The sequence below is a fragment of the Culex quinquefasciatus genome, chromosome 3 (genome assembly GCF_015732765.1).
Source record: "Culex quinquefasciatus strain JHB chromosome 3, VPISU_Cqui_1.0_pri_paternal, whole genome shotgun sequence".
NCBI lineage: Eukaryota > Metazoa > Arthropoda > Insecta > Diptera > Culicidae > Culex > Culex quinquefasciatus.
Window position 1 is genome coordinate 118,457,833 of NC_051863.1, and position 72,089 is coordinate 118,529,921.

General features: G+C 38.9%; 4 protein-coding genes across 9 annotated transcripts; all 4 read right to left on the reverse strand.

Moving 5' to 3' along the window:
* Window positions 1–9,367: 9,367 nt before the first annotated feature.
* Window positions 9,368–11,854, reverse strand: LOC6044173 (adenosine deaminase 2). Its single transcript, XM_001861683.2, is given in 5 exon segments — window positions 9,368–9,843; window positions 9,846–10,005; window positions 10,591–10,742; window positions 10,745–10,939; window positions 10,942–11,854. Coding segments are annotated over 5 exon segments (1,458 nt in total). The 5' UTR covers window positions 11,627–11,854; the 3' UTR covers window positions 9,368–9,577.
* A 2,029-nt stretch (window positions 11,855–13,883) lies between these two features.
* LOC6044172 (adenosine deaminase 2) lies at window positions 13,884–18,603 on the reverse strand. Of its 3 annotated transcripts, none has more exons than XM_038265051.1 (3): window positions 18,420–18,603; window positions 14,463–15,601; window positions 13,884–14,399 (listed from the first exon to the last, which is right to left on the reverse strand). In XM_038265051.1, the coding sequence occupies exons 2-3, from the start codon at window positions 15,579–15,581 to the stop codon at window positions 13,941–13,943; spliced, it is 1,578 nt and encodes a 525-aa protein (XP_038120979.1). In that variant the 5' UTR covers window positions 15,582–15,601; window positions 18,420–18,603; the 3' UTR covers window positions 13,884–13,940. The 3 variants fall into 3 exon arrangements, with proteins under 3 accessions (XP_038120979.1, XP_038120980.1, XP_038120982.1); XM_038265052.1 differs by lacking the exon at window positions 18,420–18,603 and adding an exon at window positions 15,667–15,890; XM_038265054.1 differs by lacking the exon at window positions 18,420–18,603 and adding an exon at window positions 15,662–15,890.
* A 6,155-nt stretch (window positions 18,604–24,758) lies between these two features.
* On the reverse strand, window positions 24,759–58,414 carry LOC6044164. Of its 4 annotated transcripts, none has more exons than XM_038265065.1 (4): window positions 58,042–58,408; window positions 57,481–57,750; window positions 51,851–51,954; window positions 24,759–25,186 (listed from the first exon to the last, which is right to left on the reverse strand). In XM_038265065.1, the coding sequence occupies exons 2-4, from the start codon at window positions 57,656–57,658 to the stop codon at window positions 25,010–25,012; spliced, it is 459 nt and encodes a 152-aa protein (XP_038120993.1). In that variant the 5' UTR covers window positions 57,659–57,750; window positions 58,042–58,408; the 3' UTR covers window positions 24,759–25,009. The 4 variants fall into 4 exon arrangements, with proteins under 4 accessions (XP_038120993.1, XP_038120992.1, XP_038120991.1 ...); XM_038265064.1 differs by lacking the exon at window positions 24,759–25,186 and adding an exon at window positions 29,199–29,627 and having other exon boundaries at window positions 58,134–58,414; XM_038265063.1 differs by lacking the exon at window positions 24,759–25,186 and adding an exon at window positions 29,199–29,627 and having other exon boundaries at window positions 58,078–58,414.
* An 11,655-nt stretch (window positions 58,415–70,069) lies between these two features.
* LOC6044163 (probable cytochrome P450 6d5) lies at window positions 70,070–71,692 on the reverse strand. Its single transcript, XM_001861680.2, has one exon. The coding sequence runs from the start codon at window positions 71,668–71,670 to the stop codon at window positions 70,144–70,146; it is 1,527 nt and encodes a 508-aa protein (XP_001861715.1). The 5' UTR covers window positions 71,671–71,692; the 3' UTR covers window positions 70,070–70,143.
* Between the last annotated feature and the right edge of the window lie 397 nt (window positions 71,693–72,089).

Here is a 72,089-nt window from a genome sequence, read left to right on the forward strand (position 1 = left end):
TTATTTTTTTCAATATTTTATCGTTTTTTAGCTACAGTCTTGTATTTAAAATTCTAAATCACTTTAGAGAAGTTTATAGGTCATACACTAAAGCACTGGAATCGAACATCAAACGATTTGTTTTTTCGTGGTTCGATAATCTGAATTAAATTTTTTGCAAGGCCCTCGGATAATCAAGTCAGGAATCTATTAAAAAAAATATTATTTTTTTAAGATAACTCATTTTACGCAAGCAATTTAAAATTGCGCGAACTTTTTTTTATGCGGGTTTTTTCTACACGTGGACAAACATTCTCGTAACAAGAGGTTTGACTTTAACAATGTTGTTCTTTAAAAAATTATTTCGATTAAAACTCCTCTTATTCATGCCATTATAATCTTTTCAAGGGTCAATTTAATGTTAAAATTGCTGAACTTTTCAAAAAGATACTTTCAAAAGAACACAATTTAGTTTTATTAGCAAAAGATGACAGAAAAGGTAGCAAAATGTTAAATTTATGAAAACAAATATAGATACTGTGGAAACCTTGGATTTGAGTTTAGGGACCAAAATTGCTTCTTAGGGTAAAGTTTCACAAACATCCAAGATAAGTTATGGCAAATGCACTGTGAGTTGGCAGAATAATCTTTTTCGTGTTTAATGTTCAAATTTTCATTTCATGTATTCATTCATTTTGATTTGACAATAGACAGAATTTTTCTGTTCACACTTCCTTCGAAAGGGTAAGTAAATATTGGTCCCGGCATAACGTAGAGGTTAGTTCAGGTGTATGAGTCGTCTCCAAGTGGAAAAGGTATAAAACCTGCTTCGGTAGAGTCACAGGTCGGCAGTTGGACTCGCAATCCAAAGGTCGTCAGTGTAAATCCCGGGTTGGATGGGAACTAGGTGTGAAAACTGGTTTGGATTGTCTGTCTCACCGCTGTTTCAAGTTATCGAACTCCAAGTTCCTTTAAAGATCACCAAGTCCATGCTGTAGAGCACTGATTCCCAAACTTTTTTTTTATGCCCAGGTCCCACTTCCCATACTATAATGGTTGAGAACAGTGGGGCCCAATGCCACTCAACGAACTTGTCAGGTCTCAATAGTGGGGCCCAGTACCCATTTTGGAAAACACTGCTGCAGAGCGAACAGTTTGAAGCTGTCTTTGTACAGGAAATTGTCGAAAATTAGGTTAAAATCGAGCAAAAAAAAAAATTTTTTTTCTTTCACACCTTCCATCTATCGGGAACAACTTTCCACTCGATTCCCCGCATTGAATGCTAGTTGAACCGCAGCAGGTTGAAAAAACCTTTTTGTTGAGCATTTCCACCCACAAAACCTACCTCCCCACCTCCTCCGGGGGGTCGAGCTTTCATGGTTGAGTGACCAGCAGATTGAATGATGTTCACTTGCCTTCTTTGTTCTGCGCCAATGGGCCGATGGATGGATAACCGAAAACGATCGGTTTAATTAAAATTAATTTCTGCTCCAGGCTCTGTCCGATGATCCAGGTGAAAACCTCCGTTGTTTGGCACCAATCGAAGTGTGTAATTGGGTGACCTTTTCACTCGCTTTTGTTGAAACCAAAAAGACAAATTGGGGTTTGTTGCAGTTTCGTTTACACCTTTCCAGAAGACTTGCCTGACAGAAAGCAAGGAGAATTACAGATTGTTTTAAATTATATATCAAAACACCATTAGATGAAATTAAAAATCTGGTATTTTCCAGTTTTATCATTTTAGTTCTTAAAAAACTTTCAAAGATCAAAGAATAATATTCACCTACGACCAAAATTAATGAGACAAAAATCAACTGGATCGAAATAAGTTCTGTCATTTTACGAACTCCACCCTATACAAACATAATTTCCCGACGGAAAATTAGTTGCTTTCGCCAAGGCGTAACCCTTTTAACTAAAGTCAACACAACTAAGTAATCGCATCCAACTAGCAGCGGCGCAAAAGTTAAACGATCTACTAAAACTCGTAACTTACCAGGCTGAGAATCTGAGAAGCGCCAAACTATTGCTTTCCCCAGGCACTAGCCCATAAACGTGACCCAAATACGCGATATTTTTCCCCGATGTGGGTGAGAGTGCCCAAAGGTCACCAACCTCGTAACCCCTTCTAGAACAACCAAGCTGAAGTGGAGCATAAAACGGAGCATCATCCCCTCAGATATGATTGGATTTATTTTCGGGGCCCCTTTTTTGGGACCAAAATCAACATGGAAATATTGTTCTGGGAAAACAACGCAAGGAAAGCAGAACACTTTGTCCTGCTGAAGAATCGGGGTTTAATTTTCCGACTCAGAAAGAACAACATTCATCTCGGTAATGTATCACTCGGGTCCTCCCGGTCCTGGTGGCTTCCCACCGTCGCCGTCTGTGTGGTGTGTGGGAGGACAGACTGCACAAACGACTCCCACGTGGGACAGGACACTATTCTAAACCAGCTTTCTCTTCTTTTGTTGGTAACACATATGCTTTAACTCGTGTGTCGAAATGATTGTTTTATCTTGTTTTATATTCAAAATGATCGATAAATTCATCTCCTATACTAAACTATACCAAAGACAACTCCAGAATTTCAAGAAAATGTAAATGTTTGCAAAAGCCTCAGCATTTTTTATTTTGGCGTTTTGCAGCTGGATATTCCTGCCCAATACTGGAACAATAATCGTGAAATAGTTGACGAGATAAATTTTAAGATAGCGTGTGAAGAAATAACCAGGGTTACCAACATTCTCGAAGAGAAGCTTAAAGTTAACATTTAGTCTTTTGTATATGTTTCCAGATTCTAAAAAGTTTATATTTTTTTGTTTTAAACTAACGTCTGATCAACACTTTAGAAAATTTGCTTCGTGATATTGCCAGATTTTTTCGAGATGACATTTGTCTGACCACGCCTTCCATCGGATGGGGAAGTAAATGTTGGCCCGGTTTAACCTTAGAGATTGGGTCGTTAGTTCAGTCCAGGTCGTCTCCCTGGGTCCTGTCTCGGTGCAGTCGCTGGTAGACAGTTGGACTCACAATCCAAAGGTCGTCAGTTCGAATCGCGGGGTGGAAGCTAAGGTGTAAAAAGATGTTTGCAATTGAGCAATTCTCTACGAAATCGGTCTTTTTTCTTCAATTTTAATTTTTGTATTTTTTAATCCGGCTGAAACTTTTTTGGTGCCTTCGGTATGCCCAAAGAAGCCATTTTGCATCATTAGTTTGTCCATATAATTTTCCATACAAATTCGGCAGCTGTCCATACAAAAATGATGTATGAAAATTCAAAAATCTGTATCTTTTGAAGGAATTTTTGATCGATTTGGTGTCTTGGGCAAAGTTGTAGGTATGGATACGGACTACACTGGAAAAAATAATACACGGTAAAAAAATTTGGTGATTTTTTATTTAACTTTTATCACTAAAACTTGATTTACAAAAAAACACTATTTTTAATTTTTTATTTTTGATATGTTTTAGAAGACATAAAATGCCAACTTTTCAGAAATTTCAGGTTGTGCAAAAATCACTGACCGAGTTATGAATTTTTAATCAATACTGATTTTTCAAAAATCGAAATTTTGGTCGTAAAAATTTTTCAACTTCATTTTCGATGTAAAATCAAATTTGCAATCAAAAGTACTTTACTAAAATTTTGATAAAGTGCACCGTTTTCAAGTTATAGCCATATTTAAGTGACTTTTTTGAAAATAGTCGCAGTTTTTCATTTTTTTAAATTAGTGCACATGTTTGCCCAGTTTTGAAAAAAATATTTTTGAAAAGCTGAGAAAATTCTCTACATTTTGCTTATTCGGACTATGTTGATACGACCTTTAGTTGCTGAGATATTGCAATGCAAAGGTTTAAAAACAGGAAAATTGATGTTTTCTAAGTTTCACCCAAACAACCCACCATTTTCTATCGTCAATATCTCAGCAACTAATGGTCCGATTTTCAATGTTAATATATGAAACAATTGTGAAATTTTCCGATCTTTTCGAAAAAATATTTTGGAATTTTCAAATCAAGACAAACATTTTAAAAGGGCGTAATATTGAATGTTTGGCCTTTGTGAAATGTTAGTCTTGATTTGAAAATTCAAAAATATTTTTTTTCGAAGAGATCGGAAAATTTCACAAATGTTTCATATATTAACATTGAAAATCGGACCATTAGTTGCTGAGATATTGACGATAGAAAATGGTGGGTTGTTTGGGTGAAACTTAGAAAACATCAATTTTCCTGTTTTTAAACCTTTGCATTGCAATATCTCAGCAACTAAAGGTCGTATCAACAAAGTCCAAATAAGCAAAATATAGAGAATTTTCTCAGCTTTTCAAATATTTTTCAAAACTGGGCAAACATGTGCACTAATTTAAAAATGAAAACTGCGACTATTTTCAAAAAGTCACTTAAATATGGCTATAACTTGAAAACGGTACTTTAAAATTTCAGTAAAGTACTTTTTGATTGCAAATTTGATTTTACATCGAAAATGAAGTTGAAAATTTTACGACCAAAATTTCGATTTTGAAAAACAGTATTGATTAAAAATTCATAACTCGGTCAGTTTTTGCACAACCTGAAATTTCTGAAAAGTTGGCATTTTATGCCTTCTAAAACATATCAAATAAAAAATTAAAAATAGTGTTTTTGTAAATCAAGTTTTAGTGATAAAAGTTAAATAAAAAATCACCAAATTTTACCGTGTATTATTTCCAGTGTAGTCCGTATCCATACCTACAACTTTGCCGAAGACACCAAATCGATCAAAAATTCCTTCAAAAGATACAGATTTTGAATTTTCATACATCATTTTGTATGGACAGCTGCCGAATTTGTATGGAAAATTATATGGACAAACTAATGATGCAAAATGGCTTCTTTGGGCATACCGAAGGCACCAAAAAAGTTTCAGTCGGATTAAAAAATACAAAAAAAATCGAATGACCGAAATCCTAGAGAACTGCTCAATTGCCTCAACAATCAAGCCGGACACCTAGTTTCGAGTAGGAATCTCGCTATCGAGAACGCCAAGGCTATCCTGTAGAGCAGCGATTCTCAGCCTTCTTCTAGCCTGGTTCCCCATACAAAAAATAAAACACTGCCGAATAAAAACCCCCGTTGAGAATCGCTGCTGTAGAGCGAAAAATTTATTTATATTTATTTGTTGAATATTAGCGCACAGTGGTTCAAGAGGCTGTTTTGACGAACTTTATTGATTAGTGTTAAAAGTAAGCATTTTCGTGTCGAACCACGTGCTCAAAAACTTTGTTCAGTGTTGTCATGGCCTACTTTTGGTGAAATTGTTTTACAAAAACTCATCACAGCAGGCTATGGAATTTCTGACTTTTGACAGTTAAGTGATAGAACTTTTGCGTCTTTCAGAAAATTGTAGGGCAGAAAATTTCCACAAACTTTGACGAAGACTCCGAATCTATATCTTTGCGTTTAAAACCAGTTTTGAGACTTTTTAACAAACCCCCACAAAAAAAAACATTATTTTTGTCTGAAACTATGATAATTTTTTAAACGGTGTACAGAAAAGTTATCAGTAATATCAGAACGAACAACTTTTTCGCAGGCACCAAAGTGATTGGAGCTATATGTGATGATTTATAGCAAGATTTTTGATAGTACAGTTAGTTTTCGAGCTCTTTATACAACGCCTCGGGCAATTTTGGGCAAAATCTCAACTGGAATTGGCTTCGAGTATCATTAAGGAGACAGGAAAATATGAAAATTTTGGAAGCTCACCCCCTGGCTACGGGCTGCTTATATGCAAAAATAGCAAGCTGAGAAAAACGCATTTGAAGTTTGCCCCTTACATAAGACTACGTGTTAAATTTTTACGGAAAAAAAACTTGGATTTCCTCCTGATTTATAGAACAAAGTACTGGATGTTTAAAGAGCACATGATTTTGAACCAATGCGTATAGATAGGCGTTTTTCAAAATGTTAATCTTTGTTCGAAAATTTTGATTTTTGTTATATTTAGTCCCCTGAAACAAATAATAGAAGAAACTTAAAGAATGTTTTATTTTGAAAATTTATACTTCCGAAAAAACGTATTTTTCATCGAAAAAAACAGTAAAAACGTTTTAAAAATTCTCCCATTTTCCGTTACTCGACCGTAAAAAATTTTGGAACATGTCATTTTATGGGAAATTTAATGTACTTTTCAAATCTACATTGACCCAGAAGGGTCATTTTTTCATTTAGAACAAAATTTTTCATTTTAAAATTTCGTGTTTTTCTTACTTTGCAGATATCACGAGATATCAAAAAACGGACCTCGGATTCGTGATCAGGGACAAAAGTTAACCCTTAGGACAAAGTTTCACGCAAATCGAAGAGGGGTCGAGGCAACTGCTGTGTGAGTTGGTGGAGAATTACCCATAGAGAAAAAAGCGATAAAATGCTTTGTGCCAACTTTAAGAAATAATTATTAATAAACTAATAACTGTTCATTATTAGGGCTTATTATTTTTCACCACAAAAAAAAAAAAATTGCGGCATGTCAATTACAAAACATTGGAATTTCACGTCGATATCACGGTACTTTAAAAACTGCTCAAAATAAACGGCAAGATAAATAAATAAATATTTTTTTTTCAGAGAAATGTAATGGATTTATTTGGGGAAATTTTGGAAAATTTGTTCTGCTCAATTTTGTATTACCCTAATTTTAATAAAGTTGAGATTTTGGAAATTTAATATGCTAAATATTTCCAAATTGAAGCACAAAAACATCTTGTTCATCATATATTGAAGCAGTAAAACAAGTGTTATAAAATATTGTATGTTTTCCTAAGTATCAGCAACAGAGGAATTCGAGTATTTTTATAATTTGAAGCCTAACATTTTAAAAGGGCACATAACTTTTGTAAACAATAGTGTATCCCTTTTCCTCAAACGACAGTTTACATAAGGTGTGAAAGAGACACACTCTTGTCGAAAAAAGTTATGTGCCCTAATGAAATGGCAAGCACGATTTGTTTGTGGAACTCATCAATACAATGCAAATGCTTAGTACAAAACAATTTACTTTTTTGCGTTTACCTTCATTGTTGTGTTGAACAGAATTCTTTGACGATTTTTTTTTGAATTTTGAGGAATACATATTTTTTTGCTGGAAGTGTAAAATAAATTGTCTGAATTTCCTAGATAATTATAATTATAAATAATATCTTTAAAAGCTAGTTCTAAATCTGTCATGATCAATTTGTTCAATTTGGAAACTGCATCCGGAATGCTTTTGAAAAATCTTGTAGATTGCATAAAATAAAAAAATAAAGCTTCAATGCAGTGAAAAGCGATGTATCAATGGAATGTTTCAAATTAAAAGAGGTTTTTTTATGAAATTCAACAAAAAAGTTGCAGGTGGTTACACATGACCAGTATGACAAAAAACTTTGCAAGATGATTGTTGAAATTTTCGATTACAATGTCCGGTCCAAATTTCCCCATGATTCCCTTACACAAGACAACTCTTTTGTGATCAATTTCGTGGCCCTGAAACAGGCTGTCTGATTTGAAATGTTTTAAGACATTATATCAACGTCCTATCGAACTAAGGGGACGGAAATTGCAAGTGAAGCTAAAATAGAAATCAAAGTGAAATCAATCCACTTTCCCTCACCACTCGAAAGTTACCAAGATGCGGAAATGTTTTTGCAAGGCTGTTGCAAACAATCGGCGGCAACAAAGTAAATTAACAGCAAACATTAAAACTGCCCTATTCAGGGCTCTAATTGTCAAATTTCATGTTCAGCATCAAAACCCATAAAGTGTGACTCCCATATTGCCCAAATTCTTATGGTTCAGGAAATGTCCCCGCATCGGAACACCCCGGGGACTTCGAACACTCCAGGTGGTGGCCAATTCTAATTATCGACTCCTTCTAATGCCGGCTGCCATGTCTTGGTTGGTCCATGCCATCTGTTCCCGGGCCACCTGCTACCGGGCCACCAGGCCATCTGCTCCTGATGTTGACTCGTCGACATCCTGCAACAAGATGAATTTTTCTGGACCAATCAAGCCGAGTTTTGTTGGTTTAGATCGGGGACGAATGCCCCGCCTCTTTGCACCCATTCTCCTACTTCTTTCGCTTTTTGCCCCGTCGTCGAAAATTATGAGGTGGAGTGGGGGTAATTTTAGATAGGGGGACAGGGGGTAATATGCACCCCCTAAGGGAAAACTGTGATTTCTCAACTATAACAGCATTTCTTTGAAAGAATTTCGTTAGATGTTCATAAATAACTATTATTCAACGTCATCCAAGTGAAAAAAGTCTCCAAAAACCTCAAAATTGTTTAAAAATAACAGATTTCTAAAAATATTTTTGATTCATTTCAAACAACAATGCTGGGTAATATGCACCGCAACATTGGGGTAAAATGCACTACAACAACGGGGCAAAATGCACCACAACATGGGGCAAAATGCACCGGCTAAAAGCAGTTTTCACTAGTCACCACTAGATGACACCGCTGTTTTTACAAAGGAGCTTCACAGCGGTGCATTTTGCCCCGAAAACGCTTATTACATAAAATTTTATTAAAAATACATTTTTTAATGTTTTTGGATCCATATATCTATAAAATAATGAAGATTGTGGTAAAAACTGTATAAAAACACTTACAATATCAATAAATTCTTTTTATATTGTCCAAAAATCAAAATGAAAGTTCGATGAAAATTAGATAAAAACACAACATTTCAAAGTTTTGCAAATAACTTAAGCTGTTTTTATACCACGATGCTCAAATTTTTCCAGCATTGTTTAGCAGTATTAAGCCTACAATTTCTATGATTTTTCACCCGGAAAATTCTTTCAAATACCGAGAAAAGCAGGGGGTGCATTTTGCCCCGGGGGTGCATATTACCCCCTCTCCCCCTACATCAATCTCACGTCTCTCGATTGACTGATTGGGAAACGTTTGTTCAACCAACCAGCGTGTACCTAAGGGGGGAAATTTACCGAGAGGGGAATTCGTCACGTAACGTTTTCGCTTCGCGAAAAATTGGATTGACACCACGTATAGAAACCTTAGGACAAAGTTCTTTGTCAAAAAATGTATTTAATAATTCCATTCATCGCATAAAAAAAAGAAATGTAGTTTTTAGTTTGAACTGTTCATCATCAATCCTGGAGTTTTTAAAGGTCAATAAACCAAATTTCCAGTTTTTGCTTTTGGATGTTTTGAAACCGCCTTGAGTCAGGGTATTGAAAAACAACCAAAAGCAAAAACTAAAATTTGGTTTATTGACCTTTCACAAAAAAACTCCAGAATTGTTTTACGTAATGACTTGTTATCATACCTGTACAACCCAAATAGCAACCAATTGCCAAATTCCCAGCGCCAGCCAATAATAACCCTGAAAACACACGTTGCTGTTTCCACCAATTTATTGTTCAGCTGATAAGCACCACCACGAATGATGATGGTGCGATAACATTCAAGTTCACAGCGACGGTGACGGCGCCTAAAAACTGGAACGTTTATCCCCTCTCTCCCTGTGGTGGGTGGATGGCGTCCAATTGACAACCCCTGATAAGTCGAATACTGAGTCTTCATCGCTGCTGCTACCCATCTACCCATTACGCAATCGACTTGACGGTCTGATCGATAAAGCTGTTCCACGCGACGGTCCACTTGAGCTTGGCCTCGGCCTTCTCCGCCTTGGACATCGCGCTGAACTCGAGCGAATTCAGGGCCAGCTTCTTCAGCAGGCGCAAATCTTGCCGGGCCGCGGCCAGCCCCAGGAACGCCATGTAGAAGTCATGGCTGAGCGGCGATGCGCACCAGAAGGCCGGATCGTCCGACGAGACCACCACCGGGTAGTTGTCCGAGAAGTAGATCGCCCCACGTGGTTCCGGTAGTCGTCGACCAGTTTCAGGACCTGGTTCGAGATCGGGTTGAGCTCGATGCAGATGTTGCGCTTTTTGATTTCCTCCAGTACTCGAGGGTGCTTGACGGCGGCAAAGCCGTGGCCAATGCGCTTCGTTCCCAGCAGGATGACGTCAATCTGTGGGGCGGGGACAACAGAGAGGGAAAGTTGTTGAATGAGCTTATCGATTGGAATCGGACGGATTAACGCGAGCCTTGTTGGGGGGTGGTTGGACTGGAATTCTGGATGTGATTAATCGCCCCATCAATTACTACTTATCAGCCTTGGGTGCTGCTTATCAGGAACGATTCGTCGGCTTGGTTCGAGTGTTTATCGGTTTGCGATAATGAAGTTCATAGAATGGGGCGATGAATTGGAATTTTTCAATTCAATCAAATACTGTTTATTGTTCTATTCATGTGCAATTAGATACTTCAAATAAGGATATTCAGACTGAACTAACAAAAAAATTAAAATGATGATCAAAAACATGAAAAAACAGCAGTTCCAATTCATCCCATATGTATAATCTGGGCAGTTGACAGCCAACAATGACTTAAATGGAAGATAAAAAATAACACGCTTTACAATGTTCTATCAAAATCCGTGTCAAATTTCAAGTTAATTAAAAAAATATTAGCAATTTTAATCCCATCAATTTTAAATAAAACTTTCGCAATCATAACTCAACGCTCTGGAAGCAGTTTTGATTTTATAACTTACCAAATTTTCATCAATCAACCCGCACCAGTTGGTTTCACCGGCGTGGAAAAAGAACTGAATGGTGGGACTCATCCGCAGCAGCCGCTCGTTGAAGTCCGTCATCGGTCGGCCGGTATCCTCCTGTCCCACCAGATCAAATCCGGCCACAAACGTGGAAACTTCTGGTGCAGACTCTCGGCCGTGTCCAGGAAGGTGTCGAACAGGGCGTCATCGGCGAATTTGATCGGCGCGTAGATGAGCTTCACTCCGATGAAGGTGGGGTGCGTCTGCTTGAAGGTTTGCACAATGTCGTAGTAGATTTGAACGACCTCTTCCGGGGTGTAGACGCGATTGTCCAGGTCGTACACGGCGGGAGGACTCCGCGGAACTCGAGGTAGCAAACGTTGTCCTGGTGCACTTCTTCGAGCGAGTTTCGGAAGTAATCTTCCCAAACGGGTTTGTAAGTGACGATGGGTTCGAGGGAGATGAACATGAACTGGAACTTGCCCCAGATGTGGTTGATGCAGCTGTAGGTTTGCGAGGGCTCTTCGTCGAAGAGGGTAAACACATCGCGAAGGTTTTGGTCGAAGCCTTCGTTGCCAAGTTCTTTGCGAATGTCTGCGACGGATCGCCACTCGACGCCGTCCAACGGGTCTGGTTTAGTTCTGGAGAACTTGTAGTTTGGTGGTGTGGGTCGATCGAACTCTCCGTTCTGCCAAAGATGCTCCCGGTAGGTGGCCTTTACGATCGTTTCCATGCTACCGATGGCTGTATCGTGCGCGTGAAGAATTCCTCCCTTGGGCATTCGCTTGATCAGCTGAAACAGTGGTGAAGCCTTGATCTGTTCGAGCACGGTGAAAAAGTGCCGAGCCGGGGCAAACTCCCGTGGCGTCTTGAAGCCGGCGTCCAGTTCTGCCTTCTTCAGCTTCATCAACCATTCGTTGACCTTTTGCTCGTCTTCGGTCAGAATGATGTCTGCGCCAAGGGCACGGCTCTCTTCATCGCGCAAGAACTCTGCGCGTTGCGCCTGAAACTGTTCGTACGTCAAACGCGACATCGTTACACACGCACAGCTACCGTTTATTCCCAGTAAATGCAACCTCAAGTTTCCGAAGCTGGAGTTCCCCAACTAGAACAAACGCGCTTAGCTAAGCAGAATCAGGGCCGTGGGACGTAAGTATCACGTACGCGCAGCTCCAGATTCTAGCGACAACTGAGCACACGAGAACGAGCCAACCGCGCGAGAGAGTCCACTGGTTGTTTGTGCTGGTGTGGGGTTCGTTTGATCGTACTCTGTGATATATGTATTTTTATAACTCGCTCGCTCAGCTGATATGATAACGCATCGTGCGCGTTACATGCGCACTCGGCGTGTCGGCAGCGACAAAATGATACGAGAGAGCGTCACGACGTACGATCACTCTCACTGACGGCGTTGCGCTCTCTTGACGCAGCTAGCATTATGTACAATATTGCTGATCAATTAATTAAACATACTTAAATCGAAGGTTAGAAACCCAGACAATTACCATTACGTCAACCGTTTACAACTACAAAAAAGATATTTTACTATCTCAATTTGGCCAACAATCTATATGTGTCACGATAGTACGCTTGCAACGCCTAGCTTGTTCTGTTTTCTTGAATCAGTCCCCAACAATAAATGTTGCGGTTTGGGGGATTGCATCAATCCAGGCGTTTTTAAAACGTATATTTTGAATTCCACTCCCGGCTCCCTTCATTAAGCAGATGCGGGTTGGACAACGCGACGGCAGGCCAGAATCAGAAACGGAACCGCTGACGGAACGGCGACGTTTACCCTGATAGTGTGGTGTGTGTCGTGCCGTGCTGCTAGTGGAGATGCTCCACGTTGGCCAGCTGGGTCTGGCTTAGAAGGCTTCTGGGGCCGAAAGAGCGCTTCCCTAAAACGGATGTGAACATCAAGTGCCTTAAATGGAGATTAGTTCGTAACAAATATTGCACATATCAAACCACAATATTCAAATTTCATGTGAAATTAATGCGTGTGTTCTAAATTCCAACTTTACTATTCCGTGACAGTTCCTGCCTCATCACCATGAAGCTCTAAGTGTTCGAATTTTCATAAAATTTTATTGTCTGGATTAGTTTCAGAACCTCAACGTGGAGTAGGGTTCCAACTGGACCCTAGTCGGGAGCGAGCGTGTCTGCTGTTAAATGTTTATTACAACTTGGTTTGTCCTATTTTCCGACAGCCGCATAGACGGAATTGACTTCCATGTGGGAATGGCCAGTTTTCATGAAGTTCCTAAGCAAATCAGGTGATTTTAATTCAGGTTCTGATTTCGATACGATTCAAGTAAAGTATTACCACCTTTAAGCCGGGATGGTCTCAGATTATCTGTTCAGAAAATAAACAAATAATTTTGTAAAAGTCAGTCAACGAAACGAATCGAAAAGAAGGATTTATCTATCTAGGGGAAATTCTCGTATCTTTGGCACACGGAGAAAAAAGAGTTCCCAAAATCGTGAACAAGTGTTCATGAAAATGGGAATCCCGAACAAAGTGTTCAAATCCCATGGTACGATTTTGAAAAACGTACCATGGCATTTGAACACTTTGTTCGTGGTTCCCATTGTCATGAACGCTTGTTCACGATTTTGGGAACTCTTTTTTCTCCGTGCAGGTTAAGCTCTCGCTCCTAGCTCCATCCAATTTGCTGATTTTCACTATTTAAACAACTAATTTTGCAAAACTTATGATTGAAACTTTCTTGCTCATTTCTTATTCAGCTATTTATCACCCGATTTCAGTTGAAAACGCTTTTAATTAGCTTTAATTGAATGTCAAAGTTCTGACCTGTCAACATTAGAGGCACGCTGGAATTAGATGCTGTTCCCCTATTTAGGGTTGTCCCATTGATGACGAAAATAACTTCATAACAACCATGTGACAACAGTTTGAAAAAAGTGATTAACGCAATTATGTCTCTCCTCTTTCTGAATCGAATAAAATTCCTTTACGCTAGGAATATTGCCTCCTGTCTCAGGAGCGTGAACTCAGCGTGATGCATTTTGCATTGACGTCCTTGTTAGAACACATATTTAGGCTTATATTTGGGGTTCAGTCCCAGTTAATCTTGCGGAACAAGCCCGTGAATTTTGGCGACTTAAATTGTGACTGATACTTTGGCTTCTAAGGATTTAGGGATTCCGATACCGGCTCTTGAAAAAGATTCGACACTACAGACAATTTTGAGGGAAGGTAGCCTCCTTCGACTCCAACTCCGAACTACTCAAAAAAAATTCAGTGATATGAAATAAATTAATTCAACTTGAATTGATGTATCTATTTACAAGTTACGAAAAAAAACAGACCTCAACAAACCACCTCACAACTCACACCCATGTTCGGATCTGCGCTGCACTATTTCCTCCGCCAACGCGTGCATCGCCTTGTCCCAGTAGTGCTGCCAGCTCTTCAACGCCTGCTTCCGCTCGGCCTCCGCCATCGCACTGTATTCGATCGAATTCTGCGCCAGCTGCTTCAGCATGCGCAGATCCTGCCGGGACGAGGCGATGCCCAGAAAGGCGATGAAGAAATCGTGACTCAGCGGGGAGGCCCGCCAAAAGGACGGATCATCCGAGGACACCACCACCGGGTAGTCGTCCGAGAAGAATACCGCCGCGGGGTGATTTCGCTGGTCCTGGACCAGTTTGAGGACCTGGTTGGAGATCGGGTTCACTTCGACGCAGATTTGCCGACGTTTGATTTCCTTCAGCAGGTGAGGATGCTTGACCAAGGCGTAACCGTGGCCGATGCGCTTGGTTCCCAGCAGGATGGCGTCGACCTTGGAGGGAGGAGGAAGGAGTTGTTAGGGTCAATGGAGTTGGTGTTGTAAGAAAGTACTCACCAAGTTCTGATCTGCATTCATGCCATACCAGTTGGTTTCTCCTGCGTGAAAGAAAAACTGGATCGTTGCCGGAAGATCCAACAATTTTGGCACAAAGTCGATCAGAGGTCTTCCGGTGTCTTCCTGTCCTACGAGATCGAATCCAACGACAAAGTTTGGAAACTTAAGGTGAAGGTTCACGGCTGTTTCCAGGTACGAATCGGCAACAGTATCATTGCAAAATCGGATTGGTGCATAAATGAGCTTTGCTCCCAAGAAGGCTGAATGAGATTCCTTAAATCGTTCTGTTTCTTCGATATACATCTCCACGACCTCTTCTGGGTTGAAGATCTTCCCATCCAGATTGTACACATTTGGCAAAACTCCTCGAAACTCCAGATAGTGCACGTTGTCATCGTAAAACTGCTGCAACGAGTCGTAGTAATACTGCCTCCAGACTGGTTCGTACGTTACCAGTGGTTCCAAGGCAAAGAACATTTTCTGAAACTTTTGCCACACTTTGTCGATGCTCTTGTAGGTGTTGATCGGATCAGCATCGTACAGACCAAACAAATCCACGATCTTTGCATCGTAAACGACATCCGTCATACCAAACCTAACGTCAGAAACTCGTTGCCAACCTTCACCGGGACTCACCCTGCTAAAGAAGAACTTTGGTCCTTCTAAATCTTCAAACGATCCCTTCTGCCAGAGATTTTCTCTGTACGTAGCATTCACGATCAGATCCGTACCTCCAAGGGCCGTATCATGTGCGTGCAATACTCCACCCTTCGGAAGCTTTCGTATGAACTTGAACAGCGCAGAATTGTTGATATTGTCCAACATTTCGAAGAAATGTCTCGCCGGGATAAAGTTGAAGCTATTTTTATAGCCAAGGTCCAACTCTCGCTTCTTCAGCTTCATCAAGCACTTGTTCACGATCGTTTCCTGTTCGTTAAGGATGATCTTCGAACCCAAAAAACATTCCTGCTCTTTCTCGATGAGATGTTTTCTCTCCTGCATATAAGTTTCCAACGAAGGACGCGATTCTTCCGGCGAATCACTTGCTGTGATAACGGTTTTTGCCTCCAACGATCTCGCGACGATCAACGCTTGTGCGACTATCAAAATCAACTTCATAGTGGCGTTCCAGATTCAACCTACAAGAAAATATATTGCAAATAAACAAAACACAACTTTCACTCAACCGAACAAACAACCCCACCCCAGGAAGACGCCAAGCTTTCAGCTCAAGCGACGCTCATATACTGAATGAATATGTTCCATATTTTTCTTTAATTGACGTTCTTATCTTGATGCGGGCCACGTGCTGCTGACCTTTGAAGAAACACTTTCTCACGAGAGTGTACTAGTTGTTTTATAAATAAACGAAGCACAACTCGCTACGATCCAGCGACAGTCTCGTGGTGGGGCAATGTTTACAATATTGGTTAAGGAACTTTACGCAACGGCGTAATGAACATTGATTAAAACTTCACGCGTGAACTTCAAAAATTCATAAAACACGCAAACACTGCGTGTCGCTACATTTGATTTTTGTATTTTTGTATTTTTTTTTTTGTATTTTTGTATTTTTGTATTTTTGTTTTTTTGTATTTTTGAATTTTTGTATTTTTGTATTTTTGTATTTTTGTATTTTTGTATTTTTGTATTTTTGTATTTTTGTATTTTTGTATTTTTGTATTTTTGTATTTTTGTATTTTTGTATTTTTGTATTTTTGTATTTTTGTATTTTTGTATTTTTTTTTGTATTTTTGTATTTTTGTATTTTTGTATTTTTGTATTTTTGTATTTTTGTATTTTTGTATTTTTGTATTTTTGTATTTTTGTATTTTTGTATTTTTGTATTTTTGTATTTTTGTATTTTTGTATTTTTGTATTTTTGTATTTTTGTATTTTTGTATTTTTGTATTTTTGTATTTTGTATTTTTGTATTTTTGTATTTTTGTATTTTTGTATTTTGTATTTTGTATTTTTGTATTTTGTATTTTTGTATTTTTGTATTTTGTATTTTGTATTTTTGTATTTTGTATTTTTGTATTTTGTATTTTTGTATTTTGTATTTTGTATTTTTGTATTTTTGTATTTTTGTATTTTTGTATTTTTGTATTTTTGTATTTTGTATTTTGTATTTTGTATTTTGTATTTTTATTTTTGTATTTTGTATTTTGTATTTTTGTATTTTTGTATTTTTGTATTTTGTATTTTGTATTTTTGTATTTTTGTATTTTGTATTTTTGTATTTTGTATTTTTGTATTTTGTATTTTGTATTTTGTATTTTTGTATTTTTGTATTTTGTATTTTGTATTTTGTATTTTTGTATTTTTGTATTTTTGTATTTTGTATTTTTGTATTTTTGTATTTTGTATTTTGTATTTTGTATTTTTGTATTTTTGTATTTTTGTATTTTGTATTTTTGTATTTTGTATTTTGTATTTTTGTATTTTTGTATTTTTGTATTTTTGTATTTTGTATTTTTGTATTTTTGTATTTTGTATTTTTGTATTTTGTATTTTGTATTTTGTATTTTGTATTTTTGTATTTTTGTATTTTTGTATTTTGTATTTTTGTATTTTTGTATTTTTGTATTTTTGTATTTTGTATTTTGTATTTTTGTATTTTTGTATTTTGTATTTTGTATTTTTGTATTTTTGTATTTTTGTATTTTTGTATTTTTGTATTTTGTATTTTTGTATTTTTGTATTTTGTATTTTTGTATTTTGTATTTTTGTATTTTTGTATTTTTGTATTTTTGTATTTTGTATTTTTGTATTTTGTATTTTTGTATTTTTGTATTTTGTATTTTGTATTTTTGTATTTTTGTATTTTGTATTTTTGTATTTTGTATTTGTATTTTTGTATTTTGTATTTTGTATTTTTGTATTTTGTATTTTGTATTTTGTATTTTGTATTTTTGTATTTTGTATTTTGTATTTTTGTATTTTTGTATTTTTGTATTTTTGTATTTTGTATTTTGTATTTTGTATTTTTGTATTTTGTATTTTTGTATTTTTGTATTTTTGTATTTTTGTATTTTGTATTTTTGTATTTTTGTATTTTGTATTTTTGTATTTTGTATTTTTGTATTTTTGTATTTTGTATTTTTGTACTTTTGTATTTTTGTATTTTTGTATTTTTGTATTTTTGTATTTTTGTATTTTTGTATTTTTGTATTTTTGTATTTTTGTATTTTTGTATTTTTGTATTTTTGTATTTTTGTATTTTTGTATTTTTGTATTTTTGTATTTTTGTACTTTTGTACTTTAGTATTTTTGGGTTGGTGACCTTTTAATTTATTTGTTTTGCTAGGTAAACCACATCGTACCGTTGAGCAAAAACTTATCCCAACAATTGCGTTCAAGTGTTTTGACGTTTTCTCGGTATTTCGTACCATACAAATGCCAAACGGCGCATAGATTATACCTAACCTATTCAACAGTTTAACAACACCACAATGGCACCAATGCACTGAGGATGTGTACAGAATCCCACTCAAAGTTCGCAAAGTAGAGCTCACATAAGTTTGCCAGCACGCATACGCGTCGTCCCGCCGGAAGCTCCGGGTAATGAAGTCGATGCCGCAGATATGTATAGAAATTGCACTCCACCATAGGAAACTAATCAACGACGAGTTCCGCTCTGCCGTTCGCGCCATAACCGCAGCTTATTCAACTTTTGATCCCGCTCAGCGCAACTTTCAGCCACATTTCAACCCGGGAATGTGCTCTGCTCCGGAGGGATTCGATTTGTTGATATATCCCTGGCCAATCAACTAACGAGACGCGTCCTGGCTGGGGTGTTCGGATTGAATTCTATTTCAAACAGTCGGCAGGCAGTTGGCAAACTTAGTACACTCAGTTGTATAGAAATAGTCGACATAAATTAATGATCCGCTTGATTGTTACCGAAATCTCCAACTCAAAAGATTCAACTGACTCCATCGCTAAACCACCTACCGCGCAGAGAACCATATGGCTCCGAATGCTGCCAGCTTCGACGTCGGTCAGCAGACCAACTGATGGGGCCCCACAATCATCAACGGAAACTCAACGCTGTTGACCTGCCCCGCTGCTCGGCTTAACGAGTCTCAATGCGAGGAGATTCCTTGCCGAGAGAACTGAACTGAATGAGCGTGCTGTGATGACTCAATGACCAGAGTCGGAGATGAGAGCTATTGCGTTGTTCTGTTTATGTTTATCAGCTGTGCGGTTCCTGATGGATCAGGCCTCAACGGCATGTATTGGTGTAGGAATGGTTAATGGTCATCATGTGAAGGAGGCGCGGTTTGTATACATGGCACGGTTTTCTGAAATAAAAAGTTTTCAAACAAAAAAGTCTAAAATACAAATGGACAGTTACTGCTCTATAACTATGAAATTACAAAAACAAATTAAAAAATGTTTTTTTTTACATTTTGTTCCAAACTTCGTTTCATCGTTCATTGATACAGCGGTGCATAACGTGCCCCCGGAAGTTCAAGCTGATAATGGTGCGAGGGATTGAATCACAAAGATCTAACTACAACCAACAAATGCAGCCGCAATGGCCAGTAGGGGGCAGTGACCTACTTGTGAGATGCACACTTGTTGTATGATCCCAAGACCTTGAGTAGACGGATCGTTTTAACTTGGCAGTGATGTTCTGTGTAGAAAAAAAGTTTAGTTTATTGGTATCGTTATAGTTGCCGTACATATAGTGAGCAATTTTTCACGAAATCCAAAAATGGATTGGATTTGTATTTTTGTTTTGTTTTGAATGAAACTTTCCTGGAGGCTTCTCTATGACTAAAGAAGCCATTTTACATAATTGTTTTGCCCATATCAGTCTCCATACAATCTTCAATACAGTATCCATACAGCAGGGATGCCAGATACACAGATTTGTCTGTGTTTCACAGACTTTTGAGCTTGTGCCAGACATTTTTTGAGGTACACAGACATTTAAAAAACTTCATTGAATTAATTGTTTGTAATCTTTTTCGTCGAAACTTATTTCGTTAGACTTCAAATGCTTAAAAACGCGATTTCTGATGGATTTCAATGACTGTGAATTGATATATTTGAATTTTAGACAAATGCACAGACATACACAGACTTTTTTACAGAGATTTCAAAAAACCAAGTGGCATCCCTGCCATACAGTGTAGTTATATTTAATACGTTACTTGATCCACCCTTAGGTGCTTGGTGCCTTCTTCTTATTTAAATCGTAATAGAGTGCACAAAAGGGTGGACTCGTTGGAAAGGTCTTTTGATTACCTATTAAACGACAGGCCACATGATAAATCCTGACAACGTTTTCATCAAAATATCTGAGATCCGGCCTGAAAAAAGTGCATAAATAACACTTAAGAGGCAGTATTTGTAGATTCTGCTCGGTTTGTTCTAGAGGTCGTATCGAGGTGCTCCGATTTGGATGAAACTTTCAGGGTTTGTTTGTCTATACATGAGATGAACTCATGCCAAATATGAGCCCTCTACGACAAAGGGAAGTGGGGTAAAACGGGCATTGAAGTTTGAGGTCCAAAAAACATGAAAAATCTTAAAATTGCTAGCATTTCCGTAAAACTTCATCAATTCCAACTCTCTTAGATGCATTCGAAAGGTCTTTTGAAGCCCTTCAAAATGTGCTATAGACATCCAGGATTGGTTTGACTTTTTCTCATAGCTTTTGCAAATTACTGTTAAAAATGGATTTTTTTAAAACCTTAATAACTTTTCCCAACAGCCTCAAACACCCATACTCCCTTAGGTCAAAAGTTAGGGAATTTCATGGACTATAAGCCTACGGTACTAACTTTTTGGCCAATCGCAGTTTTTCTCATAGTTTTACGGTTTTTCTAGAACAAACATTTTACAACGTTAGTTTTTGCCCTGTAGACCGAGAAGACGGCACTTTTTGGTCTCAATTTTGTCATATTCGGAATCCTCGGACAATTTCACGTTAGTTAGAAGTATTGGAGTTGAAATATTTCTTTAAAAAATAATTAAATAAAACATTTTTGAAAACAAGAAAAAGATCTTATTAACCCTATGACCAATACGTCAAATGCTGTATCAAGTAGGTGAAAACCTGTTTTACCCCCAATCCAACAAATTGTTAAAAAATATTTTAATTCATTTTAAACGGCAATTTTTCAAATCAAATTTACAACTCCAATATTTCTAACTTACGTGAAATTGTCCGAGGATTCCGAATATGACAAAATTGAGACCAAAAAATGCCGCTATGGCGGCCTACAGGGCAAAAACTAACGTTGTAAAATGTTTGTTCTAGAAAAATCGTCAAACTATGAGATTTTTCATGTTTTTTGGACCTCAAACTTCAATGCCCGTTTTACCCCACTTCCCTTTGTCGTAGAGGGCTCATATTTGGCATGAGTTCATCTCATGTATAGACAAACAAACCCTGAAAGTTTCATCCAAATCGGAGCACCTTGATACGACCTGTTACACATCGGTGAAAAACTCGCTCTTAAGTGATACTTATCATAACTTTTGATAAGTTTGTCAGATCCTAAATGTTTTGGGCTCGTTAGAAAGGTCTTTTAAATACCTTTGTGAAAATGTATGACATGACGGGTTTTCTTACAAAAACCACCCTTTTTACAATCTTCCGGACTTTCGCTTAAATCGTTTTTTTAACACTCAAACGCTCGGGTAGTCATCTGACCTCTATTTTTTTTTTCTTAAAAATTTCATAACTTTTGATAGCATTGACCAATTTGGATGCTTCCGGTTGCAAAAGATCCAGATTTGTTTATATTTTTAACTGTCAGATGGGGGACAAAAATGGTCCACTTTTGCCGGAGATATTCCGGATTCCATTGGGGTACCTCGGCCTTCCTATTTGGGATTTTGGTCAATATAACAAAATTTATTCCACAAAACAAAGCCGGAAATGATCGAAACTTCAAGACATCATCATAATACATCATCTTGCATAGATACATGACATGGTCAAGTCCTTCGGGCACCGGAGCAGGTTCCAACCGGAAACGGTTCACTGAGCTGATGTCGATTGGTGCCCAACTGGAACCGGCTCCGGTGTCCCGTAGGACTTGACCATGTCATGTATCTATGCATAATACAGATGATGTCTTGAAGTTTTGCATCATTTCCGGCTTTGTTTTGTGGAATAAATTTTGTTATATTGACCAAAATCCCAAATAGGAGGGCCGAGGTACCCCAACGGTATCCGGAATATCTCAGGTAAAAGTGGACCATATTTGCCCCCCATCTGACAGTTAAAAATATAGACAAATCCGAGTCTTTTGCAACCAGAAGCATCCAAATTGGTCAATTCTACCAAAAGTTATGAAATTTTTAAGAAAAAAGTAGAGGTCAAATGACTACCCATGCGTTTGAGTGTTAAGCATAACTTTTGAAGTACTTAACTCAACTCTATGATTTTCAATAGTGACTTATGAGACCCCAAGACGGATCGAATGACACCAAAACAGACAAAATCGGTTGAGCCAGTGCCGAGATTATCTAGTGCACATTTTTTCTATCAACATCCCCCCACACACACAGATAGTTGCTCAGAATTTGATTCTGAGTCGATATGTTTACGGGTGGTCTAGGAGGTCAAAATAAGTTTTTTTTTCCAGTGATTATATAGCCTTTCCTCAGTGACGTGAGGAAGCCAAAAATAACCCATTTTTGATTATGTTTGAGTTACTAAAACGAAAACCCCATGATTGCCCAAGTTTGAACAAATTATTTTCGAAGAGTTAAGATAGTTTTTTTTTTAATTTGTCCTAGAAAGACTTTTAGTTGGTGGGTAATTCTCCGCCAACTCACACAGCAGTTGCCCCGCGTGAAACTTTCTAAGGGGTAATTTTTGTCCCTGATCACGAATCCGAAGTCCGTTTTTTGATATCTCGTGACGGAGGGTCGGTACGACCCCTTCCATGTTTGAACATGCGACAAATGAGGTGTTTTTGAAAAAAGCAGCCTAAAACGGTGAAGAGATAGAAATTTGGTGTCAAAGGGACTTTTATGTAAAATGAGACGCCTGATTTGATGGCGTACTCAGAATTCCGAAAAAAACTTATTTTTCATCGAAAAAAAACACTAAAAATGTTTAAAAAATTCTCCCATTTTCCGTAACTCGACTGTAAAAAATTACACTCTAAAAAATAACCCTGCAAAGTTAGAAAAAACACGAAATTTTAAAATGAAAATTTTTGTTCTAAATGAAAAAATTACCCTTCTGGGTCAATGTAGATTCGAAAAGTACATTAAATTTCCCATAAAATGACATGTTCCCAAATTTTTTACAGTCGAGTAACGGAAAATGAGAGAATTTTTTAAACATTTTTAGTGTTTTTTTCAATGAAAAATACGTTTTTTTCGGAATTCTTCGTACGCTATCAAATCGGGCGTCTAATTTTACATAAAAGTCCTTTTGACACCAAATTTCTATCTCTTCACTGTTTTAGGCTGCATTTTTTTGAAAAACACCTCATTTGTCGCATGTTCAAACATGGAAGGGGTCGTACCGACCCTCCGTCACGAGACAAAGTTTCACGCAAATCGAAGAGGGGTCGGGGCAACTTTTCCTGATTTCGTGTGAGTTGGTAGAGAATTACCCTGGTAATAAAAACCACAAAATGCCACAAAAACAGGAACGATATGATTTTTTTGTTATCACTCACCTTTGAAATGCCGATGTCTCAACAAGTATTGATCCAATTTCCATGTAGAAAAAATGAAACAAAGGTGAAACGTTATGAATCTTTCTATAATAATATTACTATAGATTTTATTTTCAAAACTTACATTTGAAAATGCATTTTTCAAAAGTTAGTTACTGATTTGAATTATGGTAATATTTTTACCGGAAAGATCAAGTTTCTTTGGTCAATAAAATGGTCTCTACAAAGTTTAAGGCAAATAAAAAAAAGTTCGATTTAAAAAAACTGCTCATGAGTTTACATCGTCCATTCGTCTACAAATCTATGAATATAAGTCCTTTCATTTGATTTGATTTTTTTTTGTGGGATCGATCCTAAGGTATCGACATATGTAATCAAAAAATGTATACAGAGCTTTTAAATTTTTTTGAACTTGATCACAGAAGCATAACTGTAATGATAAAGAAAAAGTTTTTGTAAAATAATTATTAGAATTTTTAAATTTTGGACTTGAAACATGACAGTAATATTGCATTTTTTGTTTTGGATGAAAGTTTTTCCCTATGTCCTACTCTCTATGTCAAGGGTGTTCAAAGTTTTTGAGTGGCGGGCCAAACTTGAAGCTCACATAAGCTTGTGGGCCAAATGATCTGAGTTTGAATTCCGAGGTGCGTAGTTTATAAGTGCAGAAAAGTTCTGACTTTTACTGTCATTCCAGTGTTCCACTTTAGAAAAGTTTGAACGTCTGATAACTTATGTCAAAAAATGTTTGGTGAAATATTTGCCATAATTTACTGATATCAGGTACATTTATACTTGAGAATTGTTTCAATAAAATAGATTTTTCATTTTCCGCATATTCAGGATAAGAATTTGGATAAATCATTCGTTTTTAATAAACAAGTTCTAAAAATGTTCACATAGCCCTTAAATTTAAAAATTATACAGTTACTTTTAACAGCTGATCCAAAGAGCCATTTTACACGATCATACAAAACTGGTCTACGTACCCTCTCTATGTTGTAGGTATTTTTATTAAAGAGATCAGAAAATTTCACAAAAGTTTGATTTTTAACAATGAAAATTGAACCAATAGTTTTTGAGATATCATCAATTTAAAAAAGGCCAATTGAGTGACACTTAGTGAGGCTGTGACTCATAAACTATTGGTCAGATTTTCAAAGTCACAGAGAGAAAATTTTGGGGAAGAAATGAGTATTTTTTTAACTATAACTATTTTGTATGAATATTCATACACCAAAATAGACACCAAATCGATCTAAAAATCTTATCTCGATATACATAATGTCATACTCGGTAATATAGCCGGGAGATAATCAAGTGACAATTTTTTGATCACCATCCCCCCACACACATAGACATTTGCTCAGAATTTGATCCTGAGCCGATGTGTATACGTGAAGGTCTTATTAAGAAGTTCATTTTTTGAATGATTTATAACCTTTCCTCAGTAAGGTGAGGAAGTCAAAAACACAAATTTAAAAAACGCGAAAATCTAAAGAACCACTGAATTGTGTACTATTGCAATATCCCATTACCAAGCTTCCACATGGAACGAGATGAAACAACTTTCCGGAGTTAAGGATTTCGGAGATTGCCCTAGGGAATATCGGCTGCAAAAGCAAACTTATTATCTTACCAAATAATAATATTTAATCATAACTAATCCCTTATGGTCATCATTACATAGCCATTGTTCGGTATTTTGACTTCATTGATAACCGATAGCTGGAAGCATAATTTGTACAAACATTCCTAAACCCAACTCTACCCCCACCACCACATTATTATCATTATCATTATTATTTGCTACAATCCTGTACGTGTGCCCGGTTACATACACTGCACTGTAATGTCATTGTTTCTGATCCTTCTCTCGTGCTGTTAGAACGGGCAGCAAACAGTGCCCACGTCATCCGGATCGAAGCACCAGCCCTGGGGAAAGCACACGACGCCGTGCGCGAGTACCAGGTCGTACACGTCCCGGTCGGTCAGCCCGTAGCTGGTGTGGAAGTGATTCAGCAGGTTGGTGGTGAAATTGGCCGGCGGTTCCACCGGTTCCTGCAAGTGTCAGAACGCGCGAAAAAAAAAAAAAAAACAAACATAACCTTTCATAATTTCGTGGACGGGGTTGAAGGTCGTGTGAGCAACAAATAATTATTTTCCGATGACCATCATGAGCTTGGTGTGACGTGTGAAAGTTTGGTGTGGGTGGCTAGTGGTACGGCACGAGTGAAGTTGCGATTCATCGACCGCAAAAAGTTCAAATGTGGCGGCAGCAGTGATTGGCAATTAGCAATGGACCAGCGTGGTGGAGCAGAGCGTATTCAGGCTGGTGGAAATTTTCGAATCAATTACAAATTTATACTTTGACCCTTTCTCCGGAAGGCACCGTGCTTCAGCGATAGGATGTCCTTAACAAAATTTATTTATTTTGTTTCCTTAGAAGATGTTTTGCCTTCCTCACTGAGGTAAGGCTATAATCCTGCTCTAAAAATGAACTTTGTATAAAAACGTCGTAGACCCACCTTCATGTATACATATCGACTCAGAATCGAAAACTGAACAAATGTCTGTGTGTATGTGTGTGTGTATGTGTGTGTGTATGTATGTATGTGACCAACAAACTAGCTCATGTTTCTCGGCACTGGCTGAACCGATTTGACCCGAACCTGTTGCATTCGACTTGGTTTAGGGTCCCATAGATCGAGTTTTATACAGATTGAAGTTTCGATAAGTAGTTCAAAAGTTATGTATAAAAATGTGTTTTCACTTATATCCGGATCTCACTTAAATGTATGCAAACTATGTCCGGGTCCATCATCCGACCCATCGTTGGTTAGGTTATCAAAAGACCTTTCCAACGAGCCCAAAACATTGAAGATCTGGCAACTCTGCCTCGAGATATGGTCACTTAAGTGATATTGATGTACTTTTTAGAAGCCGGATCTCACTTAAATGTATGTAAACTATGTCCGGATCCACCATCCGACCCATTGTTGGTTAGGTTATCAAAAGACCTTTCCAAAGAGTCCAAAACATTGACGATCTGGCAACCATGTCTTGAGATATGGCCACTTAAGTGATATTGATGTACTTCTTGGAAGCCGGATCTCACTTAAATGTATGTAAACTATGTCCGGATCCACCATCCGACACATTGTTAGTTAGGTTATCAAAAGATCTTTCCAACGAGTCCAAAACATTGACGATCTGGCAACCCTGTCTTGAGATATGGCCACTTAAGTGATATTGATGTACTTTTTGGAAGCCGGATCTCACTTAAATGTATGTAAACTATGTCCGGATCCACCATCCGACCCATTGTTGGTTAGGTTATCAAAAGACCTTTCCAACGAGTCCAAAACATTGACGATCTGGCAACCCTGTCTTGAGATATAGCCACTTAAGTGATATTGATGTACTTTTTGGAAGCAGGATCTCACTTAAATGTATGTAAACTATGTCCGGATCCACCATCCGACCCATTGTTGGTTAGGTTATCAAAAGACCTTTCCAACGAGTCCAAAACATTGACGATCTGGCAACCCTGTCTTGAGATATGGCCACTTAAGTGATATTGATGTACTTTTTGGAAGCCGGATCTCACTTAAATGTATGTAAACTATGTCCGGATGCACCATCCGACCCATTGTTGGTTAGGTTATCAAAAGACCTTTCCAACGAGTCCAAAACATTGACGATCTGGCAAACCTGTCTTGAGATATAGCCACTTAAGTGATATTGATGTACTTTTTGGAAGCCGGATCTCACTTAAATGTATGTAAACTATGTCCGGATCCACCATCCGACCCATTGTTGGTTAGGTTATCAAAAGACCTTTCCAACGAGTCCAAAACATTGACGATCTGGCAACCCTGTCTTGAGATATGGCCACTTAAGTGATATTGATGTACTTTTTGGAAGCCGGATCTCACTTAAATGTATGTAAACTATGTCCGGATGCACCATCCGACCCATTGTTGGTTAGGTTATTAAAAGACCTTTCCAACGAGTCCAAAACATTGACGATCTGGCAACCCTGTCTTGAGATATGGCCACTTAAGTGATATTGATGTACTTTTTGGAAGCCGGATCTCACTTAAATGTATGTAAACTATGTCCGGATGCACCATCCGACCCATTGTTGGTTAGGTTATCAAAAGACCTTTCCAACGAGTCCAAAACATTGACGATCTGGCAACCCTGTCTTGAGATATAGCCACTTAAGTGATATTGATGTACTTTTTGGAAGCCGGATCTCACTTAAATGTATGTAAACTATGTCCGGATCCACCATCCGACCCATTGTTGGTTAGGTTATCAAAAGACCTTTCCAACGAGTCCAAAACATTGACGATCTGGCAACCCTGTCTTGAGATATGGCCACTTAAGTGATATTGATGTACTTTTTGGAAGCCAGATCTCGCTTAAATGTATGTAAACTATGTCCGGATCCACCATCCGACCCATTGTTGGTCAAAAGACCTTTCCAACGAGTCCAAAACATTGACGATCTGGCAACCCTGTCTTGAGATATGGCCACTTAAGTGATATTGATGTACTTTTTGGAAGCCGGATCTCACTTAAATGTATGTAAACTATGTGCGGATGCACCATCCGACCCATTGTTGGTTAGGTTATCAAAAGACCTTTCCAACGAGTCCAAAACATTGACGATCTGGCAACCCTGTCTTGAGATATGGCCACTTAAGTGATATTGATGTACTTTTTGGAAGCCGGATCTCACTTAAATGTATGTAAACTATGTCCGGATGCACCATCCGACCCATTGTTGGTTAGGTTATCAAAAGACCTTTCCAACGAGTCCAAAACATTGACGATCTGGCAACCCTGTCTTGAGATATAGCCACTTAAGTGATATTGATGTACTTTTTGGAAGCCGGATCTCACTTAAATGTATGTAAACTATGTCCGGATCCATCATCCGACCCATCGTTGGTTAGGTTATCAAAAGACCTTTCCAAAGAGTCCAAAACATTGACGATCTGGCAACCCTGTCTTGAGATATAGCCACTTAAGTGATATTGATGTACTTTTTGGAAGCCGGATCTCACTTAAATGTATGTAAACTATGTCCGGATCCACCATCCGACCCATTGTTGGTTAGGTTATCAAAAGACCTTTCCAACGAGTCCAAAACATTGACGATCTGGCAACCCTGTCTTGAGATATGGCCATTTAAGTGATATTGAGGTACTTTTTGGAAGCCAGATCTCACTTAAATGTATGTAAACTATGTCTGAACCCACCATCCAACCCATTGTTGATTAGGTTATCAAAAGACTTTTCCAATGAGTCCAAAACATTGGCGATCTGGCAACCTTGCCTTGAGATATGGCCACTTAAGGAATATTCATGTACTTTTTTATTCTGGATCTAAAAAATAGATGAAATTTGTGTACAGCCATTGCTGGTAATGAGTGAGGAAGGCCCCAACCACATGGGTGGATTAAGTTAGTTTTTGTTTTAAACTTGTTTTAAGCTTAATTTTTCGAAATCAAATTTGAAATCAAAAAGTACTTCAATGAAATTTTGATTAGGTGCACCGTTTTCTAGTCATAGACATTTTTAGGTAACTTTTTTGAAAACAGTCGCAATTTTTATTTTTTTAAATAAATGCACATGTTTGCCCACCTTTGAAAAAAAAAATCGAAAAGCTGCGAAAATTCTATTTATTTTGCTTGATATGACCCTTAGTTGCTGAGATATTGCCATGCAAAGATTTAAAAACAGGAAAATTGATGTTTTCTAAGTCTTACCCAAACAACCCACCATTTTATAACGTCGATATCTCAGCAACTAATGGTCCGATTTACAATGTTAAATCATGGAACATTCGTGAAATTTCCTGATCTTCTCTAAAATAAAATTTTCAAAATTTTCAAATCAAGACAAACATTTCAAAAGAGAAAGTTTGTCAAAATTTTAGTTTTGTCAGAAAATTTTGATTTTGAGTGCGAATACGTTTGAGGTGGAATAACCCATTCCTGCAAGTTTGAGCTCAGTTTAAAATATTATTAAAATTCAATGAACATAATCTATATTTTAAAAAATCCCGTTAAACTACAGGACACCCTATCGCACAGTCACTGTTTGCTAAATTTGATTCTAAAAAGCATCGGACAGGCAGAGCAAATTTTTTGCTCATTCAATCAATTAGTACCACCAACCAACAGTGAAAAACGAAAGCTTGAAAGCGCTGGTCATTTCGCATTGCCAATGAATCTATGCTTGTATGTTTGTGATATAAATTGGAGATTAATTAAAACGGGCAACAGATGTTTCCAATGTCGGCCGGATCGATGCAGCCGGAACTGTAGCAAACCAGCGAGTACTTGACATAGTTGATGTAAACGTCACTACGATGATCGGCCGTGTCGAACATCAGCCGCACCACACTTGGCAGGTTGTTTGAGGATGACCACGCGGGTGGTGTTGTTGGTGTTGGTGTTGATGCGATTCGATCGGGTGTAGGTTCCTTTCGGTTTGGGTGTCAGTGTGTCAAGTGGGTGGCAGAAAAACATGAAAAACAGAAGCAAAGCATGAGAAACTGTTGTAACACGTGAGGCATCATGTGGGCAATATGAAATATGCTGAATGATGGAGTTATATTTTATGTTTTTCTATGTTTGTAATGGATCGTAATGTTTAAGAAGTTCCTTATGAAAAGATTTTTTCAACCCAACTTTACCCAATCAATTTAAATTCCAGTTGCGAATCATTAATTTGATTGATTGAGTTTTTGTCATAACTTACACATCTGAAGAAAGCATCTGCACGAACCAAAACGACAATTCCAAAACCAAGTCACTGGTGCAGCAAAATTTAATTGATGATTTTCTGCTGACAATCAACTTGTTCGTTTGTGCAAGCTCGATGTCACCACACTGGAACCTTTGGCCCGAATGTTTCAATTTCGCCTGCCCTCTCGAATCATCAATCAATACATGATCATTCGAGCAGCATCCGAAACCGGAGATGATGCACGAAGAACAAGTTGCACCACCCCCACACACACATATCCACAAGCAGCGAGTGCTAACAAGCTTGTCAATATTGTCGGCACCGTAAACACACACACACACACACACACACACACACACACACACACACACACACACACACACACACACACACACACACACCCGTGAACCGTGGGGACAGGTGAGGGTCCCTGCGGAGCTTAGCTGCCAGCTACCGGGCGGGTTGCAGTAGGCGGATAGCTGTCGGCGATTGCATACATTCATTGCATCGCCCCCGGACCAGCAGCGGGAGGATGTCTAGGACGTGGCGGAATTGAACAAGGGCACTGTTTAATTTCTTCGAAAAAACCACATGGGTCCGTAAACACCTCTGTCAAGCGATCGAACGCCGCTATAAGTGTTTTAGCCCAAAACCTCACCAAACCCCGAATCCAAGATGTGATGCGACCCGTGTCGAGGGATGCATGGCTGGGGGGGTTCAACAAATTCCCAGTCGATAACGGAGCCTGTGGGGCACAGGGGCGAACCCCACACGTAATTTGCCCTTACTGCGTCACGGCAGAACACTGGCGCAGCGGACCGTATTTCCCTAGCGACTCGTGGGATTCATAATGAAGACAAGTGAAACAAACCAACAAAAGGGTCCCGATGCGCCCCAAGCATCGGAAAACACGGAGGTAGAAGAGGACGCAAACGTCGAAATGGCAGGAGGCGAGTCAAACGGCGGCGACACAGCAGGCGGAGTGGCGAGCGCGTTCCGTGGAAGCGGGAAGGTGTTGAGATCCCCAGTGTTGAACCAGGCGGCTGCTTCGAGTCAGCAGATAGGAGTAATTGGAGAGGAGACTCCCAAGTCATCCTTGTTGAACTTCGCCGGCAGTACCCCTCAGGACGGAGTCCTGCTTGGAAGGACCGCGTTACAGGAGGTCAGGAGGAGGGTCAACGAACTCTTTGATTTCATCAAGGACAAAAACAACGTCCACACCAGAATCAAGCAGATGGTGAATGGAGTCAAGGCAGCCATGAATGCCGCAGAGCGCGAAAACAACTCGCTGGTGGTGACGCGGAATTCACTGAAGCTCAGAGCTGAAAGAGCCGAAGAAACGCTGAATGCAAAACTGGAGGAGGAAGCGCTACGGGAGAAAGAACCGAAAACGCCGCCCGGCCCAAGCTCTAAAAGGGACAGGGAAACGCCTGGAGAGGAGGAGGACGCAAAGAAGCAGAAGCAGGGGAATGGAGACAGTCCGGACCCGGCGAAGGAACCAGAACCAACCCCAGGGAAGGAGAAGGAATGGGAGAAGGTCAAGAAGAAGAAGCGGAAGAAAAAGGGAAGCAGAACGAGGACACCCAAAACCCAAGTTTCGCAGGGAGCGTAACAAAGGCGAGGCTTTGGTGGTCGAGGTGAAGGAAGGTGTTTCGTACGCAGACCTCCTCCGGAAAGTACGAACCGATCCGGAACTCAAGGAGCTTGGCGAGAACGTGGTTAAAACCAGGCGCACCCAAACCGGAGCGATGCTTTTGAGCTGAAGAAGGATCCCGCGGTCAAGAGCTCAGCTTTTAAGTCCCTCGTCGAGAAAGCCGTAGGCTACGAGTCGAAGGTAAGAGCGCTATCACCGGAGACAACGATCGAGTGCAGGAACCTGGACGAGATCACGACGGAGGAAGAGCTAGAAGATGCGCTGATCGTTCTTCTGGATGACCGTACGACACCGATGGCAATCCGGTTGAGGAAAGCCTACGGCGGCACGCAAATTGCGTCGATCCGACTATCGACGCCTTCGGCGTCTAAGCTGCTGGAAACCGGCAAGGTCAAAGTAGGGTGGTCGGTGTGTCCACTGAGGCCTGTTCCTCGAGTGACCCAGCAGATGACGAGGTGTTTCCGCTGTATGGGTTTCGGCCACCAGGCGAGAAATTGCGACGGTCCCGATCGTACAAGAAGCTGGCCTCGGGCAAAAAGTAATGGAGGTGTCCCAGGTGAACCTCAATCACTGCGACACTGCACAGCAACTGCTGTGGCAGTCGACCGCGGAGACGGGGTGTGACGTGGCAATTATTGCAGAACCGTACCGAGTTCCACACGACAACGGAAACTGGGCCGCGGATACAGCAAGAATGGCGGCGATACACGTGATGGGGCGGTACCCCATACAGGAAGTGGTCTCGAGGGCGTTTGAAGGATTCGTGATCGCCAAAGTAAACGGAACCTTCTTCTGTAGCTGCTATGCTCCCCCAAGATGGACCTTGGAGCAGTTTCAGCAGATGCTGGATAGTCTGACCGATGAACTGATCGGACGAGACGATCGTTATCGGAGGTGACTTCAACGCGTGGGCGGTCGAGTGGGGTAGCAGATGCACCAATGCTAGGGGGCATAGCCTAATGGAAGCTCTGGCAAAGCTAGACGTTAGGCTGGCGAATCGCGGAACCAGCAGTACCTTCCGCAAAGACGGTCGTGAGTCCATTATCGACGTTACGTTCTGTAGCCCGCGACTGGCGGCCGACATGAACTGGAGGGTGAGTGAGGACTATACCCATAGCGATCACCAAGCGATCCGGTACAGCATCGGGAGACGAGCCCCTGTACCAGATAGGAGCAGCCGGTCCTACGGAAGGAAATGGAAGCTGCAGTACTTCGACGAGGGTCTCTTCGTGGAAGCGCTCCATTGGTGTGATGGTCCCCAAGACTTGAGTGCCGACGTGCTAACAGCACAACTGGTGACAGCATGCGACACAACCATGCCGCGGAGACTGGAGCCAAGGAACTGTCGTCGTCCAGCCTACTGGTGGAATGAAGAACTCGGTACCCTTCGGGCAAGTTGCCTCAGCGCCAGAACCCTTGGGGGAGCGCATATCGTGTAGCGATGGCGAAGATCAGAGGCCCATCGATGGTGGCTGAATCGTGTCCCGACAAGCTGAAGGTCATTGTGGAAGGGCTCTTCCCAAGACATGACCCAACGACATGGCCTCCTACACCGTACAACGACGAAGGGGGTAGCAACGCCGAAGGTCATCTGATCACCAACGAGGAACTTGTGGCAGTAGCGAAGAGATTGAAGGTGAAGAAAGCTCCCGGCCCGGATGGAATCCCGAATTTCGCCCTGAAATCGGCGGTTCTAGCATTCCCGGACAGGTTTCGAACAGTCCTGCAGAAATGCCTGGACGAAGGACACTTCCCGACCCGTGGAAGGTTCAAAAGCTCGTGTTGCTGCCGAAGCCAGGCAAACCACCGGGGACCCATCATCGTATAGGCCTATATGTTTGCTGGACACCCTCGGAAAGCTTCTGGAACGGATCATCCTTAACCGGCTGACCAAGTACACGGAGAGCGAGCATGGCTTAGCAGCGAGGCAGTTTGGCTTCCGTAAAGGGAGATCCACGGTGGACGCCATCCGGAAAGTGGTCGAGAAAGCCGACGAAGCGCGGAGGAAAAAAGTTCGCAAGAGATGTCGAACAAATTAAACCTTATTCCAAACCTTTTTAGAAACTTTCAAAGGTTCTTAAGAAACCTCAAAAACCCATCCCTTCTTTAAAAGATGGTGATAATATTCTATTAACTAATGGGGAAAAAGCTCAAAAACTTGCTCAGCAGTTTGAGAGTGCTCATAATTTCAACTTGAATGTTTTGAGTCCTATTGAAAATCAAATTTCAATAGAATTTCAGAATATTGTTGAACAAGAATTTTCATCAGATGAAGTTTTTAATACGGATCTGAATGAAATAAAATTTATTATCAAAAAATTTAAAAATATGAAAGCCCCTGGTGAGGATGGCATTTTTTACATTTTAATTAAAAAATTACCAGAAGCAACTTTAAGTTGCTTGGTCAAAATTTTCAACAAATGTTTTGATTTGGCATATTTTCCCAGTAGTTGGAAAAATGCCAAAGTAATTCCGATTTTGAAACCGGATAAAAATCCTGCTGAAGCCTCAAGCTATCGGCCCATTAGTTTGCTTTCATCTATTAGTAAATTATTCGAAAGAATAATTCTTAATAGAATGATGACGCACATTAATGAAAATTCAATTTTCGCTAATGAGCAGTTTGGATTTCGCCTTGGGCATTCAACTACTCATCAGTTGTTGAGAGTTTCAAATTTAATTCGAAGCAACAAATCTGAGGGCTATTCTACTGGCGCTGCTCTTCTAGACATAGAAAAAGCATTTGACAGTGTTTGGCATAAAGGTTTGATTGCGAAATTGAAAAGGTTTAATTTTCCGATTTATATCGTGAAAATTATTCAAAATTATTTGACGGATCGTACTCTGCAGGTATGTTATCAGAATAGCAAATCTGATCAACTACCTGTACGTGCTGGCGTCCCTCAAGGAAGCATTTTGGGTCCAATTTTATACAATATTTTTACTTCTGACTTGCCTGATTTGCCCCCAGGATGTCAGAAATCACTTTTTGCTGATGACACAAGCATCTCCGCCAAAGGTAGAAGCCTTCGTGTCATCACAAGAAGATTACAAAAAAGCTTGGATATTTTCAATTCTTATTTGAAAGAATGGAAAATTACTCCAAATGCTGCAAAAACTCAACTTATTATTTTCCCTCACAAACCAAGGGCAGATTTTCTTAAACCAAAAAGTCATCACATTATAAAGATGAATGAGGTAAATTTAAAGTGGGAGGATCAAGTGAAATATCTTGGACTTGGTTTTGACAAAAACCTTACTTACAAGGATCACATTGAAAGTATCCAGGTTAAATGTAACAAATATATTAAATGTTTGTATCCACTTATAAACAGGAATTCTAGACTTTGTCTCAAGAATAAACTGTTAATTTATAAACAAATTTTCAGACCTGCCATGCTTTATGCTGTGCCGATCTGGACAAGCTGTTGCTTAACCAGGAAAAAAACTTCAGAGGATTCAGAACAAAATTCTGAAAATGATTCTGAAACTTCCTCCCTGGTTCAGCACCAGTGAACTTCATCAATTAGCCGAAGTTGACACTTTGGATGTTATGTCCAATAAGATAATTGATGCATTTCGACAAAAATCATTGCAGTCTTCAGCTGCATTGATCCGCTCTTTATATAGTTTATAAGTTAGTTTTAAGGTATCCCTTTTCCCTTTTGTACATGTAGGACCTCCTACATTTGAAATCACTGAATAGCGAAAGCTACAATATTTCATGAATAAATGAAAGTTGCTAGTACTTAAAATTGAGGTGAAAAGTCATCGTTTGTGATTGGACACTCAATAATATTTTAACTGAATGAATGTACATGGAAAAGAAATTTGAATAAATATAAATTAAAAAAAAAATAAAAAAAAAAAGCGCGGAGGAAAAAACGCAGGGGGAACCGTTGCTGCGCAATAGTCACGATTGACGTCAAGAACGCGTTCAACAGTGCGAGCTGGGCGGCCATAGCAGCAGCGCTGCACAAAATGAAGGTGCCTGACTATTTGTGCAGGATCTTGAAGAGCTACTTCGAGAACCGCGTGCTGGTCTACGACACTGCCGATGGACAAAAAACCGTTGTTGTTACCGCGGGAGTTCCGCAGGGATCCATTCTGGGTTCAGCACTGTGGAATGGAATGTATGACGGAGTGTTGACACTGGGACTACCCAACGGCGTAGAGATTGTTGGCTTTGCAGACGACATAGTGCTGACGGTAACCGGCGAAAATGTCGAGGAGGTCGAAGTGCTGGCTATGGAGGCAATCGCAATGATCGAGAACTGGATGCTCGAGGTGAAGCTGCGGATCGCTCACCACAAGACGGAGATGGTGCTGGTTAGTAACCACAAGAAGGTGCAGCAGGCCCAGATACACGTTGGAGAACACGTCGTGCACTCGAAGAGAGCGCTCAAGTACCTCGGGGTGATGGTGGATGACCGGCTGAACTTCAACAGCCACGTCGATTACGCCTGCGAGAAGGCGGCTAAGGCGATCATGGCACTGTCGAGGATGATGCCGAACAACGCTGGACCCAGGAGCAGTAGGCGCCGCCTCTTGGCAAGTGTCGCGACGTCCATACTTAGGTACGGCGGACCGGTATGGTGGACGGCGCTGGGGACGAAGCGAAATCGAGCGCTGCTCGACAGAACGCAGAGACTGATGGCCATGCGGGTTGCAAGCGCGTACAGGACCATTTCGTCTGAAGCAGTTGGCGTCATAGCCGGAATGATCCCCATCGGCATCACACTGGAGGAGGACACCGTGCGCTACACCCGGAGAGGCACGAGAGGTATCCGGGAAGCTGCGAGAGCCGAATCGCTGGCAAGGTGGCAACGTGAGTGGGACACCACGGAGAAAGGCAGATGGACGCATCGGCTTATCCCGTCCGTATCCACGTGGGTGAGCAGAAGGCATGGAGAGGTCACCTTCCACCTCACACAGTTCCTGTCGGGCCATGGCTGCTTCAGGAAGTACCTGCACAGGTTTGGACATGCAGAGTCTCCTCTCTGTCCGGACTGCGTCGATTGCGAGGAAACACCGGAGCACGTGGTGTTCGCCTGCCCTCGCTTCGAGGCAGCGCGAAGCGAAATGCTGGCCATTATCGGAGCGGACACCAGCCCGGATAATGTGGTGCGAAGAATGTGCAGCGACATCGCCAAGTGGAATGCGGTCGTCGGAGCGGTGACGCAGATCACTTCGGCTCTCCAGCGGAAATGGAGAGACGATCAGAGGAGGAACGACTAGGAGCCTAGTCGAAAACCCACGAGTGTGGCTGTGAAGGAGAGCACGTTATGATGGTCGGCTCTACCAAATCGGTACACGTCTCGATGGTCACAGGAGTCGAGAACCCACGAGTGTGGCTGTGAAGGAGAGCACGTTATGACGGTTGGCTCTACCAAATCGGTACACGTCTCGATGGTCCAAGGAGAGGGCTGCATATGACTAGCCGATCAAAAGCAACGCGATTCTTGGGCGCGGTTAAACCCTCGCATGGACTCATATGTATGTAGGACAGGAAATGGTTCTAGCAGCCGGCATGGATCCTGTAAGTAGACTAGTGCAGAAAATGCAACGCCTCCCCCCGAAGTTATACCGAAAGGTGGTCCCGGGGGGGACAAGGGCACGGCGTTCAAGGACTGGTTTAGTGGGTCGGGAAAACTCTTTTTTTGTTTTCCCAACCCCACACTACCTGAGGAATGAATTCTCAGGTGTCTGGTAGCAGATTCCGACCTTGTAAAAAAAAAAAAAAAAAAAAAAAACACACACACACACACACACACACACACACACATACTAGAGTCACTTGAACAGAAGGAAGGCATAAAACCACACCGTGTCAAACAAGTTTTCCTTCGCCGGATTCGGAACAGCCAGTGCATCATCCCGGAAGGTTTCCCATTTTTTCCACCCCGGTTGAGAATAGAAGGCAAATTTTGTGCTTTTGCACAAAATAGTTGAGCAGTAGCTCAGCATTAGGGGCGAAGATACACTAGCAGATCAATAGAATCTGAAGTGCAATTTGGGGAAAATTTAGGAAAATTATTTTGGAGTTATTAATCTGTTTTATTAATTATATAATGTTAAAAAATACTACTGAATAATTATCCACGATATCAGAAAATTCCATGACAATTTTATTTTTATTTTTTTTATGTTTTTCCTCATGACCAAAAAAATATATTTTCGTCACTGAAGTGCTAACTTGTCGCACGAGAATTTTGGACCAAATTGAATTAAGAACGCCATTTTGTGCAGCTCTCAATGCTTTTGACCTTCACTGATTCCCAAAATTCGATCTCATTGCTAAAATATTCAATAAAAACCCGACAAAACTCCCTGGATTGCTGTCACTTTTCATATGAAAGAAGTTTCAACCTTGTCGTGCTATCTTGACACACCCAAATTGACAAATTGATGTAAGTGTGACAACTGCCCGAAGGGAATTAAGTCAGCAGCAATTTGACACATGTACAAGCCCGACAACCGTAAACATTTGCAACTATAACTCGAAACTCAGCAATCAAATGCAACCAAACTTCGGGATAATGCATAGAATGGTCAACCAAACACAACGTGTTTGTTATTGTTTACATTGCATGCGCTAGTTTTTGTTTATTGAAGGTCAAACATTAAAACGCGTTATTCTCGAAACGTCAAAAATCTACATGCGACAAGATAGCACGACAGCTTCGATTTTTTGTCATTGTTTTTTTTCCATGCAAGGCTCCATACAACATTGAGTAGTGCGGTGCCTGTGTAGACGCGCAGTCCTGTTTTTTCGTGTTATTTTCCGTCTCTTTTATGTCGCTGTTCGGGTGAATGCATAATTGGCTAAGGGAGTGCGTGGTCGTAAAAAAATATTCGGAGTGAAAAGTGATTTTTTTTTGTGTGTGCCTTTTGTTTCGCATTTTTGTCGGGAATTGTGTGCTGCGAGGAGAAGATTACCCTCTGAAAATGCAGCGTCATCAGTGCATAATTGGCAAAGGGAGCACGTGGTCGTAAAAAAATATTCAGAGTGAAAAGTGATGTTTTGTGATTTTCAAAGCCCTTCCTATATCATCGTTGATCGGAAGGCACGGCGTCGGGTGGACTGTGTTTAAATTTTTCAAATAAGGTTTTATTTTTTTGCCAAAATAATAATCACGTGATGCTTGAAGGAGATGCTGTGGATTCAACGGTCTCAAGCGGTATCAACAAGTATATAGCGAAAAACTGTGTGCTTGATGAGTCTGCAACTTCAACTATCGGACTAACATTCCTCCCTTTCGTTGAACTGCAGGCTTCTTGGGAGGGCGCCGGTATTGACTAATAAAGTAGGGATCTTCAGAGGTTAAACAGTGAACGGATGGTTGGCTCCCACTGATCATTTTTGATTCATTGTTTAACTTCAGCTGATCCGTCAATAACGGAGTAGCAGCTCATTGGCAGTCAACCATGCTCATGCTCATGCTCATGCTCATGCAAGGCTCCATACAACATTGGCAGCTGTCTATACGAAAAAAAAATCAAGGTGGAACGATGTTTTCGGTCGCAGAATTTACAGATTTGATCAAATCAAGTTCTGCAAAGTTCTAGATTCATCTAGACATCCTAACAAATCACTGGAAAGAAGAATCATCTTGATTGGTTGAGTTAGGCTCGCGAACCAGCGAGTTGAAGTTACCGTTCCACCTTTTTTGGGAGGCTTGGGCGTCCGTGTAAGTTGGACATACGTTGGGCGCTCCAGTGTTAACAAATCGACCCACGTCTTCGCCAAAATTTTGAGCCGATTTGTTAAAAGAAGTGTGGCATCCGTTTTTTTTAATTGCTGACTTTAAATAGGGACCATCCACAAACCACGTGGACACTTTTTTGGAAATCTCAACCCCCCCCCCCTTCGTGGACAATTGTTCATACAAAAAAAAACTTTTTGTATGGAGCGTGGACAATCGTCATAACCCCGCCCCCTAAAGAGTCCACGTGGTTTATGGATGGTCCCATAGCTATATTTCAGCAATGATACAATTACAATTGATACAATTTATTTTAACTAAAAAACGTTACTTAATCCACCTTTTAGGTGGTTGGTGCCTTACTCTCATTTATAGAGTGATTACAATCCCCTAAAGTGTCCACATTGTTTATGGATGTCCCCTAACGTGATCGCAGCACCTAAGAGGTCCTAATAAAAATAAATGACGAGTAAAAAAAAACAGACTTTCTACAGACTTTTTGTCAAGATTATACAGACACGGTCTTTGAGGAAAATTGCATCCCTCTACACGGCACCCTCTACGGCCGACGAGTTGAGGTTATGCGAATTCAGACCATTTTTTAAAACGCTTGTAATTTAAGATAGGTAAGTGAAATCTTGAAAATTCTTACTCCACCTAAAAGGTCTTCTTATATGCTTTCTAAAAATATATAACATGTGATGGTTTCATGAAAAAACCGCCCTTTTTACCATAATTTTAATTTAATATGAAACAGTATTTTAAACATAACTTTTTGAAAACATGATAAAACTGCATGAATTTAATAGCAACTTAGGGGACGTTAAGACGGATCGATTAAAACTATTTCGGCCAAAATCGGTTAAGCTTGTGACAAGATATTCCAGTGACATTGATTTGGTACACATGTCTACATACAGCCAAACATACAGACATTTGCTCAGCTGGTGATTCTAAGTCGATACGTACAAATGAAGGTAGGTCTAGGAGGTTTAACTAAAAAGTTCGTTTTTCGAGTGATTTTATAGCCTTTTCTCAGTATAGTGAGGAAGTCAAAAACATTTGTCATTGAAAATGTTACGATCCTTTTGAAATGTTAGTCTTGATTTCAAAATTCTCATAGTTAAATTTTGTTCTAAAGGGATTAAAACGTTTCACAAATATTCTTAAGTTTGAAAATTTAACCGTTAGTTGCTGAATAGGGAAGCTGTTTAGTGAATAATTGGAAAATTTATAATATCATGATGTCTTTTCACATGGTCGACTTGGTGAAATCCAGCCTTCAATCCGCTTAAATCACCGTCTCTAAGCGAAGCAAAATAGTGAAACCATTACATGAAATTTCACATTTTATATTTTTTGATCAGAGTTTCAAATTTAAAAATTGAAACATGAATGACATGTTTTCTGATAAAAATATTTTCCAAATTTTAAACTCAAGACATTCAAGCAAATAGAAGCAGTTATAATCAAATGCCTTTTTAGGTAAAAATTGTAATGCATGAGCAACTAAAAAAATAAATAATTTGAAATGTCAAGTTTCTCACAACATTTCAAAATTGTATAAGCCCAAGACTACCCTAGATTTCTGAAAACGTAAGTCGTTTGAGACAAAACGAATCACCATGCGTTTGTGTATGCGTGTGAGTATTCTCTGTTGTGGTTGTTAACCTCATGCCTTCGTCCAGTTCCACGTATGGTTCCTTTCAGAACGCCAACCTCACCATCGAACAAAGCACAACCAATTTGTACGCTTCATTAAAATCTGGCCAATCCACGAGGCGACCTTAGTTCCCCCATTGAGGAAGCAGCACACCACCACCGGATGGAAAATTGCCGAACATTGGACCCATTTCCGCTAAACGGTCTCCGAGAGTTGGATCGTGCCACCCAAGGGGGACGGGGGGAACTGTCTTGCCATTTCAAAGTGTCTCGAAGGTGCCCCGAGCAATACCCTCTCTCCCTCCTCCAACGCAATCCATCTCCGACTAAAGGGAAACATTTTCTTCAAACTTCATCTTCTTGCGGAACTGGTGGCCTCACCCTGGCTCCGGAACAACCCCCGAGGAGAAGCACCCTCACCGAGGAGAAGATTGAATAAAGTGGCCGGTGAACTGAACAAGAAGGGAAATTGATATGAAAATTTAAATATAAATTAATTTTGCCCCGCAAGCTAGAGGAGACATGATCCGCGCGGGAGGACGGTCGGAGATCCTTGCAACAATGGCTGTGTGTTTGCTTCGGAAGCCTCGTGGAAGTCGTCCCAGCTGCAGAGTCGAGTACGGAGTGGTGTTTTGCACGAAGAAACAGATTAAAAGTACTCGAATGTCTTGAAATTTACGGTAGCTATTGATGGTGATGCAAGTTTAAGTGATGATTTCAAATTTTGAGAACAAATTCAGTTGGAGATCTTTTAGTCTGAAGAACTTCAAAATCTAGTCGACCATGTGAAAAGGATTTGTTTGTTTAAAATTCCAATTAAACTACACTTTCATCAGTTTTTTGTCACTATTTTTGAATTTGAAAAATAAACCTTTTATCATAATCATCCAAAAATAAATATTTTAATAATGCTTTCAAAAGGAGACTCAACGTTTCAACGCAGTCCAAACAGTTTCCCCTCCCAGGTCGTTGCCGAATTTCCCGGAATGCATCAAACTGCAGTTAGTTATGCAGTTGACACATTTTCGCAACTCTAGCTCCTTGTCGTCGTCGTATCGCACCAGGACGTGACTTGCAGAATTAATCAAGCCCCGGTTCAGTTTTGCCTTGCTCAAAGGAAGCTCACCCCCGCCCCTCCTCCTGTACATCCTGGGGGGTAGAAAATTAACGATATCGTTTTTCAATTTCCTTCCGGGCTCACTGTCTCAATAGAACTGCTGCACCATGTTTTATCATTAGAGAAGAGACTGTAGCTGAGCTGTGCGAGCAGTAATGAATGGATTGGTGTTCAAGCGGAGGGTGACTGTCTGTCAGTCGGTATTGATTGAATGGTTTTTGAATGAAGTTCGCTGGCAATTACTGTTGGAGAAGATTGTTCGCTTTTCGGAGGTTGCTCACAAAATTAATTCAATCAAAATTAGCTTTTATCATTCAAAACACGTGCAGCAATAAACATCATTAACAAATTTTAATCAAGATGACGACACTTCGCCCATCCAGCCAACAGTAAATCTAATTTTGAACCCCGTCTGCGTTTCGTCAATAAAGTTAACACCCTGTTGCAACTTGGCCATTTAAACGTCTGAATCATTAAAAAGGACGACAGCCCCACCCCCCGGAAAAGTGACCGCGTCTTGGTCGATTTTGTCAAACCCACCCCACGAGATATCGGACGGGGGCCTTTGGAAAATGGGGAAGCTTTCCACTTCATCGCCTTTTATTGAATATTAAGCGCTTTTCAATACTGGCAGAATGAAGGACTTGTGGACTTTGGAGATGTGTGGGGAAGATGCTTCTCCAAAGCCAGGATTGTGCAAGATCGTAAAATGGGGATAATGCCGTCGAACGTGCTGAATGGGGGCCAAGAAAAACTGTGCTGCTGGTACTTGGGGAAAATGGACTGGGCTGATGAGGAAATCTTTCGATTTCAAGTTTAAAAAAGATATACGATTTAAATACATAAAATTCAAAATGACTGTTGAAAACTTCAGAGATCATTGAAAATAAATATTTTTTTTAAGTAGAAATAATATTAATGTATTCTGAATAATTTACAATCGCTTTAAAAAGTTTATTCAACTAAAATATCAATTGATGTAAAGCCCCCTGAGCATGTCCATCACATAAAAAACATAGGGGAAATATACCCATTCTAATCAAACACCTATCTTCGTCATATGGGGAGTTTGATGCTCGATTAAAGCTCCAAAAATACTTTTTAAGCTATAAACTTACCAGCAACAGCACCGCCTCGAGTAAGCACGCACATTTATGCCATTTACTGGCCAAAAAGATCAAATTTAATGCATTTTTGATCATAATTTCTATTTAGTGAGACCATTTCTTATCATTTTGGTGGTACACACAAACACACGCAAGATCAGAGGTTAACTGCTTAACGAAAGTCGACATCAATATCTTTTCACTCGCGCCAACGATTTCAATGCGCTTAAGATATAAAATTGCTTCCAACTACCGGCAACATGTTCTTTTGACCATTACTTAGTCACTCACTTGAAAAATAATCCAGAAAAATGTAAATAATTAGCAAGCACAAACAAAAAAACAAACGCGCTAAGTCTTTTGACGTTTCAATTTTGACTACACATTCCAATAGAAGGCTGAAGAAAACCGAGCGAGGAGCGAAGGCAAATAAAGAACAAAGGGTGGCCCCAAAACCACCAACATGCTGGTGCAGCGCCTGTTAGAGTGAACAAGCTACCAGGAAACTTTCGCTATGAATGCTACTTTTCGTGAGTGTTCGCTTAAAATTTCATCAATTTTGGCAGCACTAAGCAGACCCAAAAGAGCGCTGGAAGAAAAAAAGAACTTAGCTGAAAATAGAAAAATGGGCGTGGCTCAATGCACTCGACTGATTAGAATGCATTTTTGAAATATTTTTTAAAATGCTTGCTAAAAGCAATAGCATAACATTTAATAAAAGTGAAAATAAAAAGAAATGTTCACAAAAAGTTGCTCTACTCGTTGGTGTACTTGGTTTTAGTGAATTTCAAGGAACAATCCAGATTATCCAGCATCATTCAAACACGACCGCTTATTAGGCTTAAATGGGCATATTTCCCCTATCTGTTTTCTAAAAATATTTAAACATGATTTGTTTAAAAATCAAACTATTCACTCTACAGCATTGCCTTGGCGTTCTCGATTGCGAAAATCCTACTCGAAACTAGGTGTTCGAAGGCTTGACTGTTGAGGCAATTGCAAACCTCTTTTTACACCTAAGCTTACATCCATCACGGGATTCGAACTGACGACCTTTGGATTGTGAGTCCAACTGCCTACCAGCGACTCCACCGAGGCAGGACCCAGGGAGACGACTCCTACACCTAGACTGAGCTATCGATCTAACCTCCAGGTTAGACCGGGGACAACATTTACTTCCCCGTCCGACAGAAGGCGTGATCAGACAAATCTCGTCTCAAAAGTTGCCACCGGGACCATCTGGGATCGAACGCAGGCCGACTGGGTGAGAGGCAACCACGCTTACCCCTACACCACGGTCCCGGCACATGATTTGTTTAATCATTATAAATGTAGGGTAGAGTAGTCATCAATGAGACACGGGGAACAATGATAAAATGGCTCTCATAACACTCCTCCGTCCAAGGCATATTTCACTTACACGGACGACCAAGCCTCCGAAACAGTTGCTTCGCTAAATTCAACTCACTCGCATTTGACTCCATTTCAACCAATCTTGATCGTTCTTGCAGAATTTGAACCGGTAGGATTTCAAGATTCATCTAAAACAAGAACGAACCTGATCAGACTTACCTGCTAGTAACACCGACTAAATTCGTCGAAGCAACTCTTTTTAGGCGCTCGTTTTAGGGAACACACCATGGCCAAATCAACAAGAAAGCATTAAAATTTGAAATTAACCATTCAAATTTAACTAATTTGGGGTCGCTGAACACGAATATGACACTCAGAATATTCCAAAGTATTCAGAAATCCAGAAATCAAAGATGGCGACCAATATGGCGCCTGTACTATATTGGGAACATATATTTGAGGGTGTAATAGTGATTCAACCACTCAAATCTAACTAATTTGAGGTCGCTGAACAAGAATATGACACTTAGAAAATCCCAAAGTATTCAGAAATTCAGAAATCCAAGATGGCGGCCAATATGGCCCCTGTAAAATATTGGGAACATATATTTGAGGGTGTAATAGTGATTCAACCACTCAAATCCAACTAATTTGAGGTCGCTGAACAAGAATATGACACTTAGAAAATCCCAAAGTATTCAGAAATCCAGAAATCCAAGATGGCGGCCAATATGGCGCCTGTAGTATATTGGGAATATTTTTTTGAGGTTGTAATAGTGATTCAACCACTCAAATGTAACTAATTTGGGGTCGCTGAACACGAATATGACACTTAGAATATTCCAAAGTATTCAGAAATCCAGAAATCAAAGATGGCGACCAATACGGCACCTGTACTATATTGGGAACATATATTTGAGGGTGTAATAGTGATTCAACCACTCAAATCTAACTAATTTGAGGTCGCTGAACAAGAATATGACACTTAGAAAGTTCCAAAGTATTCAGAAATCCAGAAATCCAAGATGGCGGCCAATATGGCGCCTGTAGTATATTGGGAGTATTTATTTGAGATTGTAAAGCCATTCAACCACTCAAATCCAACTGATTTGGGGTCGCTGAACACGAATATGACACTTTGTATATTCCAAAGTGTTCAGAAATTCAGAAATCCAAGATGGCGGCCAATATGGCGCCTGTAAAATATTGGGAACATATATTTGAGGTTGTAATAGTGATTCAACCACTCAAATCCAACTAATTTGAGGTCGCTGAACAAGAATATGACACTTAGAAAATCCCAAAGTATTCAGAAATCCAGAAATCCAAGATGGCGGCCAATATGGCGCCTGTAGTATATTGGGAATATTTATATGAGGGTGTAATAGCCATTTAACCACTCAAATTTAACTAATTTGGGGTCGCTGAACACGAATATGACACTTAGAATATTCCAAAGGATTCAGAAATCTAGAAATCCAAGATGGCGGCCAATATGGCGCCTGTAGTATATTGGGAATATTTATTTGAAGTTGTAATAGTGATTCAACCACTCAAATCTAACTGATTTGAGGTCGCTGAACACGAATATGACACTTAGAATATTCCAAAGTATTCAGAAATCTAGAAATCCAAGATGGTTGCCAATATGACGCCTGTAGAATTTTGGGAATATTTATTTGAGAGTGTAAAAGCCATTCAACCACTCAAATCTTACTTATTTGAACATGAATATGACACTTGGTATATTCCAAAGTATTATGAAATTCAGAAATCCAATATGGCGGCCTATATGGCACCTGTAGTATATTGGGAATATTTTATTGAGGTTGTAATAGTGATTCAACCACTCAAATGTAACTAATTTGGTGTCGCTGAACACGAATATGACACTAAGAATATCCCAAAGTATTCAGAAATCTAGAAATCCAAGATGGTTGCCAATATGGCGCCTGTAGTATATTGGGAATATTTATTTGAGGTTGTAATAGTGATTCAACCACTCAAATCTAACTGATTTGAGGTCGCTGAACACGAATATGACACTAAGAATATTCCAAAGTATTCAGAAATCCAGAAATTCAAGATGGCGGCTAATATGACGCCTGTAGAATATTGGGAGTATTTATTTGAGGTTGTAATAGTGATTCAACCACTCAAATCTTACTAATTTGAGTTCGCTGAACACGAATATGGCACTAAGCATATCCCAAAGTATTCAGAAATCCAGAAATCCTAGATGGTTGCCAATATGGCGCCTGTAGTATATTGGGAATATTTATTTGAGGTTGTAAAGCCATTCAACCACTCAAATCCAACCAATATGCCGGGACCGTGGTGTAGGGGTAAGCGTGGTTAACTCTCACCCAGTCGGCCTGGGTTCGATCCCAGACGGTCCCGATGGCATTTTTCGAGACGAGATTTGTCTGATCACGCCTTCCGTCGGACGGGAAGTAAATGTTGGCCCCGGACTAACCTAAAAAGGTTAGGTCGTTAGCTCAGTCCAGGTGTAGGAATCGTCTCCCTGGGTCCTGTCTCGGTGGAGTCGCTGGTAGGCAGTTGGACTAACAATCCAAAGGTCGTCAGTTCGAATCCCGGGTGGATGGAAGCTAAGGTGTAAAAGAGGTTTGCAATTGCCTCAACAATCAAGCCTTCGAACACCTAGTTTCGAGTAGGAATCTCGCAATCGAGAACGCCACGGCAATGCTGTAGAGCGAATAATTTGATTTGATTTGATTGATCCAACCAATTTGGGGTATGAATATGAGGAATATTCTAACATTCCAAAGTATTCAGAAATCCAGAAATCCATGACGCCTGTAGAATATTGGGAACATATATTTGAGGGTGTAATAGTGATTCAACCACTCAAATCTATCTAATTTGAGGTCGCTGAACACGAATATGACACTAAGACTATTCCAAAGTATTCCGAAATCCAGAAATCCATGGTGGCGGCCAATATGGCGCCTGTAGTATTTGGGAATATTTATTTGAGGTTGTAATAGTGATTCAACCACTCAAATCTAACTGATTTGAGGTCGCTGAACACGAATATGACACTTAGAATATCCCAAAGTATTCCGATATCAAGAATTTCAATATGGCGACCAATATGGCACCTGTAGAATATTGGGAAAATTTATTTGAGGTTGTAAAGCCATTCAACCACTCAAATCTTACTTATTTGGGGTCGCTGAACATGAATATGACACTTGGTATATTCCAAAGTATTCTGAAATTCAGAAATCCAAGATGGCGGCCAATATGGCACCTGTAGTATATTGGGAATATTGATTTGAGGTTGTAATAGTAATTCAACATCTTAAATCTAAATATTTTGAAGTCACTGAACACGAATATGACACTAAGAATATCCCAAAGTACTCAGAAATCCAGAAATCTAAGATGGCTGCCAAAATGGCGCCTGTAGTATGTTGGGAATAATTTTTATTTTTTTTCTGGATTTCTGAATACTTTGGGATATTCTTAGTGTCATATTCGTGTTCAGCGACACCAAATTAGTTACATTTGAGTGGTTGAATCACTATTACAACCTCAAATAAATATTCCCAATATACTACAGGTGCCATATTGGCCGCCATCTTGAATTTCTGAATTTCTGAATACTTTGGAACATACCAAGTGTCATATTCATGTTCAGCGATCCCAAATTAGTTAGATTTGAGGGGTTGAATGGCTGCTACACCCTCATATAAATATTCCCAATATACTACAGGCTCCATATTGGCCGCCATCTTGGATTTCTGAATTGCAGAATACTTTGGAATTTACAAAGTGACATATTCGTGTTCAGCGACCCCAAATTAGTTAGATTTGAGGGGTTGAATGGCTATTACACCCTCATATAAATATTCCCAATATACTACAGGCTCCATATTGGCCGCCATCTTGGATTTCTGAATTTCAGAATACTTTGGAATTTACAAAGTGTCATATTCGTGTTCAGCGACCCCAAATTAGTTGGATTTGAGTGGTTGAATGGCTATTACACCCTCAAATAAATATTCCCAATATTTTACAGGCGCCATATTGGCCGCCATATTGAAATTCTTGACATCGGAATACTTTGGTATATTCTTAGCGTCATATTCGTGTTCAGCGACCTCAAATTAGTTAGATTTGAGGGGTTGAATGGCTATTACACCCTCATATAAATATTCCCAATATACTACAGGCTCCATATTGGCCGCCATCTTGGATTTCTGAATTTCATAATACTTTGGAATATACCAAGTGTCATATTCGTGTTCAGCGACCCCAAATTAGTTAGATTTGAGGGGTTGAATGGCTGTTACACCCTCATATAAATATTCCCAATATACTACAGGGTCCCATATTGGCCGCCATCTTGGATTTCTGAATTGCAGAATACTTTGGAATTTACAAAGTGACATATTCGTGTTCAGCGACCCCAAATTAGTTGGATTTGAGTGGTTGAATGGCTATTACTCCCTCAAATAAATATTCCCAATATTTTACAGGCGCCATATTGGCCGCCATATTGAAATTCTTGACATCGGAATACTTTGGGATATTCTTAGTGTCATATTCGTGTTCAGCGACCTCAAATTAGTTAGATTTGAGTGGTTGAATCACTATTACACCTTCAAATATATGTTCCCAATATACTACAGGCGCCATATTGGTCGCCATCTTGGATTTATGGATTTCTGAATACTTTGGAATATTCTAAGTTCCATATTCGTGTTCAGCGACCCCAAATTAGTTACATTTGAGTGGTTGAATCACTATTACAACCTCAACAAAATATTCCCAATATACTACAGACGCCATATTGGCCGCCATCTTGGATTTCTGGATTTCTGAATACTTTGGGATTTTCTAAGTGTCATATTCTTGTTCAGCGACCTCAAATTAGTTAGATTTGAGTGGTTGAATCACTATTACACCCTCAAATATATATTCCCAATGTACTACAGGCGCCATATTGGCCGCCATCTTGGATTTCTGGATTTCTGAATACTTTGGAATATTCTAAGTGTCATATTCGTGTTCAGCGACCCCAAATTAGTTAAATTTGGATGGTTGAATTCAAATTTTAATGCTTTCTTGTTGATTTGGCCATGACGTGTTCCCTAAAACGAGCGCCTAAAAGAGTTGCTTCGACGAATTTAGTCGGTGTGACTAGCAGGTTAGTCGGATCAAGTTCGTTCTTATTTCAGATGAATCTTGAAATCCTACCGGTTCGAATGCTGCAAGAACGATCAAGATTGGTTGAAATGGGGCCAAATGCGAGCGAGTTGAAATTAGCGAAGCAACGGTTTCGGAGGCTTGGACGGAGGAGTGATAAGTCGTAGTTTCAACCAATCAGGCTCATATTTGGGAGAAAGGTGTGTCTACTGGATACACGTCTGCCATATAAGTGGCTTTGGTTATTGACGCTCCCTTGAAAAGTAATTCATAAATGTTTGATTCTGGGGTGTAAAAGTAAATCATGGACAAAAAATACTTTTTCGCTCGTAGGCTGCCATTTACACCAAAACTAATATTTCTTCAAATGTCTTTCGACGTTCCATAGGGATTAAGTTGGGTTACAATGTCCTTTCATTAGATTTGGCCAAAATTTAAAATACACCCAGAATCCAGGACTGTCTCATTGTTCCCCACTCATTTCAGCCCATGGGTAACAATGAGACACTTTGATTTTTCTTCAATAAACTTTTCAAAATCGATGGAAATCTTTCAAAACATGAATTAAAAGAGATTTTTGCAATTCCATCGTGAAACTACTTACTTTTCCTGTCATTCTTGAACGACGAAATAGCCTACTTTTCTGTACCAAAAATAACAGAATAGAATAGCAACACTTTTCAAAATAAATGCTGAAAAGTTCTACTTTTCAGCACTGAAATGGGTGCTGAAAAGTTGAACTTTTCAGCACTTGTTTCGAAAAGTAACACTTTTCAACATTTTTTTGATTTAAACGATTTATTGACAAAATACATGAAAATTCGACTTAAAATTTCACTCAATGGGTGTTTTTCGAAATTGCAAAAAATGTTGTATGGAACTCGTTGCAAAACTTGATTTTTTCAGCACTCGTCGTATTTATCCAACTCGGTGAACCTCGTTGGATAAATGTACGACTCGTGCTGAAAAAATCCTCTTTTTGCAACTTGTTGCATAAACTACTATTTTGGCATATTTATAGAGTTTAAACTTCATTTAACCAAACATACAAAGTTATTTGGTATTAATATATGGATTTTACAAAATTTAAATACTTTTTAGTGTAACTTTTGTTATTAAAAGTTTCATGTTGGCAAAATTGCTCTAAAATGTTCAAGGCAAGTCACCTGTAATGGAACAATACAAAAACATGATGTTTTGCTAGAAAAATGTTGATTTTCGTAGAGTGTCTCATTGTTCCCCAGCTGTCTCATTGTTCCTGCCAAGTGCGTCTACAATGAGACAGTTGAATAACTCTGGCTTTAGATGTTGGATCGATCTCATATTTTGGTCAATGATAGAACACATTAAAAGAAAGATAATGCAACTAAAAGCTCATTAAGACATTCTGATGAAAAAATTAGAAAAATCGTTGAAAGTTGAAAACCAAAAGTGTCTCATTGATGACTACCCTACCCTACAGCATAAAATGTGTAAGAACATTCAAATGATTCCAAATAATCTCTTTCCTGCAGCGCTCACTTCACCGGATTTCCCGTTCATCAGAGGGTCCCTCTTTGAACCACCAGTTACGAGTGCAGAGGGGCTTGGCTTTAAACTGTTCGATTTAAGATTTCGTTACACGAAGCACCACGGAACGGAACCGGCAAACGATTTGGGTCGTCGCCCAGCAGCGCCATTATTAGATAGTGCTTTCCGAGAAGGTAAACCGTCCGACACAATGAAGCGTTCGATTTACCTTCGTTGAATTTAAGTGAGAAAGAGTTTTGGTTCGTTTGAACAAATTGACATTGATCGGCATCCGGTTTGAGTCGTGTGATCCTTTATATTTCAAGAAAATTCCAAATAGAGAAAAAATCCACCTTGAGTATACTAGTAAATTCCCAATTTCCTCAACCATAATTTACTTCCTTTATCACTAATAACAAGTCACTCATGCTTATCACTGTCAGCACTCGTTCAGCCAGCATATCGTTTCTTGTTCAGCACTCGAGTACGTGTTTTACGGGTAATAAAAAGGTGATGACCCCACTAATCTGATTGGGCCAAACTTTATGATATTCTCGTGTAAGCGTGAGATGAATGAAATGTGGGTGAGGTTTTTCCGAAGCAATTGTGAAAATAAAATATGACGACACCTTCAGCGTTTAGTGAGATGGTTTATTAAATGGTACACAATCTTACCCCATAATTGACGAATGAAAAGTCAGCTTGGGTGCGGCTGACGTAGTCCGTGTACCGTTCCTCTAAAGCTTTATCCAGGTGGTATTTGATGAAGTTTTCTCGATCTGAAAAAAATGTTAGCAAATGAAATATTTTCACAAGAATATAACAAGTTTGTATTGAAATAATTAATCAGTTTTAAAAATTTCACCACCAAATACTTTATTGGTCATCTACGTGAGTCACACTCGTGTTAATCTTTATTGATCCATTACAAAGAAGATTTCTAAGGTAAAAGCTTGTTTAAAAAAGATTTTTATACCATTCAGCAAATAAGGCCACCGCAAATTTCATATTTTTCTCCGATTTGTGGAAATGGAATACTCTCATGTTGCAACAAAATCCGCAATATTTCCGGTAAAAATATTTTTTCCCATTTGACGATTAAAGCGAATTAGTAATTCCCCTTGAGTACGCGGCACGGTATGACGGAAGGAAAATATTTCACTTGGAGATTACGATGTACGATTCGAAATATTCAATCGGTGAAATTTGCGATTTTCAGAAAAAAAAACTCTATTTAATATTACCAAGAGATGAAATAGAGTCTTCCAAACAAAATGATGGAAATCCGACAAAAATATTCAAATTATTCGCTCTACAGCATTGCCTTGGCGTTCCCGATAAAGAGATTCCTACTCGAAACTTGATGTTGATTGTTGAGGCAATTGCAAACCTCTTTTTACACCTTAGCTTCCATCCACCCCGGGATTTGAACTGACGACCTTTGGATTGTTAGTCCAACTGTCTACCAGCGACTCTACCGGGACAGGACCCAGGGAGACGACTCCTACACCTGTACTGAGCTATCGACCTAACCTCTAGGTTAGACCGGTGCCAACATTTACTTCCCCATCTGACGGAAGGCGTGATCAGACAAATCCGGTCTTAAAATTTGCCACCGGGACCTTCTGGGATTTGATGTTAAATTTATGGATCTGTATAAAACCAAAAATTTAATAGGAAAGAATAGGTTAATAATAGAACGTAAAACACTAGTATGGCTATATCTATGGAAGTATAGTCGATTCAGAGAAAATTATCCGCAATCTGCTAAGAAATCAAGGGTTGGCTTGAGACATCTGTTATGGCAATAAATTTTTCAAATGTTTCATTTTTGGGCACAAGCAGATTATGGTGCATGTTTACGATTGTTTTTTTGTTTCAAAGTTAATTTTTTGAACTTGAAAGAGTTACCTATCAGTGAAAAAGTCCAAAAACACCTCTAAAAACTAGTTTTGACCACTTTTGCCGGAAGGATACAGACAGGGCAACCAGGTCAAAATATATAAAATCTGGTAAAGTATCGATTAAAAATCTGGAAAAATCTAGCAGACAAAATTTTTACAATTCTAATTGGTGAAGAAGAGGGAGGATATTTGCTGATTAAAAAGTTTGAAAAATTGGTGGTGTCACATTTTTACACAAAGAAAAAATTATGGTAATATTCATCAGGAAATGATGATACCTATTGTGTCAAAAAAAAGATTAGTTTTACCTCTGAAAATGATGAATTTTGATAAGTTTTTGATAAATATTCATCAGGTTTACATTATTACACATTTTTGAAAAGAAGTAATATTCAACCAACCAAATTTTCAACCTTCAAAAATTCAACTTTTGTTTTTTCTGTAAGAAAAACTCATTTTAAATGGTATCAATTTTAATGAAATTTGCTCATTTTTATCAAAAAGCTGTTCAAAATGGGCATAAAGTAAAACTAGAGCGTCCAACTTCTCGTCCCGGGAAAAAAATTTCCGGGAATTCCCGGGATTTTCCGGAAATTTTTTTTTTCCCGTTTCCCGGGAAATTTGTAAATTTCCCGGGAATTCCCGAACTACAAGCAGAAGCATATATTTTCCTACCTTTTTGTTACTAATGTTTTGAAATTATACAAAAAATAATAATTGGAGAACCTGATTTGATTTTATTAATTTCCATCTACTGTTCATATTGAACTAATCCACTTGTCTGTAAATTTCATGTCAAGGTTTAATTCAGATAATATTTATTTCTGAAGAATTCACCACTAGGAATATTGTTTGCTTGTATGTTGGACAACAAAACATACGCTGTTATGGAATGAATATAAACTATTTTATTTTTGACATTTTTTTTTAATATTTTTTTTTCAAATATCATTTGAAAAAAAGATAAAAAAAAAGATTTGTTTGATTTTTTTTACCTTGAATATGTTGGATGGAAATTGAACTGATATAATTAAATTAAAAAAAAAGGTTTGTGTGAGAAGAATTTGTTTCTAAGCATTCGAGAAATTACAGATTGAAGTTATAAATTTATGAAGCACGTGAGCTACCAAGGGCGTAAGAGGGTTATATATGAAAAAATATCGTTGAATTTCAACCACTTTTAAATACTCAAAATTATTTTAATATTATTAATTTATTAGGCTGCCAACCTCCCGTGGTCGAGTGGTTACGGGATCCGCCTAACAAGCGGAAGGTCAGAGGTTCAATCCTCGGGTGGCAGCTTTGGAGCTTTGGTCATCCCGCAAAATCAGTACAGGTTTTTCTTTCCCTGCTGTCTGCGCTTTGGAGAAACCTCGAGTTAGTCAAAATGGACTACTCGGCGAAGAGCTCCAATGCCAACTGACGACAGTAGGGTCAATACGAGAGAGCCGAAAAAACTGATGACAAAGGGGAGAGATCTAAAAATAGCCAACAGGGACCGCTCCAGTCCCCGTCCGTCCTCATCATTTGAAGTTGGACATCAACAGCCTGCGAGCCACAACAATTCTTCAAAAGTTGCTCATTTCTCCTTCGCTAGGTCAACTACAACTACTTAGCTTCGGCTGATCTGTGCACTTCGGAAGATAGTTGACTGGCCAACTAGCCGAAGATGCGCTAACAGATACGATGAGTGTTCGGACTCAAAAAACACGAGAGGAGAATTCTTCCTTTCGCACAACCACGCTTCAACGCACTGCGTTCAGGAGCACTCTACCAGTGTATATGTGCATTGGAAAAAGACTGTAAACAGATAGCTTGATTCTTCTCAATAAGATTCGAGCAAAAATTGCAGCCTTAAGAGTATAACAGGGAATCACAAAAGATAGTCGCTAGGACGGTCGAGGTGAACTAATCCCAATATCTGCCCACAAGGCGGACAAAAAAAAAATTTATTAGGCTGAATACCATACAACAAAAATCATAACATAAAACCATGAAAAAACATTAAAAAACAACTTCGTCTCATATGAAATTTACCCAAAAAATGCAACTATATTTCAAAAACTCGCTCCAAATATTTGAAAACTTTGAGTTGTGATTTCATGAAATAGTGTTTCTAGCTAAAAAGCGCTAGAAATTAGATTTTTAAGGTAGATTCCTAAGGGGTAACTTTTGTCCCTGATCACGAAACGGAGGTCCATTTTTTGATATCTCGTGATGGAGGGGCGGTACGACCCCTTCCATTTTTGAACATGCGAAAAAATAGGTGTTTTTCAACAATTTGCAGCCTGAAATGGTGATGAGATAGAAATTTGGTGTCAAAGGAACTTTTATGTAAAATTAGACGCCCGATTTGATGGCGTACTCAGAATTCCGAATAAACGTATTTTTCATCGAAAAAAACACTAAAAAAGTTTTAAAAATTCTCCCATTTTCCGTTACTCGACTGTAAAAAATTTTGGAACATGTCATTTTATGGGAAATTTAATGTACTTTTCGAATCTACATTGTCCCAGAAGGGTCATTTTTTCATCTAGAACAAAATTTTTCATTTTAAAATTTCGTGTTTTTTCTAATTTTGCAGGGTTATTTTTTAGTGTGTAACAATGTTATACAAAGTTGTAGAGCAGACAATTACAAAAATTTTGATATATGGACATAAGGGGTTTGCTTATAAACATTACGAGTTATCGCGATTTTACGAAAAAAAGTTTTGAAAAAGTTACTTTTTGCGTTTCTCTTTGTTTCGTCGTCCGTGTCTGTCGCGGGTGACCATGAATGGCCATGATCGATGACGACCAACTTTTTCAAAACTTTTTTTTCGTAAAATCGCGATAACTCGTTATGTTTATAAGCAAACCCCTTATGTATTTATATCAAATTTTTTGTAATTGTCTGCTCTACAACTTTGTAGAACATTGTTACACTCTAAAAAATAACCCTGCAAAGTTAGAAAAAACACGAAATTTTAAAATGAAAAATTTTGTTCTAAATGAAAAAATGACCCTTCTGGGACAATGTAGATTCGAAAAGTACATTAAATTTACCATAAAATGACATGTTCCAAATTTGTTTACAGTCGAGTAACGGAAAATGGGAGGATTTTTTTAAACTTTTTTAGTGTTTTTTTTCGATGAAAAATACGTTTATTCGGAATTCTGAGTACGCCATCAAATCGGGCGTCTAATTTTACATAAAAGTTCCTTTGACACCAAATTTCTATCTCATCACCGTTTCAGGCTGCAAATTATTGAAAAACACCTCTTTTTTCGCATGTTCAAAAATGGAAGGGGTCGTACCGCCCCTCCGTCACGAGATATAAAAAAACGGACCTCGGTTTCGTGATCAGGGACAAAAGTTACCCCTTAGGACAAAGTTTCACGCAAATCGAAGAGGGGTCGGGGCAACTGCTGTGTCAGATGGCGGAGAATTACCCAAAGTTTGTTAGTAAATAATTTCAAAACTTTGAATGATAGAGCCAAACTTTTTTGAAGCAATCGGTTCGTTTGCTATCGCTTAACAAACGCTCCAAGTTTCAATTGTACTACGTGTCACAAGTGTGCACAGAATTCCCATACAAACTAAAATAAGCTCAAATCAATGGTTTAATCGACTTAACCAGTATATTTTTATAAACAAAAGATTGCATTGCCTTTAGAAAGTATGTGTGTACATAAATTAGTGAAAAACAAGAAAAATTTTCCACATTTTCCAACAACATGTATGACGTGTCACAAGTGTGTCAATGATAAATTGGTCTATGTCACAAATGTGTATTGCAATATCCGGGAAACGGAAGCGAGTTTCCAAAATCGGGTTAAAGCATCTTGTAGTGTTTGTTAAGTATAGCAAAACGTCATCATTAACTCATTTTCGACCAAAATGGTCTATGTCACAAGATAGCACACAGCAGACGAAGTGTTAAATCTGATTTTGACAAGAATAACTATGACTTACAAAGTCACCCCGGAATTCAAAGTATGGATTTTCAATGCAACTATGTTTTATCAAAAAATAGTGCACGCACCATGTGTGGCCTACCTCAGTACATGTTTCGAAAATAAAAATCTTAAGACAAACCATACCAGTTAGAAAATATTCCAAAAATAAATTTAAATTCCGTCAATGTCACCGCAGTTTACGTTACCCAATTGTTGTCCAGTAACAAGGCTAAAACAGCTGTCCCAATTCGCCCCATGTGTACCGTTTCGCCCCATATTACGGTTGTTAACTCTTAGTGAGTATAAAAAAAACTATTTGCTGCTATGTACTTGTGACCGAAATTACATCATGGAAATTTTTAAAATATGTTTCAAATCCCAAGATCTGGATCGTTGATTAAAGCTATACAAAACCACACAAATTACCAAGTGTTACAAGTGTTTGCAGTTCCCGACTCACCTTCCGGTGCAACAGCGTCAAAATATCTCTGCGACGGTGACACTTGCTGCACTTCCTCCTTGGAAGTGCCAGTCCCGTCGACGGCATCGCCAACTTTCGCCCCTAATCCGACGGTAATCAGGAAGATTACGGCCGTTAAGCTGCTTCTTCTTCTGGGCCGTGTTGTCGCCCCTGGCATTATCGTGGTTGCTGACTTGACTCTTCTAATTTCATAGCCCGTTCCGAACGGCTCTGAACGGAAAACAGTCTGAGAAGGGAGTTGAAGTGTTGCTGGAAATGGAGAAGCCACAAGAGAAAGGGAAAAAAAAGCTCAATTTCAACACCACTTCCGCCACCAAATTTTCCCACGTGCTGATTTTCCACCAGATGAACTTTCCCACCCCCCTGACGATGGGCAATAGGCACACTCTTGACTCTCACGCGCTTTTATGCTTCACGGTGTGTTTGGGGAATTATTGTTCAAAATATTTTTAATCTTTAAAAACTAGATGAAACAAGTTTTAAATGAAACAAAATCTACTTTCAAATTGTTTTTTTACTAAAATACGCTACAAAACACACCTTGATTCTTCCTTCCTACGATCTGTTTTCACGAACCTCTATCCCCGTTTATTTCACACCCAAATGAACTGAAAATCCGCCCGAAACGATACCTCTCGTTCGCCGTCTAGAGATAGGACGATTACTTTTCTGGATCTACGCGACTAATCTGAGCTTTTTCTTCCTCTTCTCTTATTTTCTTTTTTGGTTTTTGCTGAGACGGCTGACTTTCGCACTTTTTTCCCCGGAACGACACGGCGAGGCGTGTTTTAGCAGATTGACTCCCGGCTACGACGGCGAAACAACTGGAATTGAGGACGACGCAACTACTTCGAAGGGTGGCTCTTCACGGTCGACTGCCGGCGGGCAGCAATCGAGACCGAAATAAAAATTAATTCCTGGTGCCCGAACCACCCAGTATCAGCGCAATAACAACAGAGCAACTCTATGGGACATCGACCGACAATTTTATTTTATACTCAAAGGTGTAAAAAACAGTTTCTGTAGGAAAAAATATATATCCGTTTGAAAATAATGACAATTTTTCTATTTAACTTTTTGTCACTAAAACTTGATTTGCAAAAAACACAATTTTTATTTTTTAATTTATTTTAGGAAACATCAAATGCCAAATTTTTTGAAATTTCCAGGCTGTGCAAAAATTTATTTTAATTATTACTGATATTTAAAAAAAATGAAATTTTGGTCGCATCAAAATTTAACTTCATTTTCGATGTAAAATCAAATTTGCAATCAAAACGTTCTTAAGTAAAATGATGATAAAAAGAACCGTTTTCAAGTTAATGCCATTTTCAGGTAACTCTTTTGAAACTATTTTATTTTTAATTTATGAACATTCTTGATACGACTCTTAGTTGCTGAGATATTGCCATGCTAAGGTTTAATAACAGGAAATTTCTTGATTACTTTTTCAAAACAATCAATGTGCCATGGGTTTCCTATGTACAAAGGACCTTGTGAAAAAGAAGGGGAGAATTAATGTTTTCTCGCCCAAACAACCCACCATTTTCTAATGCCGATATCTCAGCAACCGAGTTACAATGTTAAAATATGAAACATTCGTGAAATTTTCCGACCTTTTTGAAAACAGTATTTTCAAATTTTTAAATCAAAACTTACATTTCAAAAGGGCCAATCAATCAATATTACACCCTTTTCAAATGTTAGTATTGATTTACAAATTTTGAAAATATTGTTTTCGTAAAGATCGAAAAACTTTACGAATGTTTCATATTCAAACATTGTAAATCGGACCATTAGTTGCTGAGATATCATTAGAAAATGGTGGCTTGTTTGGGTGAGACTTAGAAAACATAAATTTTCATGTTTTTTAACCTTTGCATGGCAATATCTCAGCAACTAAGCATCGTATCAACAAAGTTCAAAAGTGCAAAATATAGAGAATTTTTTCAGCTTTTAATTTTTTTTTTAGTTTTCAAAGGTGGGCAAACATGTGCACTAATTTAAAAAAAAATGCGACTTTATTAAAAAAAATACCTGAAAATGGTTTTCAATTGAAAACGGTGCACTTTATCAAAATTTCACTATGATACTTTTTGATTGCAAATTTGATTTTAATCTAATCTAATCTAATCGTATCGAACACAAGCGCAGCCAGTCCGAAGAAAGCATCCTGGAAGAACTTGTGGTAAGAAAAAATGGTAAATTAAAAATCGCCAATATTTTTACCGTGTACATTTCATTTTTTTCAGTGTAGTCCTTATTCATACCTACAATTTTGCCGAAGACACCGAATCGATCAAAAAACTCGTTCAAAAGATACAAAATTTTGAATTTTCATACATCATTTTTGTATGGACAGCTGCCAAATTTAAGCATAAGCATAAGCATAAGCATAGGTGCCCACCCGCAGTTGCTACTCCGTTATTGACCAGGACCTCCAGAAGTAATATCCACGAGCCGTGGAAGATGAGTGGGTGCTATCTTTCCTCGCTTTGCAACTTCTCAAAGGCCCCTATCATGCTGATCAATACCGGCGCCGGCCACGACCAGTGGTAGGGTCACGGGGAAGTGGATGGGAATGTTAGTCCGATACTTGAGTGATAGAGACCGCCCAATCGACTGCTTCTCCGACAAAGTATCACATGAGTTTTGAGGGGGTTAGTAGATGGGTATGAGGTCAGGATTCACGAGTGGCAGTGATGTGACCATGAGCATTTTGTTTATCGGTTGAAAATTTTAAATCTTAGGCAGCCGACTGCGGAAAGATAACTAACTGATTATTTAAAAAAGTTTGTTAATCGAACGCGTGCCAACCGAGCAGTAGTGCTATGGGCTGGACTTATCAGTATATTTTTACTATTTGTACAATTTAGATAACGCGAGCAAATTTCAAAAATAGTAAATAAATAGATGAGTTAATAATAAGACCGCCAGTTGGAATAAATTATTACGATCAACGAATATAAACGAAAAGAAAACAGGACACCACGAACCAATTGTAATGAAATTAGAACAAAAACTTAAACAAACTAAACCGGCGGCGTGCCTTCCAATCAACGATGATAAAAGAAGGACTTATGAAAAATTAAATATCAAATAAAAGGTTCCGAAAAACACGTTGCAGAGTTACCGCGAGTTCCCGCTACTCACAATCGAATCAAAAAATTCAAAAACGCGCGTTAATGGTCTGTGCTAAATGTCAGCGTGTCAATAAACGATTCTATAGAAATGAAAAAAGTTTTGGTGCTCCGGGACCCTCGGGGATGGGACATTGTATTTCCACGAATGCCCTGGGCACTATTCGCCGTGGTTAAAGCGCCACAACTCGCTCTCTGTTGATAGATAAAAAATAGATAAATATTTTTCATAAAAAACATTCTACATTTTTTTAAATTTAAATGCATTATGCATTGCAAGATTGACATTTGATATCAAGTACAGTTCATTTCTTCAAAAAAAAACTTCCTACGGCTCCAAAAATAAATTTTCAAATAAGATAAACTTCGGAGTTTCAACCTGTTCGGTTTTTAAGAATGAAATAATAAGAATTTACTCACCTTTTTATACATTCAATGAAGTGTCCCCCTGATGCAACTTAAAAAAGAACGGGCTTACCTCAAATCTGATTCACCCCTGACCACTTCATACTGGCTCTTGATCTTTGTGCAGTCCTCTCCGTTCCATATCGAATTGAGGAGACGGTTGAAAGTTCCGGAGGAAATTCCATTACAACGGCATGATCTCCGCTGTCGAAGATAGAGCGCCTTCATAAAGAGCAACATGGACGCCTCCATGGTGCAGCCAGAACCGTCGCTCAATGACCGTTTAGTTGACGACCGGAATCGGACAAGCAACGTCCAAAATTCATCACAAAAATGCATCACGTATCACAACATACCTGGCCAGTACTATACCACCGTATTTCCCTTGGCCAAAAGATTTATATTTTTTCCGTGAAACCCCAACACTAATTTTCCTGGCTTCGCGATATCATCGATTCAATTACACAATTTTCGGAACTGCAGAGAAAACCGATATTTTTCCAGAATCAGCTAATAGCTTGAATGTTGCTGTTGCACCACTGTACACTGTGGTGATTTCAAACGCACATAAAAAAAAATTAAAATTAAAAAACAAATAAAAAACCTTAACAAAATCACTTTTCCTTTCGAAACACTTTTTCCACTCGATCGATGACTCCCGTCGGATGTAACCCGAATATTTTTCCTAACTTTCAAACCGGACTTTAATATTTTCGCGTATTCTCGAACACCGGACTTGATACGAATGAAAAAAAATCACCACCCGATAAACACCTCCCCAAGTCAAAACATAGCACAAAAGAGGCGTGCGACGGCAAAATCGTTTTATGTTTGTAAACAAGTCCTCAAAAAACATCTGTCATTGATTGCACGGTGTGAACCCATGCAGCAGCAGCTGACATTTCTGACTTTTCCTGGGCCAAGAAAAACTGACGTTTACGTAAGAGTCACGAAACGCGGATCGACCGACAAGGCACAAGAAGATGAAGAAGACAACTTTTACAATTTCTAAATTCGTCTCAAAACACTTCTACTAACACGGAAATCAAGAAAATTTCACATGGAAACACTAAAAGAGATACTAGCGCATCTTTTGCGAACAAATTCGACACCTCAAATTCAGTTTTTCACACAAAAAAATGCGTTATAAACAACCGTGCTCTACCTGACGAACCGTACGCTACCACAGACTCAACAGACCTCCTGTATGAACAGCTGCCAAATTTGTAAGGAAAGTTAAATGGACAAACTAATGATGCAAAATGGATTCTTTGGACATACCAAAGGTACCAACAAAATTCAGACGGATTAAAAAAATTAAAAAATACAAAAAATAAAATTCATAAAAAAGGCCGATTTCGTAGAGAATTGCTCTAAACTTCTAGAGTCTAAAGTGATTATTTTTTATTTCAATATACTATTTCTAGATCCTAAATTCAGAGCCATCATTGGCAGTTATTGCCCCAGGAGTGAAAGACACCATCTACCACCTTAATACCCCTAAATACCGGTGCTGATTAGTTCTAGTTTTAGCACTGCAATGGGTGCTAAAATAGTAGTTTATGCAACAAGTTGCAAAAAGAGGATTTTTTCAGCACGAGTCGTACATTTATCCAACGAGGTTCACCGAGCTAGGGGAAATCTACCCATTTTAATCCTAATAAGCGGTCGTGTTTGAATGATGCTGGATAATCTAGAGTCTCCTTGAAGTTTACTAAAACCAAGTACACCAACGAGTAGAGCAAGTTTTTGTGAACATTTCTGTTTATTTTCACTTTCACTAAAAGTTATTCTATTTCTTTACCAAGCATTTAACAAAAAAAAAATTCCCAAGGGTATTCTAATCGAGGCGAATGCATTGGGCCACGCCCATTTTTCTAATATCGGCTTAGTTCAAGGCTGTATATCATAGGTACTCGCGATCTTCCTTTGCATTAGTGTGAGTGCATGACTCCGTGCCACTAAAACCAAAACAATAACAAACGAACAATGGACCGTGCCAGGAAAACCAAAACATAAACAATGTCAGTGTCAGTGGAGTGAGAGAGTCAGAGATAACGATTTTGACAACCGCACTACTACACACTCAATCGCGAGTACCTTAGGTAGAAAGCCATGGGCTTAGTTCTACACTGAGGAAAAAGAATGTAAGATTTTCATAAGACTACATCTTATGAGCTGCCTGATTTGAGTATCCACTAGGCTCTCGCGATTTTCATAGACAATCTTATGACCGTCACTATAAATTCATATGGTTATAACTAAACTTTACTTATGTATTTGGTCCACTGTTGATAGACTATGGACTTCATAAGAAATTCTTATGGAATTCATCTGTAATTTTTCAATGGTTTTCGCGTATGATGCTAGTGTGAAATTTTTTGACATTTCAAGATGGCGAAAGGACGGATCGAGCAGACAATTTTAAACGCTCGCTACTCCAAATCGCCCCGTAGTTCGTTCCGGTAACTACTTCACAAAGCTGCCGCCACCGCTATGAGTTTTACCGCGACCTCCAAGACACAGGTAAATTCTGTGGCGGGTGTTTCGTGGGTTTTGGTTCAAAGTTGAATATTTTGTTTTGGTATTTTAGGTAATATCAATGGCAGTTGGTTCCGCCGGCGGCCCTCCCCAGCATCCTCCAGAAGGATCCGGAGAATAGCATCGGTGAGGACGGATCCGAGCAGCGGTCGAAGGTTTAAGTTTGATTGACGCGGTCATGCCGAAGGTGGTGGCCATCCGGCAGAACATGCCGAATCACCAGCAAAAGACGATTAAACCGGAGGCTGCGTAAACCAACGGGACGACGAGCAGCGGAAGGAAATGAAGTTTTGGGTATATTACGATAATTTAAAAATATATACGTTTAAAATTTAAATAAATTTTTGTTTTCATTCAATTAAAAATAAGAAAAAATGGGTATAAAAAACATAGTTTATTAATATAATCTCCATGAGCATTGCCATATATTCTGTACACAATTCCATCTATGAATGTCATAAGATTACTCAATGGAAATCTTAATTAACGGCTTTGTCAAATTTCCCCTCCCAGCCATAAGAAAATCTTATGACATCCGAATAAAATCCTGATGTCGAAAGGTCATAAGACGTTCTTATGGATTTTGCCAGTACTTTTTTCTGAGTGTATTTTCTTCCAACACTCTGTCGAGTGTTGCCATTTGCGCTGACAGTTCAAACGAACACTCACGAAAAGTGGCATTTATAGGGAAAGTTTCCTGGCATCGCTGGCTGTGCTGCTGGTGGTGTTAACGGCCAGCCTTTGTTCTTTTTTGCCTTCGTCTCTCGCTCGGTTTTCTTCAGCCTTCGATTTTAATGCAAAGTGAAAATTGAAACGTCAAACGACTTGGCGCGTTTGTTTTTTTGATGGCGCTTGCTAATTTATTACATTTTTCGGGATTATTCTTCAAGTGAGTGCCTTACTAATGATCAAAAGAACATGTTGCCGGTAGTTGGAAGCAATTTCATATCTTAAGCGCCGTGAAAAAGTAAGCGAAAGTGAAAAGTTAATTTTGGCGATATTCATTAAGCGTTTGAGGGATTCTCGTGTGTGTCACTGTGTGTGCCAACAAAGTGATGAGAAGTGGTCTCGCAAAATACAAATTATGATCAAAAGTGCATTAAATGTGATCTTTTTGGCCAGTAAGTGGCATACATTTGCGTGCTTACTCGAGGCGGTGCTGTTGCTGGTAAGTTTATAGCCCAAATAGTATTTTTGGAGCTTTAATCGAGCATCAAACTCTCCATATGACGAAGATAGGTGTTTGATTGGAAAGGGTAGATTTCCCCTATTCGATTCTGTTATTTTTGGTACAGAAAAGTAGGCTATTTCGTCGTTCATGAATGACAGGAAAAGTAAGTAGTTTCACGACGGAATTGCAAAAAGTTGAATTTTTACACTAGTATCGAATAGTAACATTTTTCATTATATTTATGTTTTGAACGGTGAATTTTATAAACACATGATTGTTCGACATGAACTTCCATCTATTTTATTTTTTGGCCTCAGCTTTATTCACCAAAATTTGAAAAAAATGATTTTCCTGAGAATTTCCCAATCTGTTCAACACGTAGATATTGACGCCTTCGAATTAAGGGGTTTCACAGCAGATTAAAGCAAGAAGTCGATCCAATTTGAGAACACGCCAAACACTTCCGACAGCCACATCGAGAGAGAAGGGTTCGACGGGCGTACTCACCGGGAACGATTTCAGCAAATTCTGGGATAGGTATTCGGAACTTTCCAGCACTGTTCGACCACCCTGACTGGTAAACCACGCCACAGACCAACTTGCTCCGGCAGTTATCTTCCGCTGCCAAGGTTTATGGCCCTCGGAGGGTGTTTGATTGGGAGTGGGGGGATTCGTCACAAAGCGCGCGCTCCACTAATCAGAAGAGTAATATGGGTTTGTTTTATTTGTTTATCATATCACACCGGAATCGAGCCCGAGCCATCCGACGACGTCGGAGGGTGGGAATGTCCTCGGTGGCAAGCGTTAACTTGGTCATAAATATATGCCTGCTGGCGTCTCTTGTGATTGGTGGTGGTTAATGTGACAAGCGGTAGAAAGATAAAACTGAAAGTGGTAGTAATTAATGAAAGTGATCAATTGTAATATAATCAATAGTTTAGTATAGGGAGAAAAAAAAAGACAAATGTCATTGACAAATTGAGCTAAGGTTTACAAATTAGTGTAAAATAAATGTTTTTGTGCCTGGCTGCAAATTATTGAACAACGCGTTTTTTTAAATGTTTTTATTGGTTCATTCTGGGATCCAAAACCACCTCCCAAAATTTGGGATCGATTGGTTGAGTCCTCCATTGGCGCAAAGCGATTTAATTTGGTATGTTTGTGTGGGAAAAACGATCTTTGCATTATGATTGTAAGAATTTTAAATTTAATCTAATTTTAAACAACATTTGAACCGTGTGTTGAGCAACTCTCTACGAAATCGGCCGATTTCGACCATTTTTATTTTTTGTAATTTTTGATTTGACTCAAACTTTGTGGGGGCCTTCCCTATGACCAAATAAGCTATTTTGTGTCATTGGTTCACCCATACAAGTCTCCATACAATTTTGGCTGCTGTCCATACAAAAATTGTATGTAAATATTCAAACAGCTGTAACTTTTGAGTGAATTTTCTGATCAATTTGGTGTCTTCGGCAAAGTTGTAGGTATTGTTGAGGACAATTGAGAAAAAAAATAGGTACACGGAAAAAAAATTTGCAGATTTTTTATCAACTTTTTTTTCACTAAAACTCAATTTCCCAAAATACGTATTTTTTGATTTTCGAGATTTTTTGATATGTTTTAGGGGACAAAAATCCGCAACTTTTGAGCTATAGAGAAACATGGTCAAAAAATCTGCCGCCAAGTTATGAATTTTTGAAAAAAAGTGATTTTTGTAAAATAATCCAAATTTCATGCAAAAACAAATTTGAAGTTATTTTTTAATGCAAAATTGAATTTGCAATCGAAAACTACCCTACAATTTTTTTGATAAAGGGCTTCGTTTTCAAGATATAGCCACCAAAAGATTGATTTTAGCAAAATATTTACAGTTTTTGATTTAAAAAAAGCCGCTTTAAGAAAGAAACACGAAAATTGAAGTTTTCTAAGTCTCACCAAAACAACTTACCATTTTTGATGACGATATCTCAGCAACTTATGGTCCGATTTTCAATGTTAAAATATGAAACATTCGTAAAATTTTCCGATCTTTTCAAAAAATATTTTGAAAAAAAAATAAATCAAGACTGACATTTTAAATGGGCGTCGTATTCATTGTTTGGCCCTTTTAAAATGTTAGTCTTGATTTATTTATGTTTCATGTATTAACATTGAAAATCGGACCATTAGTTGCTGAGATATCGACATTATAAAATGGTGGGTTGTTTTGGTGAGACTTAGAAAACTTCAATTTTCGTGTTTCTTTTTCTTAAAGCGGCTGTATCTCAGCAACCCGAGGTCCAATCTTCAATGTCTCTTTGACAATTTTATAGCGAATTTTCTGAACTTTAAAAAAAAATATTTTTAGAAATGGTCGCTCATGGTCACTATTTTTAAAAATCGAAAAACTGCACATATTTTGCTAAAATCTAACTTTCGGTGGCTATATTTTGAAAACGAAGCCCTTTATCAAAAAAATTGTAGGGAAGTTTTCGATTGCAAATTCAATTTTGCATTAAAAAATAACTTCAAATTTGTTTTTGCATGAAATTTGGATTATTTTACAAAAATCACTATTTTTCAAAAATTCATAACTTGGCGGCAGATTTTTTGACCATGTTTCTCGATAGCTCAAAAGTTGCGGATTTTAGTCCCCTAAAACATATCAAAAAATCTCGAAAATAAAAAAATACGTATTTTGGGAAATAGAGTTTTAGTGAAAAAAAAGTTGATAAAAAAATTTGCAAATTTTTTTTCCGTGTACCTGTTTTTCTCTCAATTGTCCTCAACAATACCTACAACTTTGCCGAAGACACCAAATTGATCAGAAAATTCACTCAAAAGTTACAGCTGTTTGAATATTTACATACCATTTTTGTATGGACAGCAGCCAAAATTGTATGGAGACTTGTATGGGTGAACCAGTGACGCAAAATAGCTTATTTAGTCATAGGGAAGGCCCCCACAAAGTTTAAGTCAAATCAAAAAAATACAAATAAAATCCATTTCCGGTTTTGGTAGAGAATTGCTCTGTTGGTTTTTTCATTTAATTTTAAAAATATAAAATTTATTTGAAAAGTTCAGAAAAATTTCCTATAATTTCGTTTAAGAAACATTGCAGATTGGACCACTGGTTGCTGAGATTTAGCGTATGAAAGAAAATAAAACAGGAAAATTGTTTTTTTAAAACTCACCCAAACAGCCCTCTACTTTCAATGTCTCAGCAAATAATGGTCCGATATTCAATGTTTAAATATGAAACATTCATGAAATATTTCGATGTTTCCGAAAACAATATTTGCCCTTTTGAAATGTTAGTCTTCATTTTAAAAAATCAAACGAATGTTTCATATTTTAACATTGAAAATCGGATCATTAGTTGCTGAGATATCGACATTTTCAATCGCTTTGCGCCAATCGATCCTGAATTTTGGGATGTTGTTTTTTGCCCCTGAAATATAGGTTTGGTATAATTCTCATTTTTTTTATTTTTTATGTTTTATTTTTCTTGAAAATTTTGATGCTTTTTATTTAAAAAAGTATTTAATATATTTTCCAACAATTTTTCTTATCCTAAAGCCTGGAAATCGTGAGACGACATTTAATGGAAACATTATCTTATTCAATCTTATTAATAACTCATGCAGGCATTTTTGTTTTCATTTAAGACAAAAGAGTTTATTTTTAATTTAAGTTTTTTTGCAACTGTGTATGTTTAATAGAGTGTAAAAATCTTCTACAAACCCAGTTAGAAATAATCAAATCTACTAAAATCTCATCCAGACTCCTACTCAGAAAAAAATGAAAGTACCAAGTTCCTAAATTCTAGGATTTTTGGCTCCTTTCCTTATTAAGTAATCCAAAAAACTCGATTAATAAATAAGGAAAAGAGGCAAAATTCCTAAAATAAAGGAATTTGGTTTTTATTTCAGTGTAGTTAAACACGCAAATTTATGCCATTTACTGACCAAAAAGATCAAATTTAATTCACTTTTGATCATAGTTTCTATATTGCGAGACCATTTCTCATCATTTTGGTGGCACACACATCCACACGCAAGATGAGAGGTTAACTGTTTAACGAAAGTCGCCATCAACATCTTTTCACTTGCGCAACGATTTCAAAGCGCTTAAGGTATAAAGTTGCTTCCAACTACCGGCAACATGTTCTTTTGCACATTAGCTAGTCACTCACTTGAAAAATAATCCCAAAACATGTAAATAATTAGCAAGCGCCATAAAAAAACAAACGCGTCTAGTCTTTTGACGTTTCAATTTTGACTACCCATTCCAATCGAAGGCTGACAGGCCACTAACACCACCAACATGCTGGTGCAGCGCCTGTTGGAGTAAGCCAGTGATACCAGGGAATTTTCTCTATAAATGTTACTTTTCGTGAGTGGTCGCTTAAAATTTCATCAATTTTGGCAGCACTAAGCAGACCCAAAAGAGCGCTGGAAGAAAAAAAGAACTAAGCTGAAAATAGGAAAATGGGCGTGGCCCAAAGCACTCGACTGATTAGAATGCATTTTGGAAATTTTTTTTTTAAATAATTGTAATAGGAATAGCATAACTATTATTAAAAGTGAGAATAAACAGAAATGTTCACAAAAAGTAGCTCTACTCGTTGGTGTACTTGGTTTTAGTAAATTTCAAGGAACACTCCAGATTATCCAGCATCATTCAAACACGACCGCTTATTAGGCTTAAAATGGGCATATTTCCCCTATCTGTCTGGATTTTGGATACACCTGTTGCTTCGTATGCCGAAAAATCCATTGCAACATGCTTTGCCATAAATTTATGGAATCGTTTTATGCAACATTTGAAGCAATATTTGGTGCAATATTTTACGCAATGTTGCATACAATTCGGTTAGGACTGAACGGACTGAACATATTCCTCCATTCAAATTCCTTTATCCATTTGAGGGTTACAAATCATGTATGGGACTGTGCACAAAGCGGTTGAACAAAATCCACACAAAAAGAAAATGTAAAATAAATGAAAAATTAATCACGATTGCGAATCATTTTCTGGTTTTCGAGCATTTCGAAATTTATGAAAAAAAACCTTATATGGTATGGTTTCCAAACTGGATCAAAACGACAACAATTCTGGAGTTTTTTTGAAAAGGTCAATAAACCAAATTTCCAGTTTTTGCTTTTGGGTGTTTTTGAAACCGCCTTGAGTCAGGGGTATTGAAAAACACCCAAAAAGCAAAAACTGAAAATTTGGTTTATTGGTCCTTTAAAAAAATACTCCAGAATTGATTCCGCAACGGTAGCAATGCGGATCTTGACAACATAAAGCCTAACAATTGGTTTTATTCATTAAATAGTTTATTTTAGTATCATTTATTGTGATATTTAAGTATTATATTACGAGTCACTTCAATTTGTATTACGAAGCCCTCCGTTCCGAAATCGACACCTTAATACCTCCAACCGGCATTAGAACCACACTTCGCGCATCGAGCGCTAGCTCTTTGCTGGCGTAAGTTTCATCAGCAAGCCGCACGTTAAACTTGGACAGCATCATCACCAGTCCCGCCTTTGTTTGCAGCTTGCCCAATCTCAGTCCAATACAGTTGCGAGGTCCTGCCCCAAACGGAAGATACGGTTTGGTGGAAATATCTTCAAAGTTGCTGAACCGTTCCGGAATGAACCTGTCCGGTTCCGGGTAGTGATCGGGATCGCGGTGTAGTCCGAGGACTGGAATGACTAACGATGTTCCTTTCTCGATGGTGGTGTCTGTTCCGGGGATTTTGTAATCCTTAGAACACTCACGGTTCAGGAACGGAACTGCCGGATACTTTCGGAGCGTTTCGTCGATGCAGTTTTCGAGGTATTTCATTTCGTTGATGTTGTCGTAGGTGATTTCGCCGTTGTGGCTTGCGAGAACTTGGTCAATTTCTTGTTGCACTTTCTTTTGAATCTCCGGATTGCGTGCCAGTTCGAACAAGCAGAACGAAATGGTGGTCGATGATGTTTCGTATGCTGCTATGAAGAATACGAACGCGTGTGCTGTGACTTGTTCCAGGGACAGCTTTTTCTTGTTGGTTGACACTTCGATGTCCCATCGATCGTCGATCGAAACCGTTCCGGAGTTACGTAGCTGCATGAGCAGCTGCATCATATCCTTCCGGACGACTTTGTTGCTTTCTCTGTACTCCAGGGTTTCACGTACAACGTTCATGATGAAGTCTTCAATCTCCTGTGCGATAAATTTGAATCCAAACAGTGCGTTCAGCTTTGGAGTGAAAAATGTGCTCGTCAATCGAAGTATCGTCTTAAGATCAGGAGAGAACACCTTCGTTCCCATTTCCCTGAAAATGTTGCCCTTTTCGTTGATGGAGTCATTTTCGATTCCGAATCCAACCGATGCAATGATATCGGTAGTGTACCGCGCCATCACGTCCCGAATTTCGATGTCCTCCCCAGCACGTTTCGCCACGTGATCTTGGAGAACACGCCCAATTTGGACCAAGTTCGTGAACATCTCCTTCAACCTTCCCGAGGTGAACGTTGGCGTTAGCTTGGACCGATGATGGCGCCACTGTTCGCCACCGAGTGCAAACAAATGCCCACTGAGTGGGTCCTTCTCCTCGTTCACGTACAGTCCACGATCGTGAAAGTGGTCAAAATCACGCACAAGCACATTTTTAATCAACTCGGGGTCGTTGACCACCAGCATTGGCCGCAAGGAAAGGTAGATCCCCACAAAGGGTAGGCGCTTGCACAGCCGGTACACATCGGCGTAGACCACTCCGAGGCTGGACCGTTGCCGAAAGAACGGTCCAAGATCTCCAAATGGGAATGATGGAGTGAGTTGTGTGATCCCACGACGTTTCCAGTAGCTGAACTGGTACACGATCAGGAAGTACACCAGCGGAACTGCTGCCGCAGCGCAGATTATCCACGCAAACATTGTTGCAAGAGTTCAAGCTCACGACTGGTCAAGGTAAGCCACAAGAGACCTATTTAAAAGCCAAAACTGCGAAATCATGTACCATTATCAGTTAAATTTTGTGTTGGAACCGGTGCTTTCTGATAACAACTCACCACGAGCGAGATGGGATAAAGGTGCTATAGTGACTGAAACGAAAAGGTGGTACTTCAGGATAAGCGAAAAATGCAAATGCTTTTGTTTTGAAAAAAAAAAATCATCATACAATTATCAATTAATTGGAAATTGAATTAATTTATCAAAATAAAAACCAGCACTTAAGTTTTATAAGACACACGGAGAGAAATCCTGTGCAAAAATCCGGTAGCTCTGTGTCGCAAAATTTGAATACTTTCAATTTTTTACATAAAAAACAGAATTTTTGAAAAAAAACTTGTTCT

What these genes read in the sequence shown, in the direction of transcription:
- LOC6044172 (XM_038265051.1), bottom strand. Translation starts at nt 15,581, where the DNA reads ATGAAGTTGATTTTGATAGTCGCACAAGCGTTGATCGTCGCGAGATCG. An exon ending in TGAATGCAGATCAGAACTTG is followed by an intron (nt 14,400 to 14,462) that starts GTGAGTACTTTC and finishes CCTCCCTCCAAG; the next exon opens with GTCGACGCCATCCTGCTGGG.
- LOC6044164 (XM_038265064.1), bottom strand. Translation starts at nt 57,658, where the DNA reads ATGCCAGGGGCGACAACACGGCCCAGAAGAAGAAGCAGCTTAACGGCC. An exon ending in TGACGCTGTTGCACCGGAAG is followed by an intron (nt 51,955 to 57,480) that starts GTGAGTCGGGAA and finishes CATTTTTTTCAG; the next exon opens with ATCGAGAAAACTTCATCAAA. An exon ending in TTTCATTCGTCAATTATGGG is followed by an intron (nt 29,628 to 51,850) that starts GTAAGATTGTGT and finishes CCAAACCGAAAG; the next exon opens with GAACCTACACCCGATCGAAT.
- LOC6044163 (XM_001861680.2), bottom strand. Translation starts at nt 71,670, where the DNA reads ATGTTTGCGTGGATAATCTGCGCTGCGGCAGCAGTTCCGCTGGTGTAC.